Source organism: Bufo bufo, chromosome 2, assembly GCF_905171765.1.
Source record: "Bufo bufo chromosome 2, aBufBuf1.1, whole genome shotgun sequence".
Lineage (NCBI taxonomy): Eukaryota > Metazoa > Chordata > Amphibia > Anura > Bufonidae > Bufo > Bufo bufo.
In genome coordinates this window covers 629,306,098-629,378,186 of record NC_053390.1, presented here as the reverse complement: position 1 = coordinate 629,378,186, position 72,089 = coordinate 629,306,098, and positions in this window count along the sequence as shown.

Genomic DNA, 72,089 nt, shown 5'->3' with positions numbered 1-72,089 from the left:
TGTGTCTTATGGGCCGGTGAGTCTTAGAGGGCAAAAAATACGGTCCTCAAACCAGCGATTGAAGCAGAGAGAAGATACCAGGACCACACAGAGGAGAAGCCAGCTGATGCAGATGGGACCAGAGACAGGTGAGCTGCGAGTAGGGGGGGGTGGCGCCAAAACGTAGCTTCGCTTGTGTTGGCAAAAATCCTTGCACCGGCCATGATGACAGGTCCTCTTTAAATAGATAACATAAATTAGCATGACAGAATATATGGTCCTAGTAATTGTGATGTATTGACTGTAATATATCACAGTAGTAGAATTGTGGTGAAATACAATTGAATAGAGATGCATATCTAGCAATAAAGTGAAATTATTAATCTAGCATTATACAACCACAGAAATGTGCATAGTGTCAATATCCATAAAAAGGAACACCTGTATGCAGATCATTCTGGATTTTCTTTATTAGTCACTATTTAATTACGGTATATATAATATAATACACTCCAGAAGAAGATTATCATCTACACCACAAAGACAAAGGACCCCACAGTCGAAACCATATATTTAGATGTGCGCAAACACACAATTTTACATAGGATTTCCAGTTTAATTTTGGTCTGCAATCATGTTGTATATATACAGATTTTTTTCTATTTTTATTTATGTTTTGTTTTTTATTCTTATTATAAATTTTCTGTCCTTTTTATTGAATATTTCAGATTAGACATTGGATTTGCAGGAAGTTATACTTTATTAATGATTAGGGTATTTTTTTTTTTTTTTCACAAATAAGCTGCCTACTTCCAACTTATTGGGCCAGAAAGTAAAAGTGCCATCCAGTATTAATATATTTCCAGAGCATTAGCTCGTTATTATGTCAACATAAGGTACAGTACAGAGATATCATTGTTATCACCACGACCTTATTCATTGTTATTCATATGAATTTTCTGTATGTATTTTAATTTATAATATTATATATTGGTTCCAACTCCTCTTGTGGAAGGGACCAACATCATGTGATTTCTCATTTAAAATTGCACATTACTTGTACTAGACCAGGGGTCAGCAACCTCCAGCACTCCAAGTGTTGTGACACTACATCTCCCATCATGCATACTTGCTTGGCTGTTCTCTGAACTTCCACAGAAGAGAAAGGAGCATGCTGGGAGTTGTAGTTTCACAACAGCTGGAGTGCTGAAGGCTGATGTTCCCTGTACTAGACTATAACTATGATTTTAAAAAAAACACAACATTGCACACAAGTGTACTAAATATACTTGTATAGTCTAAAATCTTCATAGAAATATGTATATGTTGCACTTATAGCATTTTGCAAAAGGTTTATGCAGTTGTGGGAAAATACTGCAAAGTTAGAATACTTTCACAAATAGATGTGCTAATAGTTTATTTTTATCAATTTGCAAAATGTAAAGTGAATGGAAAAAAGAGAAATCTAAATCATATTAATATTTGGTGTCACCACCAATTGCCTTCAACACAACATCATTTTTTCTAGGTGCACTTGCACGCAGTTTTTGAAGGAGCTCGGCAGGGAGGTTGTCCCAATCATCTTGGAGAACTATGCACAGATCTTTTGTGGATGTAGGTTTGCTCAATTCCTTTTGTCTCTTCATGTAATCCCAAAGACACTTGATGATGTTGAGATTAGGGCTCTGTGGGGGCAATATCATTACTTTCAGGACTCCTTGTTCTTCTGCACAATGAAGATAGTTCTTAATAACATTGGCTGTATGTTTGGGGTTTTTGTCCTGCGGCAGAATAAATGCAAATTTTAACTAGTAACTAGAGATGAGCAACGTTTTCAAAAATTCAATTCAGATGCTTTGCCGAATTTTCCCAAAAATTTGATCCAAATTAATTTTTGATGAAGCGCTTTATAAATCAGCTATTTCCGGGCTGCAGAGAGCATGTATATCGGTGCACAACACTTAACACTGTGCAATCCAGATACATGCATAGCTAGTTCGCTGTGGTAGTGAAACAGTTACTGTGCGTCAGTATGACACACAGATGAATGGCGTCACGCTTAGAATTAGTTCACACGCCAAAACTGACCAAAAAACGGAAGTGTCAACTTACAGGTCAATGTTAGAGTCAGGTATTAAGGACTTAACCGTGCAGTGGCCCACAATTGTACTATCACCGTCAGCTGATTCCACATAGATTGCTACATAACTTGTTTACCCAAAAATCAGTAGTATCAGGCCACAGTTTCACCCCAATTACAGAATCAAGAATTAAAGGATTTATTTATGTATGAAAGAATGTGAACATCCCAAAATCAGTAGTATCAGACCGCTTTTTCACCCAAATTACGGAATCAAGGATTAATGGAATTACATATGTATAAAAGAACATGAACAACCTAAAATCTCTAGTATCAGAATGCTTTTTAACCCCAATTAGTGCAGCAAGGTGTAATAGGATGGCTTCTCTATTAGCCAAGCTTTACACTGTTGTATCCCATGCATGGCAATCATACGGCATATATGTCCCATACACAACAAATATCCCAAAACGTATACATTAAAATAAATAAAAAACATAACACACAAGAGTGGAGGTAAACCAATGGTATGACCTGTTTATTAACCCATAAATAACCAAATAACCATAACATATTTTAGAGCCTAGTCATAAACTCAGACTCAAACCATAATAACAATAACTTCAGAGTCCATCCTATACACAGGATGCCCTATGTAAAACCACCCAACCAGGCCAAATACCATTACCCTTTTAATAGGGGGGTGGGCAGGGCACACAGATCCAGACTCCACAGGCTGGTTCAAACAAAAGGCAAACCAGCCCACGGAGCCAGGACACGTATAGCCCCACTCCTGAACCCCCCACCAATCAGACACCTGTTACCAGGGTCTATATCTGTACCCGAAACCCTGGAACATAACAGGCCCAGAGCTCAGCCAATCACGGCCATCACTGGGCAGAATGACCACTCTTGCCAGCAACCCACTGCAAAACGGCGGGAAACTTTCCCTCCAAAACCTGTCCTAATAATAGAATCTTAATCTTAATAAACAGGCCATGCCATTGGTTTACCTCCACTCTAGTGTGTTATACATTAATATAAATAAAAAACATAAGTTTTGGGATGTTTGTTGTGTATGGGACATATATGCTGTATGATTACCATGGCCGGATCCCGGACATTAAGGAGGGATCCACATGGTCAATCATACAGCATATATGTCCCATACACAACAAACATCCCAAATTTTATACATTAATAAAAATTAAAAACATAACATAACAGTGGAGTTAAACCAATGGCATGGCCTGTTTATTAACTCATAAATAACCAAATAACCATAACAAATTTTAGAGTCTAGTCATAAACTCAGCTCCAAACAAAAAGCCAATGCCATCGATTTATTAGCTACCAAAAGAGAAAATGACAAATCAAAAGCAAAGTGATACCAGCACAACCAAGCTGATAAATAGCTTTTCCATGTTGCTGTAGCCACCAAGTGACTCAACAAATCCAACGTTAAAAGACCAAATTAGACCCCAAAGGTGCTCCGGGCAAGGAGTCCCTAAAACATCGTCCGACAGCACCAAATTCTGAAAACGATTCATCTGAAAACGTGACAAAGAATCAGCAATTTTGTTATCAATACCTGGGATGTGCACAGCTTAAAGCCAGATATTTAACTTCAAACAGAACTAAAGGACGTGAAAGCTTCATCACCAAAGGACATTTAAATGACAAGCAATTAACCACAAACATTACGCCCTTATTATCCGTGTGCAAACGGATACACTTATCTCTAAAATTCTGACCCCAAAGCACTAACGCTACCACAACTGGAAATAAATCTAACAAAACCAAATTAGACAATACAGCAATCTCAACCCACGATTCATGCCATGAAGCAGCACACCAATGACCTTCCCAAAAAGCATCAAAACCCAAACTACCTGCTGCATTCGTGAATAGGTTAAATTTGTCACACACACACAGGGGGTGAGGAAGTGACCACTGAGCTCCACCCGCACCCTGTCTCTGCCTACTTGCCTTGCAAGTCCTAGTGACAAGGGACAACTGGTTGACAAGCCCTTAGCTAGGAAAGTGCAGGGAAGACAGACAACACATGCAACAGAGTAGTAAAACAAGCCAAGTCAAAAACCAAGAGAGCAGTAGGGTACCGGAGGAGCAAGTAGAGGATCGTCAGGAGAAGCAGAAGTCAGAACCAGGAGGAAACGCCAAGACCAAAGGATGAGACGGACGGGTAATCAGAAGCCAAGCAGGAACAACAAACCAGGTAAGTATATTGCAGGAAGGACCTCAATAACAGGCAATCTGTGGCCAGCAGATTGCCTGTATAAATAGGGCGCTAGTGGAGTCATGTGTGGAGTCGTGTGGCCATCGTCACATGACTCCTGAGTTCTGATACAGCCGAGCGCCGAGTGATCAACTTGGCACTCAGCCCCAGTGCGGTTACCACGGGAACGGGCGATGCCGGAAGCGCTGATGACGCGAGCGCTTCTCGGCCGTACCCGCCTCCTGGAACCAAGAACAGAGCGCATCGTGACAGTACCCCCCCTCAGCTCCAGAAGGTCCTCAGCGTGCAGATATTGACGAATCTTCGCTAGTTCCAGATTGTTGAAACGCAGCGCTGGGATGTCTGATGTCATTACTGCACCGCGCATGCCCAGAAGGCGACAGCAAAACTCTCCTCTTCTGCAGCCTCTTCCTCCAGCTCCTCTCGTGGGAACCTGAAGGGCGCACTTCTTCTGAATATTCTCCCCGCTGAACATGGACATCAGGGACTAGGGATGCCGCCGCGCCGCCATCTTCATGTATCACATGACCAGGGAAAGACCGCTGACATCAAAGCAGGCTCCAGTGCAGACGAGGTGGATGACAACTTGACCCACAGAAGGGCATTCCCGGATCCGGGATGGGGCACCATCTTCTGAAGCATGGCTGGTGAGCTCCTCCATAAGGGCGTCCATCTTCTAGGTTGGTACACAGATCCAGGCTCCACAGTCTGGTGTAAACAAAAGACAAGCCAGCCCGCAGAGCCAGGACACTTATAGCCCCATTCCTGAACCCCCTCACCGATCAGGCACCTGTTACCAGGGACCAGGTATCTCTACCTAAAACTTTTGAACATAACAGGCCCAGAAAATCACGGCCATCTCTGGGCAGAATGACCACTCTGCCCAGTGACCCACTGCAAAAAGGCAGGCAATTTTCCCTCCAAAACCTGTCCTAATAATAGAATCTTAATCACTGGGCAGAAAACAACCTCTGCCCAGTGAAGAAGACAAACCTTTACATGGGACAAATGCTGATATGGCCATGAGGATTCCTCCTTAATGTCCGGGATCCGACCAATAGTCTCCCTATTATATGCCTACACTCAGTGCGGTCCCTGAACTGTTAAAAAACTAATATTTTTCAAATAAAGTCTTCCCTAATCACTTTCCCTACCACTTGTCACAGCCTATGCTCAGTTCACTGGAAAATGGCAGAGACCGGCCGGATGAGGCTTTTTATAAGGGGGCAGGCTAGATACTGATTTGCTGGCTGCACAGCATTATGGGTGATCCCTCATTCCTGGGCTTCTTACATTCACTTTGTAACAAGGCAGACATAGCAGAGCTGGAGAGGGTTCAGAGAAGGGCGACTAAAGTAATAACTGGAATGGGGCAACTACAGTACCCTGAAAGATTATCAAAATTAGGGTTATTCACTTTAGAAAAAAGACGACTGAGGGGAGATCTAATTACTATGTATAAATATATCAGGGGTCAGTACAGAGATCTATCCCATCATCTATTTATCCCCAGGACTGTGACTGTGACGAGGGGACATCCTCTGCGTCTGGAGGAAAGAAGGTTTGTACACAAACATAGAAAAGGATTCTTTACGGTAAGAGCAGTGAGACTATGGAACTCTCTGCCTGAGGAGGTGGTGATGGTGAGTACAATAAAGGAATTCAAGAGGGGGCCTGGATGTATTTCTGGAGTGTAATAATATTACAGGCTATAGCTACTAGAGAGGGGTCGTTGATCCAGGGAGTTATTCTGATTGCCTGATTGGAATTGGGAAGGAATTTTTTTCTCCTAAAGTGGGGAAAATTGACTTCTACCTCACAGGTTTTTTGCCTTGCTGTGAATCAACTTGTAGGATAACAGGCCGAACTGGATGGACAAATGTCTTCTTTCAACCTTATAAACTATGTTACTATGTTACGTGTGCAGCAGCCATTTTAGAAAAAATATGATTTGTGACCACAAACCGCTAGGAAATTCGGATTAATGACAAATCAAAATTTTCCTGAAATTCGGATCAAATTCCACTTCATCAACTTCGATTCGCTCAAAACTACTAGTAACACTTCTATTTTTGAAAGCATAGTTACTTTGCAGATTTTTTTCCACACATACTTCCCTTATTCAGAGATGCGGTAGTAGAAAGCTGATTTGCCCTTCTTCTTCTAACTCTAAAACCCCCAAAACTGATGGTAGGTCGAGTTATAAGAGATGGCTCTTGTTTATACAGGGCTCAAAGGGCTTGGCATTCTAGAGAAATGTGGGGGAGGAGTAATTTTTAATTTTTTTTCATGCCACCAGCTGCCATTGCTCCTGCAATTCACTGCCACATCTAGGGCAAACTATTAGTCTGCCACCCACTGACCCACCAGGACCAGAAATCTGAATTCGTTTGTGCTGTTGTGATTTTTTACTCCAACTTTCTGTACAAATATGTCAAGCTTCCACAGTATCATTTTATGTATTGCACATTGTCAAAAGCTTTGCTAACAACATACTGTATAGTGCTAAACAGAAACATTAGCAGATGGCAACTTCAAACCTACGTAGTCTGGAAAATAAGTTTATCCATCAAGAAGGGATTCATTAAATTAATTTATCAACGCTAGTATAGTTTATTGATTGTAAGTTGCAGAACAGGATATATATACAGTGTGTCTGTCTGTGTGTGTGTGTATGTCTGTTTGCATGTGCGTTTGTGTGTGTATGTGAGTGTGTGTATGTGTGTGTTTACCCCGTCAAGGTATCTCAGTGTGGCGTGGGTCCTACCGCTAAACTACCTATCGTGTGTGAACACAGTCTGATAGGTGCTAAAGAAAAATCACTGAATGTTTTTGTGGTGCATGTGGTCCGCTGCCGGCATCCTCCATTGTATGCATTTTTGCTGGGGATTGCCGTTAGAAACTGATCACTTGCGGAGGAATTGCTCCCCAGATTATAAACACGCTACAGTGTTTGGGATTGAGCATTTCCTCCCATTTAGGCCACTTTATTCAGTGATTTTTCTTTACATGTATTTAATTTGCTAATGTTTGTCATTGGTAACATTCTGGTGCACCTGTTAGCCTGTGTCACATGGCCTGTTATAGGTGGGGCTCCCAGCCTCCTCCTCCCTCCCATTGTATTAGGGACCTTGCTATGGAGGTATGTAGGAGCTTGGCTGTGAGTTGGTCCTTAGCACCTATCAGACTGTGTTCACACACGATAGGTAGTTTAGTGGTAGGGACCACTCCACACTGAGATACCTTGATGGGGTGCGCAGGGCTCCGAAAATGTTCCTGACTGGAAGATATTGGCTAAAGTCTCAGCTTTTAACATCAGCGTGAGGGTCTAGCCAGTATGGTCAGTCGCATATTATTGTGGTGCACCTTTTTTCAGTGACAATTTTTTTTTTAGCTGAAAAACAAGGCAGATTCTGCTCATTTGCATGTCTTTACCTTATGCCCATGTTTATGCAAATTAGTTTACATGACAAAACTATATAGAAAGAATATTGAATATTATGTTAGGACAATCAGAAAACTTTTTGTCAACCTAATGATAATGATGTACATTTTGGCCAAAGCGTAATTAGCCACTTACCGCGTCAAGGTCGCCTCTATGGAGTGGTCCCTAACACTAGTTCCTACCTGTTTGTGGCTTTTTACGCTTTGGCCAAAATGTACACCAATGCCTCATCCAGCATAGAGGCAGGGCGGAGTGCTGGTTGCAGAGTGCCATTGCATTTGTGTCTTTTTCTTTGTATATGTATTTCGCCATAGCAATGTGCACGTACATATAGGGTTGTGCTGATTGAATCCTCCACATTTTTTCTAATTATAATGATCTAGTTGCGCAGGACAACCAACATTTTGGTGGTGTTTCTATCAATTTCTAACTTTTTTCTGTGAACCAGACACTCTCTCCTCTTCAGAGCAGGGTGTGCCTGGTTTAATGCTCGGGTTCTCCCAATGACTTCCATTGTGCTTGAATGCATCCTGATGTGTTCGGCCAGAGCACCCGAGCACTTTGGTGCTCGATCAACACTAGTGTGTATGTATGTATGTATGTATGTGTGTGTGTGTGTATATTGCAGGAATACAGTATTTGTGATTATGTCCATCTTCTAAAATGTTATCTTTTTGATCACCAGGTAGTTCATGTGGTGACGTCTAATATATTAATAATTTACGGGAGGTATATGTTCCCTCATTATGCCTCCCAGCAGCAGTATGATTATTTTTTGTGGGAAAAGCAGCACTATAAGGCTATGTTCACATCATCGCTATCATTTTTCTGTTCTTCTGTTATCGGAGCAGAAGAACAGAAATAACGGAAGTGCCGGATTCGGCATACAACTATCTGCTATTTTTGATGACCTCTGTGATGTAAGCTACTAACAAAGCATCCAACGCAGATGTGATTATAGCTTTAGACATGAAGCTCTGTCTATTTTCAAAGAGGTTCTGCAACAGCTGACAAAGTGCTTTTGCTGCCTCTATGTCTGAATATTGTTTATATATACTGACATGAATCTTTTCTCTTCAAAAGATGGTATGCTACAGTTGAAAAAAGTTGGACTTATTGTATACACCAGGCCACAGCTAAATCTCTTAGGTCTCAGTCACTTGATATTAACATGCAGTCCTTCTAAGTTGGGGAAACAGGGGCTCTGATTCTAGGCAACAACAGCTATTGTAAATATTAATGTCACAGCAAAGATAAATGGAGATATTTAGTATTGATCATTAATTCTTGCCCGTGGGCAATTATTGTTAAGGGGAACCTGTCAGCTTTTTTTTTAACAAACATTTTTATTGAAGATTTTAAACAAGTAAGAGCCAACAAAGAATATGACACAGTAAACTGGTAATGTGTGGTGGTAAGAACAATGCTGTCCATCAGAATATAACTATGAGAAGAGAGAATTTGTGGGCACTGACAGTGCATAATGTCCCTTCACTCTATGTGGCCAATCAAAAGTGTTCATTATGGCCAACCTACAAAATGTGATGAACAGGGGAAGTAGACAAAAGAAAAACTAAGGGATGGGGGGGGGGGGATTTTGCCAGATGGCAGGCACCATAAGTAGTATTTGGTTGGTGCAAGTTACAGTTTGCAGTGTTCCATCACAAGGCTCAGCCAATGAACTAATGGGAAAATAGTATTTAGATAGTAGAAATAAAAGTGGGTATAGGCCAGTATTCTGTCGTTACCACTATTTAATCATACCAGGTTGATGCCGGACAAGCCATGGGGGGAGGGAAGGGGAGAGGGATCCCGCTGGTTGGAGTCACGGAAGGTGGTCACCAGCATGTATAAGTAGATTCTTAAATAGGCAGCAGAGGTCTGTTAGTAAGACCAGGAACGGATTATTGAGCCCAAGCTTATATTTTTAGGAATTTTTCATGACAGTCTCCTAAAATAGAGATATATTTTTCATTGATCACATAAAAATGTAGTCTACTCTTCACTAGAGATGGCCTTGTGGTTCGCCCGGCGGTCGGTTCGCGGCGAACTTTGCGTGTTCGCGATTCGCCGAACATGCGAACATATGGAGATATTCGCGTCCGCCATATTCTTTTACATTGTGAAGAACTTTGCTCCGTGACACATCCATCAGGTGGTACAGAACAGCCAATTGAGACGTTTCAGCACATGGACATACACCTACATTATAAATAAACCCGATCTGGCCGCCATTTTACATTCAGTCTTTTGTCAGTGTAGGGAAAGGTTGCTGTGTGGAGCAGGGACAGGCTGTTAGGGACAAAAACGCTAGCTAATAGGGCCACAAAAGTCCTTTTAAGGACTAGTATAGGTGTGCTATTGATAGGTGTCCAGTACAGAGGGGTGTAATACACTTATAATACTTTCTAACATAAAAAAGCATATTATAGTGGGTTTGTATTGTTGCAGCAGTGGTGAGCGGTTCTGCAGCGATACTGCAGCTACACAGAGTGAAAATATATATAACTGGTGTGATATACCAGTCGCCCCCCAAAAAACCTGATAGAAGCGGAGTGTTATATACCAATAATATACTTTCTATATAGTGTATTTAGGTACAGCAGCATTTGTTTGCGGTTTTGCTGTGTTCCCTCTGCTACACACAGTGACAAACGGTATTCCAAAAAATTATTATAACTGGTGTGATATACCAGTCGCCCCCCCAAAAAACTGATTGAAGCTGGGTGTTATTTACCAATATACTTTCTTTATAGTGCATTTGGGTACTGTATAGTGCATTTGCGCATGCGCGTACACGAAAATGATATTGCCGATATTTTGCATTGAAAAAAATAATGAATGGAGATCGCAAATTAGAATAATACATCTGGTATGTCAGTGTCCATGTTGTGGGACTATTTGTGCACTTCTAGTAATTATTTCTTGGCTGCAAATATAAGCTGAAGGTTTTTCAGGTTCGCCTGCTATTAAAATGGATTGGACCCGCCGCGAACGTGCGGTTCGCGAACATTTGATCGCGTTCGTGCGATCGCGAACCATCCCGGCAGATGTTTGTCCATCACTACTCTTCACTTCAGAGAAGTCGCTGCAATCATTTGTTGGGTGGACAAGAATAAGAAACCTGTTAATTGTTGGAAGAGTGGGGGGATTCTTGGGATTCTCTTGTTGAGTAATGCCTTCCACAGGTCCTTTTGGATATTATAACTAGGGATGAGTGAATTGACTTCAGATGCTTGATCCAAAGTCGATTAGCATAAAACTTCATTTTAATACTGTAAGGAGCGGACACAAATAGATTAGGTTACAACTGAGGAAGGAACATAACATTCCAAAATGTGTCTGGTGTGTACGGATTGTTGATCAATAAAGGTATACATTTATATTTGAACTCTGCATATATATATATATATACATATATATACAGCAGCATCCACGCTGGCTTTGCGTCCCTGGGCTCCAGCGACGTATGTGTGGCTAAACCACCTAAGCCGGCATTGATCAGAGCAGACAGCTGATACAAGCATAGAGGGAGGACCGCATCACTACAGGATTTGTGAGTCATAATCCCCCGAATTATTGCTAGCATTAATATCTAAAACGGAGTTATTTCACTGGGCATCTGATATTGAGACAATTTACAGGTACCTGCATGGAAGAGGGATCCTAGTGGTACTACAAGATCCATCATAAGCTCAGGATCGCTAGTAAACTGAACACCATTAAGACTCTATAGAAATAAGATAAGGGTCATTTTTGGTGCATATCAAATATCGTAACAATCCAACAATATGCCGCATTTGCACTATAAATCCCAGTATAAGACTGCGAGCGCTAACAAATTGAATACCATCCAAACTTTACAAACAGCATCTACACTCAATTAATTAACTACGAGTGCAACAAAGCCGTACCTTTTTATTATCATATATATGAATGCTTATGCATGAGCTTTGCATGTAGAAATATAAAGGGAAGAAGAGAATATATTTAATCTGATTCAAATTTTTATTGTTGTATTATTGCTGTTTTAATTAAAATATTGTTTTTTAATGCAGTTTAATTGATTTAGTAAAAATACCAGTGCTTTTTTTCTCAGAGAAAAGGTGGTGGAACTCGCCGCTACCCACCCCTAGGACCGCCCCCTAAAACCGCCCCTTTAGAGAACAGGGATGCAAGTAAAATTGCCAGTGACGGTCATGACAGCCAGGCTGCCAGTGCCCGCAGTGGTGACTCTAGGAACAATATATAGGGGGGGGGGGGCACAAAGATACCACAGTCAAAAATGGGGGGGCAAAAACAAAATAAGTATATATAAATAAGATTACAAAATACGAGAGAATTGCGGTATGCAGGGATACATTTATAATAAAACAATTTACTTACAAAAGAAGCTATTCAGTCGTCTGCTGTGCCGTCCTCTGCTTGCTTCCGCGGATTCTTTCCCCTTCTTTCTGTCTCTCATCAGTGCGCAGGCGTACTGTTATGGTGGATCTGTGGAAGACACACTGTTATGGGGGCATCTGTGGATGACACATTATGCCTCTCATTAGCCCTCATTATGCCTCTCATCACCCCCATATCAGCCCTTATGCCTCATTAGCCCCCATTATAAGCCATTATGCCTCATTAGCCCCCATTTTTCCTCTTATTAGCCCCCATTATGCCTCTTATCACCCCCATATCAGCCCCCATGCCTCTCATTAGCCCCCATATCAGCCCTTATGCCTAATTAGCCCCCATTATAAGCAATTATGCCTCATTAGCCCACATTATGCCTCTTATTAGCGCCCATTATAAGCCATTATGCCTCATTAGCCCACATTATGCCTCTTATTAGCCCCCATATGCCTAATTAGCACCCATTATGTCTCTAATTAGCCCCCATTATGCCTCATTAGCCCCCATATGCCTCATTAGCCCCCATATGCCTCATTAGCCCCATATGCTTTATTAGCCCCCATATGCCTCTAATAGTCTAATTAGCCCCCATTGTGTCTCTAATTATCCCCCATGATGCCTCTCATTAGCCCCCATTATGCATCATTAGCCCCCATATGCCTCATTAGCCCCTATATGCCTCCAATTAGCCCCTATATGCCTCCAATTAGCCCCATAGCCCCATATGCTTTTAATTAGCCCCCATATGCCTCCAATTAGCCCCCATATGACTCCAATTAGCCCCCATATGCCTCCAATTAGCCCCCATAGCCCCCATATGCCTCCAATTAGCCCCCATATGCCTCTAATTAGCCCCCATATGCCTCCAATTAGCCCCATTATGCCCCCAGCAGCCACATTTTTTATAAAATAAAAAAACACTTACCTCTCCTGCTCCTGGACGGACACCGCCTGCAATTTTCTTTCTCCTCAGTCGACTGTGCTCTGAACTGGCGTGCACAGCGTGAGGTCACAGAGCGCCCTCACGCTGTGCGCAGCCCTGCACAGCCGACAGCCGAGGACCAGGAAGTGGTAAGTACAGAGCGTTCACCACTTCCTGGTCCTTCGGTACACTAATGAGCACTTCCATAATGGAAGCGCTCATTAGTATTCACCTGGGAGAATCAGCGGGGAGGCACCGGGGGGGGAAAGAACAACATAGGGGGGGCGATTGCCCCCCCTCGCCCCCCTCTAGCGACGCCACTAGCAGCGGGCTGGCTAGGCCCAGTAACTAAAGGAGGGGGGCAGGGCGAGTCGGCGAAAATAGGTGGCGGAACACCGTTCCGCCAGAAAAAAAGGCCTTAAAAATACTATATCAAATCAACTGTGAGCTAGTCAAATTTTTATCTACAGTATTAGACTGTATTGGTTACTGAAAGAACCTTGGTACCAAACTCGGATTGGGTTCCCAGGTACCACAAGGAACCAAACTAAGTTCGTTACCAAGGTTTTTTACAGTAAAAATGTAATCCTGAAGTTATTACACGAAGTCCCGTGCGACTTTGCAAAGTAATAACTTTAGCTCATCGAAGCCAATACGTTCTAATACTGTACAGACCGCCCGCTCCATACAGTATTAAAACAAATTTTGGCAAGAAAGACATTCTTAGAGAATTAACTCTCCTAATCCAAGATATGTGGTAGCAGCTCCAGCTTTCTAGAAGTAGTCTCAACTTTCTGAGGAGAGGTGGGTAATTGTGTAAGTAAAGTGTATCCTAGGAGGATGTTAAAGTTGTGAAACTTCAGATGATGGGAGCGAGAAATTAAATGCTTTTGATTTTGCATTAATAATAGTGAGGTCTGAGACTGCCCCAAACCTGGACAGCTCCGAGAGATAATTATGGAGGGAAATATGAAGAGACAATGTTATCATTAGAATGTCATCCGCAAACATACATTTTATGGTGAATGGATCCAAATTCCACACCTTTAATATCAACATTGCTACGAATATGGGGTTCTAGTGCCAATATAAACAGTAAAGACAAGGGACAAGAAGCATCCCTGTCATGTGGCCAGTCGGATTGAGAATAGTTCAGAGCAAAATCCTTTACAGAAGACAAATGGTTGAATGTTAGCATAAAGTGTCTCAGTACAGAGAACAAGTAGGGCCCTGATAAGGTATCAAAAGCCTTATAAATATCTAGAGAGAGCAACATGGCAGGGATACCCCTAACATTATAAGCATGAATAAGATGAGTCATGTGTCTAATGTTGTCTGGTGCTTTTCGTTTGAGGACAAAGCCAACTCGATCCTTGCCAATCAAGGAAGATAAAGCTGTATTAAGACAGGTTGCTAGTATCTTGGTAAGGAGTGTTATGTCTATATTAACAAGTGAGATGGGGCAATAATTGATTAGATCAAGGGCATCTTTATCACCCAAAAGCCTTTACCATACCTTATTACATGAAGTGATAATGTTTCTGACTATGCCACTGTATGATCTGATAAAAATCTCATAAAACTAAATCTCATAAATCACTTTTTTTAAATGTTGCACTCTGTATGTAAATTATTAGAGATGAGTGAAGTTTTGAAAAATTTGATTCACAATTTTGCCAAAGCTAGCCCAAAAAATTGATTTGTTACTAATTAATTCATCATGAACCATTAAGAATCAGTTATACCCAGCCCACTCTTCCTTAGGGTATGGCCACACGGAGCAACTGTGCTGTAGGCAGGTTGCGGATATGCTGCAGTGAAGAACAGCACAGCGAATTAGTCCACAGCTGCCTTTCATTTAATAATGAAGACTGCATTGTATAGTCCTTCCCAATTGTTAATGACCATGTGACACCTTTAAACAAGGGCAGTTGCTGGAATGCGGTTTCGCTGGGTAGGTGGGGGACAATATAGATATTATTGCTGTTCTGGCCTGCAATCTCCTGCAGGTTATTTGACAGTAAACACTGAATATTAATCAGCTCTCGCATACCCACTTCTCCAACCACAATGCTCTCCTGCCCTACATGTGGGAGCCCTTCTTCTGCTATCTGATTTTCCTCCTTTTCCACATCATCTAATCTCAACGAGAATACACGGTATGTCATCAGAAACACCCAGCTCCTCCTCTCTCTGCATCTTGCTGACCTTTCTAGGACATAATGATTTGGTAGACGAAAAGCCAGCAAAAGATGAGGATGGTCATCATTAAGACCTGGTCCCCCGGGGGCGTAGCTATTGGCGGTGCAGAGGTACCAGTCGCTATCATGCCCAAAAGACCCTTGTGCACATAAGAAGACACCGGTATTATAGAAAGTCCACGCTGGGAGGGCTCTGTTATAGATTTTGCACTATGGCCAAAAATGTTCAAGTTAGTCCTCTGGCTGGAGAGAAGGTGTTAGGTCAAGAATTTGGCATGGGGGGGGTGCTGTTTCAATTTATGCCTCAGGCAGAAGAAAGGCTAGTTGCTCCCCTGCCCTTTGCCACAATGCACTAAGGGAAGGGAGCCCAAGATGAACTTTAGCAACAGGGCCTATGACCCTTTATCTACGCCCCTGCTGGTTCAACTAAGGGGTGCCTACTGGATTGTATTGGTTGGCACACTGGCACCATCATAATAAAGGCTTCCATCTTATTGGTATTGAATTACATATCTTAGTTTATGGCTGATGTAGGAATAAGTAAATGTAGGAATAACTGAATAAAACTAACACAAAATAATTATCCCTGCACTCATTCATTACCACGAAGCACAGGGAAATGCGGATATTTTGTAAATCAAAGTTTTCCTGAACTTTGGACCGAATTCCCCTTTTGAATGCTTCACTTTCACTCAACACTATAAATTATCATTAAATAGTAATCTGTGAGGTGTCAAGAGCCAGAACAGTTCCCATGTCCACCCATCTTGGCTTCACTAGCTTAATCCTGGCCTCTGTAATTCATAGCTAGCTTCCACCAAATCTTGCACATGTGCTGTTGACATGCGCTTTCCGAGCACACACAATGCAGCAGGATGCACTTCTTTCTCTAGAAAGTGCAGAGCAAGGATGATGCTCCAGCAATCCTCTTCTGACAGTCCCTAGTAAACCAGCATATGTACAGTACAGCAGTGAATCTTGTCAAAATACACCTTGCAGTACTGTGCATGCTAGGTATTACATGTCAACAGCACATTTTTGAGATATGATGGAGGCTGCTTGGGATGCACAGCAACCAAGGGATGCCAATCAAGCCAGGACTAGTGTGGTTAGAGATGGGACTACATGATTCTTCATATTAACACCTAGATGTTTCTTTAATAGTAATTTATATATTGTACATGTACATGTAAAGGTGTTACACCTTACAGATAGGATCTTTGAAGTCCTGAATGGTATATGAGGCTTCCCACTCCAGGGTGATATAAGGAACATGATAGACATAGCTACAACTTAAACAATGTGGTTTTCCTGATCTCACATAGATCAAAAAGCTTAGTGACTACAACAGTCTGATGACAGGCAACAGGGTTAGCAGCTACAGCCTTACAAGAGACAATGAGCTTAGTGGTTTTGCTCTCTCAATGAGGGCTCAGTCTTAGTGACAACAGGCCAGTGAAACATGGCTTCTCTAAGAAGCAACAACTCAATTTCCAACTGGCTTGTGTTGCACTCATCTTTTGGGTGGTGTGTCTCATTTTGTATAAAAGCAATGAAAATAGTTTTTACTTTACCGGACACAGTAATTACCCTCAAAGCTGGCTTTTCACAATCTAAACTTTTGTCTCTTCAAGTCACAATATATCTCCTCTTATGACACGCTAATTGTGCACAGACATTTCCAGGTTTCCTCTTTGACAATGCATGATACACACTTTGCACTTTAGCTCAGCAGTTTTCATATCTCTCTTTACACCACACACATTGGCTTTGTGGTTTTGATACAGCTTCTTAATAGGTTTGTAGCTGCTCCAGGCTTTGCTTCTCTAGTATGATGCTCAGCTGCTCTGTTAAGCTACCTATGGCCTGAGGTGGTGTATTCTTATGACTAGTACCTCACACCTCCACTTGCTAGCTCACTACAACACAGGAGTATGGCTACAACTTCCCCAGTTTAGCTCATCTTCAATGTCCTTTACATACTGCAAAAGGCAATATGACTGCCCCAAGTGGTAGCACACCATTGCAGGCTGCCTGCAATATCTTCCAGCAGCATACAGCTATGTTTTGGGTCCTACTCATGTCATACCTTTTAAAAGTACCCTAAGAAAAAAGGTAATATATTTTCATCATGTATGTATAAACTAGAAAAATATACTATCATAATTTGTTTTCTTTAAGTTACATTTTAATGTAACTTCTACTTTCCAGGCTGATGAAAACATTTCTTCATATTGCAGGAATCTTTTTTTAAAGCTAGGTCAAAATAAAACTTTTTTTTTGGAAATATGCCAGTCTTCAATTTGAAGACATCATTGAAGCAAAGGACAGATGTCTGTAGGGATTTTCAGCTTTAAGATAAAAAAGATGTATGAGAAGCAATTCAAGAGTAAAATTACATGCATCTGTGAATGTTCCAAGTGTGTTTCTATATAAATATAAATGAATGTAATATTTAAAGACCATGGTGCCCTGATACAAAATTCTTATAGCTTTGTGAGTTTTATGTCATATTTAGTAAATAGCTACCAATAAATACAATGTTGCCATGATATTTAACTATATTCTATATATATATACTTCTCTTTTACAGTACAGTTTCTTCATGGATAATTAACTAAGAAACTCTAGTGTGGAAGGCCTTTAGCCAATAAGGACATATAACTGTCCAAAATGTTTGTTCCCAGATCTGTATTAAATAGCCTGAAATAATAGAGCCCTCAGGAATAGAGCAAACAAGTACTCTTAATGCCAACCACTGAGACTAGAAATATAGATTTTTCTAATATGTTTATTTTTCAGCAAATTTATAGATTTTTATTTAATTTAATTACTTGTTACTGTATTTTATCATTTCCCTTTGATTCTATACAATGCTGCACAATATCTCATTACTAAACATAACATTATAGTGACTTATTTGTTAGAAAAAAATTGCAAAAAAACATTATTTGTTTCTGCTTTTATTTTTCATGACAAAACATGTGCATATAGACAAGTGTCCTGTATTCATTTGTCTGTTCCAGCCACAACTGCTTTCATTGTCACTGAATAATACCCAGATCACTCTCCAGACCTTCTTGGCCATATGGTGTACAACAGAATTGAAAAGCTCTGAAAACAACAAAACTAGCAGGTGAAGTTGATTATCAGGAAATGTCACCTTACAATCTGTCAGAGTAAAGACAATACCCACAGGGTGAGGATTTCACCCACATTTAGAATTTTTTTTGTTTTTGTAAATCATATCTATTGAATCAGAACACATGTTATGTATTATTCTTGTTATTGTACAAGTATTAATAAAATGAAGTACAGAAAGAACATGGATTTGCAGTGAATATTCTAATGAAATTGTGAAGGGTTACATCTTCTATATATTATGCTTTCAATAGCTTAGTTATGCCATCGCGTATTTATTCAGAACATATAACCTTGCTAGTTTTATGTTCTTATTTCAACATGTTTTTTTGTGGAATACAATAACCTTCTTATGCTTCTGCTAGACATTTCTCCACATGTTCATGTTTTATCCCATACTATTGCCTTGAAATAAAGTATTGCAATTTTTCTGCTGAATCAAGGATTAGAGGTGAGCGAATCGAGCTCCGGATCCAAGATCCGAAGTCAATTTGTTCCAAAACTTTATTTAATGCTGTATGGTAAAGAAACCTGTCTCCATACAGCATTAAAGTGTAGGTGCTTTGGCAAGGCAAAATTCATTAGGTCCAAAGTCACGCGAGACTTCGTTGAATAACTTCAGGCTTCGATTCTACCACTTTAAAAACAAAGTCTTGCGCAACTTTGGACTTAACAAATTTTGCCTCGCTGAAGCACATACATTCTAATGCTGTACGAGACAGGTCTCTGTACAGTATTAAAATTATGTTTTGGAACAAATAGACTTCGGATCTTGGATCCGAAGCTCAATTCGCTCAACCCTAATTGAGCGAGATATTTCCTATCTCTCTCTTAGTCTTCTGAATCGAATCACACAAAATTTGATTTCTTTTGAATCAGTTATGTTTTCAATATTTTATTTTATAAATCATTTGGAGACTAAATGTCAATACAATGAAGGAAGCAAGGAGAATAATTATAATATCTCAGTTAAAGGAGTATACCATATTCCCATCTCAGACATTTATGACATATGGCATAAATGGGGGTAGCACGGTGGCTCAGTGGTGGGTCCTAGGTTCGAATCCGACCAAGGGCAACATCTGCATGGTGTTTGTATGTTCTCCCTGTGTTTGCGTGGGTTTCCTCCGGGTTCTCTGGTTTCCTCCCACACTCCAAAGACATACTTACAGTGCATCAAGGCCCAAAGGGTAAGACTGCGTGCACACAAGACTATACATCATCATCATCATCAAGCCTGCACCTATGGGTTTCCTCAACTACCACATCCAAAGCAAATAAGCATGCTTTGCTGTTTTTATAATTCACATAGAAGAAATTTGTGCAAATGTGCCACCTTGTTACAGGGTTACAGTTGTTTTAGCAAATTTTCCCCACCCCAACTGCAGCATAAGCCACAGCCAACTTTTTAAATTCTGGGTGGAAAAACCGATGTACTTCATAAGTTAATCTATGTATAAAGTCACTTAACATTTCTTGTAGAGTTACACTTCAATGTTCTAACCTTTAACTTGACAACCTTTGAAAAAGGTCCATGAAATGTAATATACCAATGGATACGAGACCAAAATATAACAGAAACCATTTGTCTATGGATTCCTAGTACTTAATAGATTACCTATTCTTAATTTTTTATATTTTTTTATAAAAACACAGTATCACAGAATTGACAGTAAATGATGGGGGAGATCAGCTCTTTTTCTCTACACGTTGACCTCGGCACCAGTCACAGAGCACAGGCCAAAAAACTCTCATATAGAAGTCAATGAGACATACCCAGAATACAGTTTTCCATGGTCATTGTGCCTGCTGTAAAGTTGATGTCTGAAACTCTGAATGCTGCTAATAGCAGCTCAGCTAAGACGGCTGCCCTCATAATCATGTACAGAAAATATAATAAAAAATCTTCAATCAGAAAATGTAAAAAAAGTTTTGAAAAAAATCAATCTGTTTCAATACCTGGCTTTTATTAGTAAACATTTAAGTAATACATTCCTTTTAAGAATCCTTATTTGTGTACACGTGCTGAGCAGCCATCACACAAGAACAGTGAATAAATAGCTGTTTTTGATGTGGAGTAATAGAAGTCGAATATTAGAAACATGAAAACACCCTCTAATTAGAAACAGAAATCTTTTACATTTGAAGAGGTTCCATGGATCTAATAATAAATTAAGCAAGAAACATTAAATAACAATACAGTATGCTGAAGTATAATATGGCCAAACAGTGGTAAAAGACAGCATAAAATGGAATCTTTTGCTAGTCTAAAAAGAGCCTCACGTCAGTGAGTGGACAGGTTTATGTGAATCAGACAACCATTAATATCTGCTGCAGTGTGAAACTCCCACATGTTGGGAACTAATGCAAAGACATTAATTAATTTTGAAAGATCGTCCCTGACCATTAGAAAATACATTTACTGCTTCACCCAGTTACAGTAATAAGGGGTGGGTGTGAATTACATAATCACAAGTGCTTAATAATAGATTTGCTAAATGCTATTCCTAAATGCTTTACATTATTTCCTATTGCGTTGGAAATGGTGAGAAGTTCACAGGGTAGCATACAAACAATGTCTAAAATACTTTACCTTAAATGGACACTAACTTTTCAAACAGCTTATTCTCAATTGTCACTTTTGGTGAACCTTAACAAATGTGCAAAAGTTGTTAAAAGCTCATTTGCATCCCTTTCTTCACAGAATTCCAGAAGAGCATGTATGGTCTATAAGTCTCCTCACGCCGATTAAGGTGCTGTCCTCAAGGAGAGATAGTACCTCTTAAATACCGACTTAGGCCTCATGCACACGACCGTTGTGTGCACCCGTGGCCGTTGTGCCGTTTTCCGTTTTTTTTTCGCGGACCCATTGACTTTCAATGGGTCCGTGGAGAAATCGGAAAATGCACCGTTTTGCAGCCGCATCCGTGATCCGTGTTTCCTGGCCGTGAAAAAAATATGACCTGTCCTATTTTTTTCACGCCCAACGGTTCACGGACCCATTCAAGTCTATGGGTCCGTGAAAGAACACGGATGCACACAAGATTGGCATCCGTGTCCGTGATCCGTAGGTTAGTTTTTATACAGACGGATCCGAAGATCCGTCTGCATAAAAGCTTTTTCATAGCTGAGTTTTCACTTCGTGAAAACTCAGAACCGACAGTATATTCTAACACAGAGGCGTTCCCATGGTGATGGGGACGCTTCAGGTTAGAATATACTAACAGAACTGTGTACATGACTGCCCCCTGCTGCCTGGAAGTTGCTGCCAGGCAGAAGGGGGCAGCCCCCCCCTGTAGTTAACACATTGGTGGCCAGTGTGGCCGCCCCCCCCCCCTCCCTCCCCTGTAGTTAACTTGTTGGTGGCCAGTGGGCCCCCCCCTCCCTCCCCTGTAGTTAACTCATTGGTGGCCAGTGGGCCTTCTCCCCTCCCTCCCCCTCCTAATTAAAATCTCCCCCCTATCATTGGTGGCAGCGGAGTGTACCGATCGGAGTCCCAGTTTAATCGCTGGGGCTCCGATCGGTAACCATGGCAACCAGGACGCTACTGCAGTCCCGGTTGCCATAGTTACTTAGCAATTTGTAGAACCATTATACTTATCTGCGAGCTGCGTTCTCTGCGTCCGGCCGGGAGCTCCTCCTACTGGTAAGTGACAGGTCCGGCCGGGAGCTCCTCCTACTGGTAAGTGACAGGTCCGGCCGGGAGCTCCTCCTACTGGTAAGTGACAGGTCATGTCACTTACCAGTAGGAGGAGCTCCCGGCCGGACCTGTCACTTACCAGTAGGAGGAGCTCCCGGCCGGACGCAGAGATCGCAGCTCGCAGGTAAGTATAATGGTTCTACAAATTGCTAAGTAACCATGGCAACCGGGACTGCAGTAGCGTCCTGGTTGCCATGGTTACCGATCGGAGCCCCAGCGATTAAACTGGGACTCCGATCGGTACACTCCGCTGCCACCAATGATAGGGGGGAGATTTTAATTAGGAGGGGGAGGGAGGGGAGAAGGCCCACTGGCCACCAACGAGTTAACTACAGGGGGGGGAGGGGGCGCCCACTGGCCACCAACGAGTTAACTACAGGGGAGGGAGGGGGGCCGGCCGCACTGGCCACCAATGAGTTAACTACAGGGGAGGGGGGGCCCACTGGCCACCAATGAGTTAACTACAGGGGAGGGGGGAGCCCACTGGCCACCAAAGAGTTAACTACAGGGGAGGGGGGGGCAGCCGCACTGGCCACCAATGAGTTAACTACAGGGGAGGGAGGGGGGGGCGGCCACACTGGCCACCAATGTGTTAACTACAGGGGGGGGCTGCTCCCTGCTGCCTGGCAGCACCTGCCAGGCAGCAGGGGGCAGTCATGTACACAGTTCTTTTAGTATATTCTAACCTGAAGCGTCCCCATCACCATGGGAACGCCTCTATGTTAGAATATACTGTCGGATTTGAGTTAGATCGTGAAACTCAAATCCGACAGTATATTCTAACATAGAGGCGTTCCCATGGTGATGGGGACGCTTCAAGTTAAAATATACCATCGGATTGGAGAAAACTCCGATCCGATGGTATATTAACTCCTGACTTTACATTGAAAGTCAATGGGGGACGGATCCGTTTGAAATTGCACCATATTGTGTCAACGTCAATTGGATCCGTCCCCATTGACTTGCATTGTAATTCAGGACGGATCTGTTTGGCTCCGCACGGCCAGGCGGACACCAAAACGACTTTTTTTTCATGTCCGTGGATCCTCCAAAAATCAAGGAAGACCCACGGACGAAAAAACGGTCACGGACCACGGAAAAACGGAACCCCGTTTTGCGGACCGCAAAAAAATACGGTCGTGTGCATGAGGCCTTAGGCCTCTTAACCAGTTAAGCCAGTACTCTCTGCTCTGCACTGATGAGTAGAGATAAGCGGCAGGGGCAATATTCCAATTTTGCAAATATTTGGTAGAATATTCGTCATATATTCGCGAATTTGAGATTATTTTCTTGATCGCAAAAAATCGGCAATGTAATATTTGCATAATGCATGCAAAATACAGGTGTGGGTCACTAAAGCTACATTTTTCAAGCTGCTAGAAGTTTCCTGAGACTGGAGAAAATGGTTGACACGGCAGAACATTTTAATAGCTTTATATGCAGATAGAAGGCTCCAATATATTTGTGATTGCGAAATCGGCACTAATGATGCGTATATTTTGGCGACATACGTGCAACTTCACATTTTAACAGGTCTAACTACTTATTAGTGATTGGTGCACTAAGTATTGTTGTGAACTTGTGACATATCAGCACTATGTATATACAGACAGGTCCAGAAATATTGGGACATTGACACAATTCTAACATTTTTGGCTCTATACACCACCACAATGGATTTGAAATTAAACAAACAAGATGTGCTTTAACTGCAGACTGTCAGCTTTAATTTGAGGGTATTTACATCCAAATCAGGTGAACGGTGTAGGAATTACCACAGTTTGCATATGTGCCTCCCACTTGTTGAGGAACCAAAAGTAATGGGACAGAATAATAATCATAAATCAAACTTTCACTTTTTAATACTTGGTTGCAAATCCTTTGCAGTCAATTACAGCCTGAAGTTTGGAACGCATAGACATCACCAGACGCTGGGTTTCCTCCCTAGTGATGCTCTGCCAGGCCTCTACTGCAACTGTCTTCAGTTCCTGCTTGTTCTTGGGGCATTTTCTCTTCAGTTTTGTCTTCAGCAAGTGAAATGCATGCTCAATCGGATTCAGGTCAGGTGATTGACTTGGACATTGCATAACATTCCATTTCTTTCCCTTAAAAAACTCTTTGGTTGGTTTTGCAGTATGCTTTGGGTCCTTGTCCATCTGCACTGTGAAGCGCCGTCCAATGAGTTCTGAAGCATTTGGCTGAAAATGAGCAGATAATATTGCCCGAAACACTTCAGAATTTGTCCTGCTGCTTTTGTCAGCAGTCACATCATCAATAAATACAAGAGAACCAGTTCCATTGGCAACCATACATCCGCACGCCATGACACTACCACCACCATGCTTCACTGATGAGGTGGTATGCTTAGGATAATAAGCAGTTCCTTTCCTTCTTCATACTCTTCTCTTCCCATCACTCTGGTACAAGTTGATCTTGTTCTCATCTGTCCATAGGATGTTGTACAAGAACTGTGAAGGCTTTTTCAGATGTCGTTTGGCAAACTCTAATCTGGCCTTCTTGTTTTTGAGGCTCACCCATGGTTTACATCTTGTGGTGAACCCTCTGTATTCACTCTGGTGAAGTCTTCTCTTGATTGTTGACTTTGACACACATACACCTACCTCCTGGAGAGTGTTCTTGATCTGGCCAACTGTTGAGAAGGGTGTTTTCTTCACCAGGGAAAGAATTCTTCAGTCATCCATCACAGTTGTTTTCAGTGGTCTTCCGGGTCTTTTGATGTTGCTGAGCTCTCCGGTGCGTTTCTTCTTTTTAAGAATGTTCCAAACAGTTGTTTTGGCCATGCCTAATATTTTTGCTATCTCTCTTATGGGTTTGTGTTGTTTTTTCAGCCTAATGATGGCTTGCTTCACTGATAGTGACAGCTCTTTGGATCTTATCTTGAGAGTTGACAGCAACAGATTCCAAATGCAAATAGCACACTTGAAATGAACTCTGGACCTTTTATCTGCTCATTGTAATTGGGATAGTGAGGGAATAACACACACCTGGCCATGGAACAGCTGAGAAGCCAATTGTCCCATTACTTTTGGTTCCTTAACAAGTGGGAGGCACATATGCAAACTGTTGTAATTCCTACACCGTTCACCTGGTTTGGATGTAAATACCCTCAAATTAAAGCTGACAGTCTGCAGTTAAAGCACATTTTGTTTGTTTAATTTCAAATCCATTGTGGTGGTGCATAGAGCCAAAAATTTTAGAATTGTGTCGATGTCCTAATATTTATGGACCTGACTGTATGTATGTATGTAGCATACATACATATATACATATAGAGATGGCCTTGCGGTTTGCCCGGTGGTCGTTTCGCAGCGAACTTTGCTCGTTCACGATTCGCCGAACATGTGAACATATGGCGATATTTGCACGCGCCATATTTTTTTCATAGCGCCAAACTTTGACCCATGACACATCCATCAGGTGGGACAGGACAGCCAATTGACACCCCCCCCAACCCTATAACAGAACCCGATCTGGATGTGTTTTGCCAGTGTAGGGAGAGGTTGCATTTTGGAGCAGGGACAGTTAGGGACACCAAACGCTAGCTAATAGAGCCAAAAAAGTCCTTTTAAGGACTGGTATAGGTGTGTTATCGATAGGTGTGATATAGAGGGGTGTAATATACTTATAATATACTTTATAACATAGCAATTATATTATAGTGTATTTGTATTGTGCAGCAGTTGTGTGCGGTTATGCTGTGATGCCGCAGCTAGATAGAGGTACAAACGCTATTGGAGTAACTAATTGCAACAAGTGTGATATACCTGTTGCACAAAAAAAAAACTGCTTGAGGGCTGCGATATACCTTCTTCCACAAAATCTGGATTTAGGGGTGTTATATACCTGTTTCCGCCAAATACTCATGAGGGGTGCTATATACCTGTTTCCGCTAAATACTGATTGAGGGGTGCCATATACCTGTTTCCGCCAAATACTGATTGAGGGGTGCTATATACCTGTTTCGGTCAAATACTGATTGAAGGGTGCCATATACCTTCTTCCACAAAATACTGATTGAGGAGTGCTATTGCTATATTCCTTCTTCCACCAAATACTGATTGAGGGCTGCGATACACCTGTTTCTCCAAAATTCTGATTGAGGGGTGCCATATACCTGTTTACGCCAAATACTGATTGAGGGGTGCTATATACCTTCTTCCACAAAATACTGATTGAGGGGTGTTATTGCTATATGCCTTCTTCCAACAAATACTGATTGAGGGCTGTGATACACCAGCTTCCACAAAATACTGATTGAGGGGTGCCATATACCTGTTTCCGCCAAATACTGATTGAGGGGTGCTATATACCTGTTTCCGCCAAATACTGATTGAGGGGTGCCATATACTTTCTTCCACTAAATACTGAATGAGGGGTGATATTGCTATATACCTTCTTCCACCAAAAACTGATTGAGGTCTGCGATACACCTGCTTCCACAAAATTCTCATTGAGGGGTGCCATATACCTTCTTCTGCAAAATACTCATTGAGGGGTGCTATTGCTATATACCTTCTTCCACCAAATACTGATTGAGGGCTGTGATACACCTGCTTCCACAAAATACTGATTGAGGGGTGCCATATACCTGTTTCCGCCAAATACTGATTGAGGGGTGCTATATACCTGTTTCCGCCAAATACTGATTAAGGGGTTCTATATACCTGTTTCCATCAAATACTGATTGAAGGGTGCCATATACCTATACAAAATACTGATTGAGGAGTGCTATTGCTATATACCTTCTTCCACCAAATACTGATTGAGGGCTGCATTACACCTGTTTCCGCAAAATTCTGATTGAGGGGTGCCATATACCTGTATACGCCAAATACTGATTGAGGGGTGCTATATACCTTTTTCCACAAAATACTGATTGAGGGGTGTTATTGCTATATGACTTCTTCCAACAAATACTGATTGAGGGCTGCGATACACCAGCTTCCACAAAATACTGATTGAGGGGTGCCTTATACCTGTTTCCGCCAAATACTGATTGAGGGGTGCTATATACCTGTTTCCACCAAATACTGATTGAGGGTAGAGATGTCCCGAATAGTTCGCCGGCGAATAGTTTCCGGCGAACATAGCTTGTTCGCGTTCGCCGCGGCGGGCGAACATATGCGATGTTCGGTCCGCCCCCTATTCGTCATCATTGAGTAAACTTTGACCCTGTACCACACAGTCAGCAGACACATTCCAGCCAATCAGCAGCAGACCCTCCCTCCCAGACTCTCCCACCTCCTGGACAGCATCCATTTTAGATTCATTCGGAAGCTGCATTCTTAGTGAGAGGAGGAACAGTGTAGCTGCTGCTGATTTAATAGGGAAATCGATAGCTAGGCTAGTGTATTCAGTGTCCACTACAGTCCTGAAAGACTCATCTGATCTCTGCTGTAAGGACAGCACCCCAAAAAGCCCTTTTTAGGTCTAGAACATTTTTTTTTTTCTGTGTAATCTAATTGCAGTTGCCTGCCTGCGGCTGCCAACGTGTGTGTCAGGCTCACAGCGTATACTGTGCCCACTTGCCCAGTGCCACCACTCATATCTGGTGTCACAATAGCTTGCATTTGAAAAAAAATATATAATTTTTGACTGTGTAATAATATCAGTCATTTTCCTTCACAAGTGTGCGTTTCAGGGCTTGCAAGGGCACAGTGTCACACCAGTGCAACTCATATCTGGTGTAACAGTGGTGCACATTTAGAAAAAACAACACTTTTTGGACTGAAATAATAGCAGTCATTTTCCTTCACAAGTGTGCGTTTCAGGGCCTGCAAGGGCACAGTGTCACACCAGATATGAGTTGCACTGGTGTAACAGTGGTGCACATTTAAAAAAAAAAAAACTTTTTGGACTGAAATAATAGCAGTCATTTTCCTTCACAAGTGTGCATTTCAGGGCCTGCAAGGGCACAGTGTCACACCAGTGCAAGTCATATCTGGTGTAACAGTAGTGCACATTTAAAAAAAAATATACAATTTTGACTGTAATAGATTGAATAGCAGTTAGTTATCTGCAAGCGTTTGTGTAAGGCCTACAGCGTCTACTCTGCCAACTTCTGCCAGTGCACAGTGCCACTCATAACTGGTGTCACAGTAGCTTGCACGCATAGTACAACTTAACTAATCTAAAAAAAAAAAGACAGGCAGAGGCAGGCCACCCCGCAGGGGCCGTCATGGTCTTGGTGCTGTGATTCCCTTTGGCCCTAGAATAATGCCCAGTGTTCAGAGGCCACGTACCCTGAACTCGAAAAGTTCTGAAGAAATAGTTGACTGGCTAACACAGGACACCCAATCTTCTACAGCTTCCGCTCGGAACCTTGACACACCATCCTCCTCCAGCTTAGCTTCGGGCACCTCTCAAGTTACCACTCGCCCGCCTGCCGCCACCACCAACACTAGCACCACAGCCGCTTCACTTGATCTGTCAGAGGAGTTATTTACACATCAGTTGGAAGAAATGAGTGATGCGCAACCATTATTGCCAGAGGATGTAGATGACAGGGATATGTCTCAGTCAGGCAGCATTACACACATGGACGTACGGTGTGATGATGATGATGTTGTACCCGCTGCTGCTTCCTTTGCTGAGTTGTCAGATACAAGTAAAGCGGTTGATGATGACGATGTGTCCGTGGATGTCACGTGGGTGCCCACTAGAAGAGAAGAAGAACAGGGGGAAAGTTCAGATGGGGAGACAGAGAGGAGGAGGAGACGAGTTGGAAGCAGAGGGAGGTCGTTGCAAGGAGCTAGTGGCACAGTCAGACAGCATGCATCGGCACCCGGGGTCAGCCAGACAGCACGCCAAACAATGCATGCTGTTGCCACCACCAGAATGCCATCATTGCAGAGCTCAGCAGTCTGGCATTTTATTTGTGTGTCTGCCTCTGACAACAGCGATGCTATTTGCAACCTGTGCCAAAAGAAACTGAGTCGTGGGAAGTCCAACACCCACCTAGGTACAACTGCTTTGCGAAGGCACATGATCGCACATCACAAACGCCTATGGGATCAACATATGACGACAAGTACAAGCAGCACACAAACTCAAAGCCGCCATCCTCCTCCTGGTCCAGCATCTTCAGCCACGTCAACCACTGCTGTCCTCCTTGCCCCCTCTCAACCATCCGCCACTCCGTCTCTCGTCTTGAGCAGTTCCTGCTCATCTGCCCACAGTCAGGTGTCTGTCACGGACATGTTTGAGGGTAAGAAGCCAATGTCACAAAGTCACCCCTTGCCCGGCGTCCGACAGCTGGCTTGTCTGAACTCTTAGCCCGCCAGCTTTTACCATACAAGCTGGTAGAGTCTGAGGCGTTCCAAAAATTTGTAGCTATTGGGACACCACAGTGGAAGGTACCCGGCCAAAATTTCTTTGCACAAAATGCAATCCCCGACCTGTACTCGATTGTGCAAAAGGAAGTAATGGCATGTCTGGTACACAGTGTTGGCGCAAGGGTCCATCTGATCACTGATATCTGGTCTGCAAAGCACGGGCAGGGCAGGTATATCACGTACACTGTGCATAGGGTAAACCTGCTGACGGCTGCCAAGCATGGAATGCGTGGCTCTGCAGAGGAGTTGGTGACACGGCCACGACTTGCAGGCAGGCCTGCTGCCACCTCCTCTACTCCTCCTACTCCATCCTCTTCGCTAACCTCCTCGGCTGAGTCCTCTTCTGCTGCTGCGTCTTGCTCCACATCAACTGCACCCCCCTAGCTCCCCAGGGGCTATTCCACATCCCGGATACGACAGTGTCACGCCGTCTTGGGGTTGACTTGCCTGAAAGCAGAGAGTCACACCGGACCAGCACTCCTGTCCGCCCTGAACGCACAGGTGGATCAGTGGCTGACCCCGCACCAACTGGAGATCGTCAAAGTGGTGTGTGACAACGGAAGCAATTTGTGTTGAATCTGATCGTACAACGCTTTGTGCATAAGTACCCAGGCTTACAGGATGTCCTCAAGCAGGCCAGGAAGGTGTGTGGCCATTTCAGGCATTCCTACACGGCCATGGCGCACTTTTCCGATATTCAGCGGTGAATCAACATGCCAGTGAGGGGCTTGATTTATGACAGCCTGACACGTTGGAATTCAACACTCCTAATGTTCGACCGCCTGCTCCAACAAGAAAAAGCCGTCAATGAGTATTTGTATGACCGGGGTGCTAGGAGAGCCTCTGCGGAGCTGGGAATTTTTTTTGCCACGTTACTGGACGCTCATGCGCAATGCCTGTAGGCTCATGCGTCCTTTTGAGGAGGTGACAAACCTAGTCAGTCGCACCGAAGGCACCATCAGCGACATCATCCCATTTGTTTTCTTCCTGGAGCGTGCCCTGCGAAGAGTTCTGGATCAGGCCATAGATAAGCGTGAAGAGGAAGAGTTGTGGTCACCATCACCACCAGAAAAAACCTTATCAGCGTCACTTGCTCGACCTGCGGCAACGCTGGAAGAGGAGTCTGAGGAAGAGTAGTCAGAGGAGGAATGTGGCTTTGAGGAGGAGGAAGACCAACCATAGCAGGCATCCCAGGGTGTTCGTTGTCATCTATCTGGTACCCGTGGTGTTGTACGTGGCTGGGGGGAAGAACAGACCTCCAATGAGATCAGTGAGGACGACGAACGGGACATGAGTAGCTCGGCATCCAACCTTGTGCAAATGAGGTCTTTTATGCTGTCATGCCTGTTGAGGGACCCTCGTATAAAAAGGCTGAAGGAGAACGACCTGTACTGGGTGGCCACGCTACTACACCCCCGGTATAAGCAGAAAGTGGCTGAAATGTTACCGAATTACTGGAAGTCGGAAAGGATGCAGCAGTTCCAAAACAAGTTAAAAAGTATGCTTTACACAGCGTATAAGGGTGATGTCACAGCACAACGGGAATCTAAGTCCTACGCATCGCCACAGCCCTTCGGGGTCCACCCTCAGAGAACGACTCGACCAACAGGTAACAGACTACCTCGCCTTAACTGCAGATATCGACACTCTGAGGAGCGATAAACCCCTTGACTACTGGGTGTGCAGGCTTGACCTGTGGCCTGAGCTATCCCAATTTGCGATAGAACGTCTGGCCTGCCCCTCTTCAAGTGTCCTGTCAGAAAGGACCTTCAGCGCAGCAGGAGGTATTGTCACTGAGAAGAGAAGTCGCCTAGGTCAAAAAAGTCTAGATTACCTCACCTTTATTAAGATGAATGAGGCATGGATCCCGAAGGGACTGACAGTGGGGGATGCATTTGACTAAAAAAGGCCTGATGAGATGCCTTTGGCTAAAAATGGTCCACACACTGCTGTATTTAATCTCTGCATGCCAGATGACTTGCGTGACTTCTCCGCCACCAACTAGGGTTCAAGCCACAATGTTTTAGTGCACTTTCTGCCTGGAAAACATCAATTTTTCCGGCCGCTGCTACAGCAGTGGCTGCAACAATACCAATTTTTTCAGGCATGTGTACATGCCTAATTTTTTTGGCCTCTGGTGCTGCACTGTGGCTGCAAAAACAAAACAACAAAAAAAGGCACATACATGTGTCAATTCACCCTCATGATCTTTACCTTGTTGTGGTAAAGGGGCTTGCGTATCACAATGAAGCGATCACCTCTATGAGTGTGTTGGCAATGGCAATGTTGGCACACCCCTGATGATAAGGTCGTTGCTTCATTGTGAACAGACTAAAAGCGATCGGCTGGATAATTTTGCATAGAAAAAACATGAATTTTCTTTGTGATCATCTAAGGTTATCATTAAAGCCTACTAGGCCAACAATGGGCCCACACTGAAGAATCATTGTTTTCTGGGTCACTTAACTGTCACAGAACTACCTCAGCACGAACATAGGCTTTGAAAAACCGCCATCACCTGCAATCTCCCAAACGTGCGCACGAGCACAGTCATCACTACACCAAGATTTACGCATAGAGGAATAAAATTTATGTCATGAGTGTGTCAACTATTGACAACTCTTTGCGGTTGTCTAAACTCTATTCCACCAAATTGGAAGTAAGAGGACCAACCAAGCATCTTTTTCCATCTCCCGGTTCCTAAAATCTATTCCATACACCGGCCCCTGATAGGGGACGTAACAGGGATTAAACTGATAAGAATAGTACTACTTAACATACCACTCATATAAGGTGGCACAGTACATTGCACGGCGCACGCGCAGTGCCCCAAAATGGAAGTAAGAGGACCAACCAAGCATATTTTTCCATCTCCCGGTTCCTAAAATCTATTCCATACACCGGCCCCTGATAGGGGACGTAACAGGGATTAAACTGATAGGAATAGTACTACTTAACATACCACTAATATAGGGCGGCACAGTACACTGCACGGCGCACGCGCAGTGCCCCAAATTTGAAGTAAGAGGACCAACCAAGCATCTTTTTTCATATCCCGGTTCCTAAAATCTATTCCATACACAGGCCCCTGATAGGGGACGTAATAGGGATTAAACTGATAGGAATAGTACTACTTAACATACCACTCATATAGGGTGGCACAGTACATTGCATGGCGCACGCGCAGTGCTCCAAATTGGAAGTAAGAGGACCAACCAAGCATCTTTTTCCATCTCCCGGTTCCTAAAATCTATTCCATACACCGGCCCCAGAGACTGAGAATAAATTGGTAAGAACACAATTTTTTAATAAAAAAAAAAAAGAGGACAGCCTCTGCGGAGCTGGGTTTTTTTCGGCCACGTTACTGAACGCTCATGCATAATGGCTGTAGGCTCATGCGTACTTTTACGGAGGTGACAAACCTGGTCAGTCATACCCAAGGCAACATCATCGACCTCATCCCATATGCGTTTTTTCTGGAGCGTGCCCTGCAAAGAGTGCTGGATCAGGCTTTAAATGAGCATGAAGAGGAAGAGTTGTGGTCACCATCACCACCAGAAGCAGCCTTGTCGTCGTCGATTGCTGGACCTCCTGCAACGCAGAGAGAGGAGTCTGAAGAAGAGGAGTCAGAGGAGGAAGGTGGCTTTGAGGAGGTGAAAGACCAACCACAGCAGGCGTCCCAGGGGGCTTGTTGTCACCTTTCGGGGAGCCTTGGTGTTGTACGTGGCTGGGTGGAGGAAGAGACCTTCAATGACGTCAGTGAGGACAAGGAACGGGAAATGGCTAGCTTGGTATCCAACCTTGTGCAAATGGACAGTTTGCTGTTGTGCAAATGGACTGTTTGCGGTCGTTTGCGGTGTGTTAAACGGGGAGTTTGGTCTGTCAGAGTTTGGTCTGTCACTGTGAAGCGGGCGTAACCCTTACACTACCTGATCGATACAACATCATATCTGATCGTATACACACACTGGATGTTTTAAAGCACGTTATTCCAAACAATTTAGGAATGTTAGGTGATTTATGCCCTTTATGGATTAAAACCCGACTCTGCGTCAACTACGTAATTTTCCATGGGAGTTTTGCCATGGATCCCCATCTGGCATGCCACAGTCCAGGTGTTAGTCCCCTTGAAACAACTTTTCCATTACTATTGTGGCCAGAAAGAGTCCCTGTGGGTTTTAAAATTCGCCTGCCTATTGAAGTCTATGGTGGTTCACCCGGTTCACCCGATATTCGCGTTTGCCGTTCGCGAACGGTAAATTTTATGTTAGCGACATCTCTAATGATCTCCCATCTTCCTCCATTTGTTTAAAGGGATAGAAAGTTCTCATGCCCACTGGGTCTTTTGTATATACGGACCAGTGATACAATAAGGATATCTTCCTACTATACACTATGGGACTATAAATCATTAAAACCTAGGAGCAACATAACACTGAAAGCACATATAGATCTATACAATCACAGAACACAAACAACCAAAACTACATGTGTTCAATCATATTCTCCATATTTATTATCATTTTTATCCATCTTTCAGAGCAAGGTGTTTGATCAATCAACCAGTCTTCAATTACAATTGCAATCATTCTCCTATATTACATATACATCCAGCAATTCAGAACGCCGAGTCCTACTCAATTTGTAAAATTGACTTAATTAAAAAGGCTAATTATACTATTAACTATACAACAAGCTTTTACCCTACAATTTTTATTCTCCCATGCTACATCTGATTGTCTTCTCCTTCCCCTTTTATGCCACATATGGATTTAATAATTAGAATTATTTTGACTTTTCCATGCAACATATGGATTTAACAATTAGAATCATTTTTTATTTTTTCCATGCCACATACGGTTTCAATGAGTGGATCATTGTGTCCCACCTCACTTTAATGGGATCTCAAATGAGATAATGACCATCACCCTATAAATAATACATGGATGATCACAATCCTCTACTCCCTGATGAAGGGAGAGTCTCCCGAAACGCGTCTAAGCAAAAGCCTATAGAGTATTGTCTAACACTAACTACGGTGCACCATCTCAACTACACCTAAGGAGCGCTCTGAGAAATATTGTGAGGACCGCGATCACGTGACCACCCGCGTCATACTACAGACGCGCGAACCACACCCTGGGCACCACGAGGAACGCTGAAGCCCTCATCACCAGATCGCGTTGGACTTCACGATTTTTTCCAGGAACAGCTGATCGACATTGGAGGACTTGTCCTAGCATCACCGGTTGGTGGGTAAGTGATCTCTGAAGCCGGAGACAGAGCGGGATGCCGCGCTCAGGCACAGAGCAACTTCTTTTCCCACAGCACCGTGCAGCATTACAGCTACTTGACTTTATATACATTGTTTTTACTCATACATCCTGAAGCCTCAGATCAAGCAAGATCGTTCCTGATATAATACAAGATCTGTGATCATCACCACATATCCTCATAATACGGTGGAATTCCATTTATTGACTACATTGATTGAATTACACTTTGGACTTTTGATTTTATTTATCTCTTAATTAGCACTATCTATATTACTCCTATAAATAAATTAGATCAGATTCTACCCATATATGAGTGTGCCTGCTTATCTCTTTACTTCTTATAGTATAACTGCCTTACATCTGGTGGCATTAGAGGCAGGGCTTGTTAAGAGCTCTTTGCATTCCTTTCTTCTTAAGATAATCCTGTTCTTAGCAGTGGAGAGAGAGAGCTGGACTGAAGTAGGAGTAGCTTGCTCCTGAGCTCAGTGAGAGTCTGTTCATGTGCAGAGGCCACTCCTCCATAGATAGCTCAGGCCAGAAAGGCTGCCAACTCTTAATCATCTCAGAAACTAGAGGGAAGAAATCCCTCTTTAAGATATGTTACTGTATACACTCACATTCAAGTGAATGGGGCAAGCGTGATACCAAGCACAGCCGCTATACAATGTACAGCACTGTGCTTAGTAAGCATTGAGAAGGCAGGGTCGATCACAGGAGCTTAGGTGCCTTCTCAAACAGCTGATCAGTGATGGTCCTGGGTGTTGGACCCCCACAGATCAGATACTGATGACTTATTCTGTGGATAGGTCATCAAAAAATAAAATCCTGGAATAACCTTTTAATTATCAGTTAATATATTAAGGCATGTTTTGCCTCAGTTTTTATTCATATAGTTAAAGAGTACCTTGAAATAACTTTTGACATGTCATTGCCATGTTAGAAGTTCTGATCAGTGCAGGTTTGGATGCTGATTCCCTCACCAGTCGCTAAATGAAGGAGCACCATTTTTTCATCTTGGCCTTTCATGGTCAAGATCAGAATATTCACAGTAAGCACCAGTGGACGGAATTACAGAAACAGTGTACTGCTGGTTTCATAACTCCATAAGCAGTGAATCGTAGAAACAGCAGAGAGCCAGCCACTAGTGAAATTCCATAAATCTGTTGTCAAGCCCATGTGTGGGTGAAAGACACCACACAGGACGAAGAAGGAGAGTGAACAAGGAACAAAGCCTGAAGCAAGGGAAGAAAGAAGGACACTTCCTAGTCAAATCCCTAGTCACAGTCCTGACTGGCTATCAGTATGAACAGAGCCCAAAGGTAGGTGAGTTAATACACAGGAGTACCTAGAGTCCTAACTCACCATATAAGACCCTGGCAATAGTGACAGGACTGAGACTACCTGTTCCTCCAGAAAGGAATAACAACCATTAGTCTCCCTCAGGCCTACCACAAAGGGCAGGGGAAAAGCAACACACAGATAAACCAAAACAAAATGAAAAAGGGAAAGGAAACACTTAACTTTCCAGTAGCTATGGCAGCAACAGGAACTCAGCCGAGAACCAAACACCAGCAGACCACAGATACCACTGAAGCTATAAACCGCACAGCGTTGTCGGAGAAGCAACTATAAATAAGGAAAGTTAAATGACCACAATAGCAACACCTGGAGGTTAGAGGTAAGGCCAGTAACAGAAACAACACAGATGTCTATTGATCAACAAGGAAACCTGTCAGATCAAAGCACGTTTTGCCAGTCTCACAGATCTTCTGTCACCCACTGTTGTGGGGATGTCCATATGGCTTGATACGTCTGTGACAACTGTCTTCCTTGGCTGGCACTTATTGTAGTTATTCTCCTATCAATCATTAGGCTGAGATGAGAAACCTTTTAATTTCTGATAAGCTCTCCTTGGAGAGCCAAGCAAGTGGTGTACAGACTCTTTCTATGAGTCAGTACATTGCTTGATCAGAAAGTGCTGATCAAAACCTAAGCTAAGGACCTCTGCCGTTTAGTTTTAATGTTCTATGGATTCCGCACCAGAACTTTGCCAATTAAAACTTGCCAACATTTATTTAAAACAATGGGTACCCTTTAAAGTGTAACCGTCATTTTATTTTATTTTTTTTGTAATGTGTAAGGTCATTGATACAGACAGTTATTCTGATTGCCTGATTTGGGGGGGGGGGGGAATTGGCTTCTACCTCACTTTTTTTTTGTTGCCTTTCTCTGGATCAACTTGCAGGATAATAGGCTGAACTGGATGGACAGATGTCTTTTTTCAGCCTTGTAAGCTATGTTACTATGTGTAGGGGCAGCGATGCTGGCAATTTTTGTAATATGATTTAATTGTACATTTTTATTAGAAATATAGCTCTAAAATGGCCCATTTTGAGCCTTAGTAACGCTCCTCTGTCTTCTGTTTACATAAGTCTGGAGACTATCTCAACAGTGACTGTGTTATGTAAACAGAAGACAGGGTAGCGTTGCTAAGGCTCAAAATGGGCCACTTTAAAGCTATTTTTCTAATAGAAATGTATGACTTCAGTAATTAAAGCATATTACAAAAATGGTCAGCATCATTGCCCTTATAATTTACAAAAATAAAAAAAGGATGACAGTTACACTTTAAGCAGATATCAGCTGTACTATAGCAAAACATATAGGCATTTACCTCTTACTCAAGGCTGGAAACAGGGAATTGATGTCCAATGATACAGGACAAAAATGATCATTTATTCTAGATTATGGCAGAAGTAGATCAGATTTCTGTTGCCATGGTATCTAGAGGCCAGAAAATCAGGACATTGATTTAAAACATTAGACTTTAAAGCAATTTGTTGCTCAACATGTGATGAGTAAGTATAGGTTTATGATGTAATAGTGCATTTTATCTCTGGAATAGCAGAAAATGACTAGGCCTCAAAAACAAACTACTTTGTTATAGCATTTCCTCTAAGCCTCAGCAGATGTTGGTTCACAGTTGTTCATGAATAGAGTATTTCTCCGACTCATGGCTGGCAGGAAGATAAGAATACCCAATGCAAGAACAATTAAAGGAGCACAACTGCTAAGTTAGATTTTTTTCTCATAAACATTTCAGGTTTTTAGCCTTTTTTCTTAGTAAGTTATTCAAATCATGAAGTACATCTTCCAGATTGATGAAACAAAGTATGTATTCTGACTGATAAATGTATTTTCATTATGGGAAGGAAGAATAGACTTCCAGTTGCATAAAAATGAGATATTTATACATTTGCCACTAGCATTTTGATTATTTAATCACATAATTCATAACATTAAGATCTGTGAAATACAAAGTGCCTTCATCATAACCTACAGCGTTTGTAGATAGCACCAAAAGCATTCTGAATATTATAGTTTGTTTTCATAAATCAGCAGTACATATGAATGCATGAAGCTTTGTAATACACTTTATCTATATATATATATGCTGCACGCCAGACCTGCCGGGTAGTGCGATAGTGAGGTTATGGGCAATCGAGGGTTACTCACTTTTTGGAGGACCCTGGGCAGGCATGCGGCAGTGAAGGAGAGGTAGACACAAGTTCCTCTGGGGCACACCCGGTATGGAGAGACCTGTCCTGATGTTGGGTGAGGTGCCCTGGATGTTGCAGGTGTTTTGAGTGCCTGAGGCAAGGTCCCTTTAAGGATCGTGACGCCAGTGCCTGTAACGGTGGCACACCGGTTTGTAGGAGTAGTAAACGAGGTACACAGATGATGTAGTGAACCAAATGTTGCTTTACTTTGACCAAGGCCCGGATGCCTAAATGCCTAAATGCTGGCTTTAATCCTTGGTAATAAATCCTTCCTCCAGTATTAACTCTTGACTTTAACTTATAGTACTTCTGCTCATCAGGTTACTTATCTGAACTTGTTGTATTGTCCTTGCTTGGTTAGGGAAGCTGCAGTTTTCTCCCAGGAGGTAGATTCTTCTTCTGGGGTGACTCTACTGAGTTAACTTAGCCTCAGGAGCTTCAGGCTGATTACATTACTCTTCTAGCCACCTGGAATGAACTAACTCTCCCCTGTCTGGGCCTACCTATATATACTTAGGGCTCTCTAGCTCCCTCTAACGTCTAGGAGGCTAAACTACACCCTAACAGGCCTGACACCCAGATAACACAGGGAAATGCATATTAATCACATTAATGCAAAAGACATGTTAACCATTGTGTAGCGCCCACCTTTACCTAGTGGGACACTACATATATATATATATAGATATATATATATATATATAGTCCAGAAAATGAACGGCACTTCAGTAGTCTAAGACTACTACTTAATCTACTGGAGTGCCGTTCATTTTCTGGACTATTCATTGGGGTAAGAAGCCTATTCCCTTAGGAGCGTGCACCCACATTTTCTAACATTAGCCGGTGCCACCATTTTTCTTTGTTTTATATATATATATCTGTCTATACAGTATTTATTAATGATCTTGTAGAAGGCTTGCATAGTAAAATATAAATTTTTGAAGATGACACTAAACTGTGTAAAGTAATTAACATGGAGAAGGACAGTATACTGCTACAGAGGGATCTGGATAGAGTGGAGGCTTGGGCAGATAAGTGGCAGATCAGGTTTAACACTGATAAATGTAAGGTTGTGCACATGGGAAGGAATAATGCAAGTCACCAGTACATACTAAATGGTAAAGCACTGGGTAGCACTGACATGAAAAAGGACTTAGGAGTTTTAGAGGACAGAAAACTAAACTGTAGAAACCAGTGTCAGCCTGTTGCTGCCAAGGCCAACAAGATAATGGGGTACATCAAAAGGGGTATAGATGCCCGTGATGAGAACATAGTCCTGCCAATTTACAAATCACTATTCAGACCACACATGGAGTACTATGTACAGTTCTGGGCTCCTGTGAACAAGGCAGACATAGCTGAGCTGGAGAGGGTTCAGAGGAGGGCAACTAAAATAATAACTGGAATGGGTGGACTACAGTAACCTGAAAGATTATCAAAATTAGGAATATTCACTTTAAAAAAAGATGACTAAGGGGCAATCTAATAACCATGTATAAATACTTTATATCAGGGGTCAGTACAGAGATCTCTCCCATTATCTATTTATTTGCAGGACTGTGACTGTGATGAGGGGACATCCTCTGTGTCTAGAGGAAAGAAGGTCTGTACACAAACATAGAAGAGGATTCTTTAAAGTAAGAGCAGTGAGACTATGGGACTCTCTGCCTGAGGAGGTGGTGATTGTAAATTCACTAAAAGAATTCAAGAGCAGCCTGGATGTATTTCTGAAGTGTAATAATATTATATTTTATAGTTACTAGATTTGTGGAGATGTCATTTATCCAGGGAGTTATTCTGATTGCCTGATTAAAGTCGGGAAGGAATTACTTTCCCTAAAAATTAAGAAAATTGGCTTCTACCAGGGGTTGTTCCCCTGAATTAACTTGCAGGACAACAGGCTGAACTGGAAGGACAGATGTCTTTTTTCAGCCTTACAAACTATGTTACTATGTAGCTGGTATTTAAACACCAGGTACATAGTAAAAAAAAAAAACAATGGTTTGTTGGGACCAAGCATAAAAACAATATGCCTTAACTGGGGCAGATCCCTTTCTCTGTTTATGTACACACACACACATTAATGTTAGAATTAACAGTGATTTGTTCTGCACAAGCGTCCAAAAATTATGCATTAATAAGAGCAGCAATACAATACGGAAGTTGATGGTATGCAAGCAGACAGTGGCATGAAGGAGGCGACAGCAGCCATACAGTACAGAGCATGATAGTAGGCAGGCAGACAGTGGCAGTTGCATAATGTTGATGGCAGCAGCAGCCATACAGTACTGAACATGATGGTAGGCAGACAGATAGCAGCAATGAGTGTTGAGGTGGGACATCTCAGTTTGCTGATTTTCCTCTGCCTGGCATGGCACAGGAAACAATTGCTCAATCATATTATTGATACCGAACTGGCTGCTGCTGCGACTTCTGCTGCTTGTGGTACCATAGATGGTAGGAGGTAGCTGATTCAGTGGGGGCAAATAAGGGTCTCCCAATCAGACACAATCTCAATCTCTTTGTCTTCAATAATAATGTGTTGTCCATCGGAAACCAGGTAGAACTGTATATTACTACTACTGGCCAGGTGACTGATGCTGCTAATACCCACATCCTGACTCTAATTTTTCTACTCTTCCATTTCTCTGACATTTTATTATGAAGCCTATAAATAATCAGTCACAGGTTGCCTATAAATGACAAGTCACAGGTTTGTTAAGCCAATGATTAAATGATACTAGCAAAATTGTGTTTTTTCTGTAATTTAAAGAAAGAGGCACAACTAAATGTCCCTCCTACAAACACACTACACAATAGTATTAACAATTTACTTTGGTAATAATGCAGTTTTTGCAGTAAAATGTATTAGAACTACACGGTATGATGCAATAATGCGTTCAGTAGCACAGGTATAAGCATGCAATTTTTGCAGTAAAATGTCTTTGAACTAAATTGTCTGATGCAGTAAGGCAAACACAAGTATAACATTTTAATTTTTGTTTTGAAATATCTTTGAACTACTTACTTGCAATAATGCAACACGTTTTTTGCAGTAAAAATAAAATGCATTTAATAACACGATTCCAAAAATGGCATTATTGTAGTATTGCTTTTGCTGTAACTACCCACTATTTTGCAATTATATGTACCTTTAAAATAAAATATGGGTAGAAAAATTATTGTTGTATTGCTTTTGCAAAACCACCAATTATCTTGCAGTAATATGCAATTCAGTAGCACAGATACTGATATGCCTAATTACAAATGGCAAATTTCAAATGGTTTTTAGAAGTAAAAAATGCACAGTTGCTCAGCATTTGGTGCAGAATATATGTTATTGGGGTTCTGGCAATAAGCCTATAAACTGTAGAAACAAGGGTTTAAAAAAAAAAGCTGTCTGTTCATACACACAAAAAAATTAAACACAGCTGAGAGACCTATCCCATATTCCCTCACTCTGTCTATATGACCTGATCAAATTCACAAAAATGTACCTGTCACGGGGTTCCGAAGGTGCACTCGGTCCCCCATTGCCCGCAGACCTGTTGCTTAGCTTTGGGAATGAGGATCTGTGTTTGACCTCATTCCCAGGGCGGCTTTACCAGCTGGGTGGCTCCCTGCTCCTAGTCTGCCTTGAGCGCCGAGCTGATCACTCGGTGCTCGACTGGTTGGTCTGTCGGTCATGTGACGCTGGCCACGTCACATGACCCTCACTCCCCACTATAAATACAGGCAGCCTGCTGGCTACAGGTTGCCTGTTAATTTCTAGGTTCCTGGCTATTTGTTGGACTACTGAATACTTATCTGATCCTGTTCCCTGACGATCCTTTGTCTACTCCTCCTGTACTGCGCATCCGTCCTGGTATTGTGACCTCGGCTCCCACCTGACTACTCTCTTAGGACTCCTCTTGTACTTCACTGCTCTCCTGGTATTTGACCCTGGCTTCTCCTGACCATTCTTTGCTTAATCCTTTGTACTGAGTAGCTCTCTTGGTTCTGACCCGGTCCGTTCATGTTCCGTATTTTGTCTTGTCTGTCTTCCCTGCACATATCCTAAGTTAGGGACTGTCGTCCAGTTGTCCCCTGTCATCAGGACTCGTGAGGCAAGTAGGCAGGGCCAGGGGTGAGGGTGGAGCGCAGTGGTCACTATCCTTCCCCCTGTGTGTGTGTGGACGTGACCGTTACAGTACCCTAAATTTTTGTGAAACATGTTAGGAACCTGATACATTTAGAATAAATTTGCTAATCTCTAATTCCTATCCTATAAAGAAAAGCCATGAGCACATTTCACATTTACAGTGAATGTCGCTTCATGCGAACATTACACTCCGTTTAAACTCTTGCTATGATGAAATTATATTGAAACATTCAAAATGTTCGGGAAGCAGTTTGGCCTTGACTAGCTATTGTCTTGATGACAACATTATATAAAACATACATAGATTTCAAAATTATATTCACAAACTTGGTAGTGAAATCTCCTGAACTATGCCCCTTGAATGCACTATGAGTTCTTTGTTGAGCTCTATTCATTTCTATTGTCTGTTATGGTCTGGCTTTTAAAGTACATGCCGATCCAGCTGCCTGTGTTCTTCAGACCATTGATCTGTGACTGCAATAAAACACAAGGTACAAAGGAATATAACTTAAGTGTGTGTTTCTATTTTTTTCACTTTTTAACACATGTAATAACCTCAGTGAATTCAAGAAATCTGAAAAATATTGAAGACTTCCCCACTATAATTTGTAGCTAAATGTCTAAGTTATTGCAAGGCTGGCGGTTTATCTGATTAGATGTTAAACTAAATTCTATTTTGCATAGACATTATGGTGACTATTAGAGATGAGAAAAAAATTAAAAAATCTGATTCGCCGGTCCCCCATATCTTCTGTGTTTTGTACCCACTCCTGCTTTTGGCTAATCACAAGCCAATTCTTTATTTTTTTTCTTTAACGGGGAAAAAGAAAAAGGTTATTTAACAAACGGGACATTAACACACATAAAATACAACACAGAAGGGACAAAACCACAAGATTTAAAAGAGAAACTGAAAAAAAAAAGTGCTTAATCAACAAGAATGGATTGACGACCAGTGTCGGGGTGACCACGATGGTAATGCATATTGATCATGAAATGTATGGGGTTATGGCTGATAACTGGAGGACAGTCCAGCAAACATGCCAACTCCAGCTCATTCCTACAGTGCAGGTTACACAATCACAGCTGGAAGGTAACTGGTCAGTACAGGCAACACCTGAAAATCTTCACATAAATAAGCCTTAGTATGTGCAGGTCTTACAGCCGCTGTAACAGAATGGTAAGAAGAGGTATGACATGTAGTAAGCACTGCAGGGATCATGTCTAAGACATGTAAGACGTCCGGGGGGTTCCAAACATTGTGGACAAGGTCCGAGATAAGAGTTGTTCATTAGGGATGAGCGAACCCGAACTGTATAGTTCGGGTTCGTACCGAATTTTGGGGTGTCCGTGACACGGACCCGAACCCGAACATTTTCGTAAAAGTCTGTGTTCGGGTTCGGTGTTCGGCGCTTTCTTGGCGCTTTTTGAAAGGCTGCAAAGCAGCCAATCAACAAGCGTCATACTACTTGGCCCAAGAGGCCATCACAGCCATGCCTACTATTGGCATGGCTGTGATTGGCCAGTGCACCATGTGACCCAGCCTCTATTTAAGCTGGAGTCACGTAGCGCCGCACGTCACTCTGCTATGATCAATATAAAGAGAGGTTGCAGCTGCGACGTTAGGGCGAGATTAGGCAGATTAACTCCTCCAAAAGACTTGATTCTGTGATCGATCTGCAGCTGTGGATCATTGAAGTGCTATTATTGACTTGCTCACTTTTTTGAGGCTGCCCAGAGCGTTTTTAGATCACTTTTTTTCTGGGGTGATTGGCGGCCATTTTGTGACTTGTGGTGCGCCAGCACGAGCTATCACCAAGTGTATTTAACCATCGATAGTGTGGTTATTCTGTGCTATATCCTACATCAGCTGCAGGCTGAGCCTGTGTCACCCAAGTGCATTTAACCATCAACAGTCTGATTATTTTTTGGCCATATACTACATCAGCTGCAGGCTGAGCCTGTGTCACCCAAGTGCATTTAACCATCAACAGTGTGGTTATTTTTTGGCCATATATTACATCAGGGGCAAGTTGAGCCTGTCACCCAGCGCCTAAAAAATAGACTGACATTTCTATTCAACCAAATCTGCACAGTTTTAGCTGGTCAAGTTATTTGTAGTGACCGTAAAAGCAGACTTTTTGTTCTGGGTTGAAAAAGCATTCCCAAATTTGCCATTCTGAAAATAACTAGTTTGTGGTATTTGAGGCCTACTTGAAATCTATCCCAAAAAGAAAATCTTACATTGAAGGTATTGATAGTGTGATTCAGAAAAACCTAAGACACACGCTAGCGTGCTGATAGAAGTGTCATTCTGTGATTAAACCTATAACTGTCACACAGCGCAAAAAAAAAACAGGTCTCACATCTCTATTCAACCAAATCTGCACAGTTTTAGCTGGTCAAGTTATTTGTAGTGACCGTAAAAGCAGACTTTTTGTTCTGGGTTGAAAAAGCATTCCCAAATTTGCCATTCTGAAAATAACTAGTTTGTGGTATTTGAGGCCTACTTGAAATCTATCCCAAAAAGAAAATCTTACATTGAAGGTATTGATAGTGTGATTCAGAAAAACCTAAGACACACGCTAGTGTGCTGATAGAAGTGTCATTCTGTGATTAAACCTATAACTGTCACACAGCGCAAAAAAAAACCAGGTCTCACATCTCTATTCAACCAAATCTGCACAGTTTTAGCTGGTCAAGTTATTTGTAGTGACCGTAAAAGCAGACTTTTTGTTCTGGGTTGAAAAAGCATTCCCAAATTTGCCATTCTGAAAATAACTAGTTTGTGGTATTTGAGGCCTACTTGAAATCTATCCCAAAAAGAAAATCTTACATTGAAGGTATTGATAGTGTGATTCAGAAAAACCTAAGACACACGCTAGCGTGCTGATAGAAGTGTCATTCTGTGATTAAACCTATAACTGTCACACAGCGCAAAAAAAAAACAGGTCTCACATCTCTATTCAACCAAATCTGCACAGTTTTAGCTGGTCAAGTTATTTGTAGTGACCGTAAAAGCAGACTTTTTGTTCTGGGTTGAAAAAGCATTCCCAAATTTGCCATTCTGAAAATAACTAGTTTGTGGTATTTGAGGCCTACTTGAAATCTATCCCAAAAAGAAAATCTTACATTGAAGGTATTGATAGTGTGATTCAGAAAAACCTAAGACACACGCTAGTGTGCTGATAGAAGTGTCATTCTGTGATTAAACCTATAACTGTCACACAGCGCAAAAAAAAAACAGGTCTCACATCTCTATTCAACCAAATCTGCACAGTTTTAGCTGGTCAAGTTATTTGTAGTGACCGTAAAAGCAGACTTTTTGTTCTGGGTTGAAAAAGCATTCCCAAATTTGCCATTCTGAAAATAACTAGTTTGTGGTATTTGAGGCCTACTTGAAATCTATCCCAAAAAGAAAATCTTACATTGAAGGTATTGATTTTGTGATTCAGAAAAACCTAAGACACACGCTAGCGTGCTGATAGAAGTGTCATTCTGTGATTAAACCTATAACTGTCACACAGCGCAAAAAAAAAAACAGGTCTCACATCTCTATTCAACCAAATCTGCACAGTTTTAGCTGGTCAAGTTATTTGTAGTGACCGTAAAAGCAGACTTTTTGTTCTGGGTTGAAAAAGCATTCCCAAATTTGCCATTCTGAAAATAACTAGTTTGTGGTATTTGAGGCCTACTTGAAATCTATCCCAAAAAGAAAATCTTACATTGAAGGTATTGATAGTGTGATTCAGAAAAACCTAAGACACACGCTAGCGTGCTGATAGAAGTGTCATTCTGTGATTAAACCTATAACTGTCACACAGCGCAAAAAAAAACCAGGTCTCACATCTCTATTCAACCAAATCTGCACAGTTTTAGCTGGTCAAGTTATTTGTAGTGACCGTAAAAGCAGACTTTTTGTTCTGGGTTGAAAAAGCATTCCCAAATTTGCCATTCTCAAAATTGTTGTGAACGGGAACAATGAGGAAAACATCTAATAAGGGACGCGGACGTGGACATGGTCGTGGTGGTGTTAGTGTACCCTCTGGTGCTGGGAGAGGACGTGGCCGTTCTGCCACAGCCACACGTCCTAGTGAACCAACTACCTCAGGTCCCAGTAGCCAGCAGAATTTACAGCGATATTTATTGGGGCCCAATGCCGTTCTAAGGATGGTAAGGCCTGAGCAGGTGCAGGCATTAGTCAATTGGGTGGCCGACAGTGGATCCAGCACGTTCACATTATCTCCCACCCAGTCTTCTGCAGAAAGCGCACAGATGGCACATGAAAACCAAGCCCATCGGTCTGTCACATCACCCCCATGCATATCAGGGAAACTGTCTGAGCCTCAAGTTATGCAGCAGTCTCTTATGCTGTTTGAAGACTCTGCTGCCAGGGTTTCCCAAGGGCATCCACCTAGCCCTTCCCCAGGGGTGGAAGAGATAGAATGCACTAACGCACAACCACTTATTTTTCCTGATGATGAGGACATGGGAATACCACCTCAGCACGTCTCTGATGATGACGAAACACAGGTGCCAACTGCTGCGTCTTTCTGCAGTGTGCAGACTGAACAGGAGGTCAGGGGTCAAGACTGGGTGGAAGACGATGCAGGGGACGATGAGGTCCTAGACCCCACATGGAATGAAGGTCGTGCCACTGACTTTCACAGTTCGGAGGAAGAGGCAGTGGTGAGACCGAGCCAACAGCGTAGCAAAAGAGGGAGCAGTGGGCAAAATCAGAACACCCGCCGCCAAGAGACTTCGCCTGCTACTGACCGCCGCCATCTGGGACCGAGCACCCCAAAGGCAGCTTCAAGGAGTTCCCTGGCATGGCACTTCTTCAAACAATGTGCTGACGACAAGACCCGAGTGGTTTGCACGCTGTGCCATCAGAGCCTGAAGCGAGGCATTAACATTCTGAACCTTAGCACAACCTGCATGACCGGGCACCTGCATGCAAAGCATGAACTGCAGTGGAGTAAACACCTTAAAAACAAGGAAGTCACTCAGGCTCCCCCTGCTGCCTCTTCTGCTGCTGCCGCCTCGGCCTCTTCTGCTGCTGCCTCGGCCTCTTCTGCTGCTGCTGCCGCCGCCTCGGCCTCTTCCTCTGCCTCTGGAGGAACGTTGGCACCTGCCGCCCAGCAAACATGGGATGTACCACCAACACCACCACCTGCGTCACCAAGCATCTCAACCATGACACACGGCAGCGTTCAGCTCTCCATCTCACAAACATTTGAGAGAAAGCGTAAATTCCCACCTAGCCACCCTCGATCCCTGGCCCTGAATGCCAGCATTTCTAAACTACTGGCCTATGAAATGCTGTCATTTAGGCTGGTGGACACACACAGCTTCAAACAGCTCATGTCACTTGCTGTCCCACAGTATTTTGTTCCCAGCTGCCACTACTTCTCCAAGAGAGAATACAGATTCTGCGCTGACATAAGGCCAGATTCTCTGTTACGGGTCCTCTCTCCTCTGCCTGGGTGCCTGGGCCTAAATGTGTGACAGTGGCCTGTTCCAGTGGTGGGTGACGTGAAGCTTGATTTTCTGCTATGACATGAAGACAGATTCTGCGCTGACATAAGGCCAGATTCTCTGTTACGGGACCGCTCTCCTCTGTCTGGGTGCCGGGGCCTAAATGTGTGACAGTGGCCTGTTCCAGTGGTGGGTGACGTGAAGCCTGATTCTCTGCTATGACATGAAGACAGATTCTGTGCTGACATGAAGCCAGATTCTCTGCTATGGCATGAAGAGACTGATTCTGTGCTGACATGAAGCCAGATTCTTTGCTATGGCATGAAGAGACTGATTCTCTGCTGACGTGAAACCAGATTCTCTGCTATGGGACCTCTGTCCAATTGATATTGGGTCATTTTTTTTTTTTTTTTTTTTTAATTCATTTCCCTATCTACATTTGTTTGCAGGGGATTTACCTACATGTTGCTGCCTTTTGCAGCCCTCTAGCTCTTTCCTGGGCTGTTTTACAGACTTTTTAGTGCCGAAAAGTTCGGGTCCCCATTGACTTCAATGGGGTTCGGGTTCGGGACGAAGTTCGGATCGGGTTCGGATCCCGAACCCGAACATTTCCGGGAAGTTCGGCCGAACTTCTCGAACCCGAACATCCAGGTGTTCGCTCAACTCTATTGTTCATCTCTTCAATACTGGATGTTATTGATGGGCAGTTCCTTGATGAATCCCAGCACTTGGATTAGGTAGTCCTTACTGAGGAAACTTCACTTTTCCATCACAATGCGCTGATGCCACAGATGCCGTCACCTTGATGAGCTGGGTTGCTGATAAGTGGATTCTAAAGTGTCTGAAGAACTGTGAGTAAAGACATTGGAATAAATTGTCCACTTCCTCCAGCGTCCTTTGATTTATGAATATCATTCCATAAAGTCTTGAAGTCCTCTGCGTGGATGGCATGAGAAATGTCCATGCGAGGTTCGACAGCCACAGAGAAAACAAGCTATGTGGCCAACACTGATCCAGACACGTCATACCCGGTCCACATCACTGCTAGCCATGTAAGGTCCTGATAACTGATCACCAGATTACCGAAACAACAGTCAAAGTTTATTTGGAACCACATCCCTATGATAGCCGTCAGCTCATCGGAGCTATTATACAGGAAGAGCGGGAGGCAAGTAAATGTCTTTGGTAACACCTCCAATAGATCTTCTTTTGTGTAAGTCCTGCAGAACCAATCTGTCCACACAATCCAGTCATCTGTGCTTGCCTTGGTAAGTGGAGGCTTGGCTAAAATCTGTATGATTATTACAAGTAGGTTACACAAAACATAGACATACACATAAACGGTAATTAGATGTACTATGTTAAACAGACCCGGAAAAAATAAGTAAAAACCCACTCAGTGTACATAGATACACCAAACAACGAGAATGAACTGAGATTAGACGGGTATATCATCAAAAATAAATCCTTTATTGAATAAATAACATATATAGACGAGAACGTGAGACAACAGATAAAAAATGGCTACATCTGAGGAGGCATATCAGCGCAAGTGAAACATAAAGGGGAGGGATGGAGTACAAGAACGGAGGCAGAGAAAGAGAGTACAATGCCTCACTAAATTCTGCATGCACTTCTGTAACCACATTTACTCAGTATATGGGGGCAAAAAAAAAAAATACTAAGGTGCAAGTGCAAATTATAAAACACCACATCAATAAATGGTTACAGACTACACCGCAACGTATGGATGTGTAATAGTTCCAATAGATGTATGGGAACATACAACAGCCAAGAGAAAATTAAAGTGCAAGTGCATAGAGAGTCACCACATCAACGGTCCAATATCACAATGGAAACTGTGGTGACAACTTAGAACTCCATATACATAAAGATATGGCTCAGGTGCACGGCAACATCCACCTATGGATAACCCAAGTGGGTATAGCTAAGCACCAGAGCCAGTAAACACATCCCCAAAAATCCACAAGAGCATTAGATATCTACATACCCATAGTATGGGGATATACACCTCAGGAGAGCCACGTAACCCCGACACGCGTTTCGGCGGATGCCTTCCTCTCGGGGTGAGGCTCTCCTTGTAAATGCGCTTCTTACAAAGGACCTTACACACCTGTGTCACATACTTTAGTTAATCTAAGAACGCCCCATTGAAAGCAGGAATATGGGAGGAGGGAAGTTAGGGGCGGGCGAAGTGATGCAGCCGGCCAATGGCCAGTTAGCCGGCCGCACACCTCGCCCCACCCACATGACACGTCAGAGCCGTGACGGCCAATCACGCATTCGGCACTTGCGCTGATATGCCTCCTCAGATGTAGCCATTTTTTATCTGTTGTCTCACGTTCTCGTCTATATATTGTCACGGCGGACAGGAACTCAGATACACAGACAACCAAATTCACAAGTGTCTAGGCTAGATGCTGGGGACAGGTCACCTCCTAACACATCCCTGACTTCTCTCCCTATGCTGTTAAGCCCACATTCAGACCTTAATGGTAGGAATGAAGTGTCCTCGTGCCTGGACTGCAAACACCCTAGAATCCCTGAGATGGTGAAAGGGGAGAAGGGGCAGAAGACACACAAATAGCCTAGACCGCAAACAACACAAACAGAAATCAAACTTATCTGAGCTGGAACAGACAATCCTTCCTTCCTTGAATCCAAGGCCAGACTGAAAGCTATAACCCGCACGGCCCTCTGGGATTGAAGGCAATTTAAGCCAATGACCCCACCCAGAGCACCTGAAGGAAGGCGGATCTAGCATGATTCCAAAACAAACAAAAGGTTAGACACGTGCTGCCAATCTGACAGACCTCCGCACACCGTCTGAACAGGGCATGACATATATGTTATTTATTCAATAAAGGATTTATTTTTGATGATATACCCGTCTAATCTAAGTTCATTCTCGTTGTTTGGTGTAAAATCTGTATGAGCACAGCCAGTGTATCTCTTCATTTCCTTTGAGTCCAGGTAAACAGGAAAATTTGGCTTTTGAGGTTCAGCTCTGAGCCCACTTCAGTGGCAAGACCCTTCTGCTTCTTGGCAGCTATGTTTTCAGACAGGTGCTTGGAATACTCTTTCAGTCTGGTGTATGAGAAAATATACATCGGTGTCACGCTGTACAGAGTCCATTGTTTTTGAAGGAGCAAAGCAGCCTATGCCGGATCAAGAGTTTCCTCCAAGGGGGTGTACTGGATTTTTATTTTAGACAAGCTTCGCAATGCAGACAGTCAAAGTTCATAGGTCAAGCTTCCGGGAGGATACCTCGGGCTTTGAAAATGACGGCTCCTTCGTGAAGATGACCTACTTCTAAGGGTTAACACCCCATTGGTTAGTGTTTGCATATCCTCGCGATAAATGATGTTCCCGTTCACTGACTGTAAACAAAGATCTTGAGAGACAAGTGTATCAAACTCTGCCGCCATCTTTCCAGGATCAAAATCTTCAGTCCCCTGACCAGCCATATTTACCAGCATCTGTTTCAGGACATGAAGCAGTGGAATGACATCATTCATCCTGTAGTCCTGGCGACTGACAAATAACGTGGCCTCCTCAAAGGGCCTGAGCAAATGGCAGGTGTCACGCATGAGCTGCCACTGGCTGACATCGAAGTTACACAGGGGACTGCTACTGTCCGCTTGGATCATCAAGAAATCGTTTATGGCCTTTCTCTGTTTGTACAGTCTATCCAACGTATGGAGGGTGTAATTCCAACGGAAGAAAACGTTGCATATCAGCTTATGTGGGGGGATGCCGTTCTGCCACCGCAGCTCAAGGAGGGTGTGCTTTGCGGTGTACGAGTAGCTGAAGTGCATGAAAAGTTTCCTGGCCATTTTTAGGATGTCTTCCAGATAGGTGGAAGACTTCAGGAACCACTTGACAACCAGATTAAACAGGTGTGCCATGCAGGGTGCATGGCTCAGCCCTCTTTGACGCAGTGCAGACACCATGTTCTTCACGTTGTCAGTCCCCATGGTTCCGATTTTGAGTTGTCGCAGAGAAAGTCAGGATTTGATTTCTTGATGAAGGACACGGAGCAGATTCTCCCCTGTGTGACTCTGTTCGCCCAGGCAAACCAGGTGCAGAACAGTGTGAAAGTGATGAGAGGGGTCGCACATGGCTTGTATACACTACATGCCTCCAACATAATTCTTGGATCTGTACATGATAATAATGTATTTGGTGCAAATTGCGCGAGAGGCATAGTTGGAGACATTGACTTCACAAGAGATACAGTGCAGCGGAGATAGCTTTGAAATAAAAAATTGAAATAAAAAAAATGACTCTGCATTACAGAGTCATTTTATGCCTTCACGTAACATCATTTATGAGAGGTACATATTCAATACCACAAACCAAGGCCCATTGACAACTATAGATCAGTATGTGACTAGACTGAGGCAGCTAGCCACTACATGTGAGTTTGGAGTATTACATGATTAACTTATCAGAGACAGAATAGTTCTGGGATCAAAAGACATTAATGCTAGAAAGAGAATGCTCAGAGTACCAGACCTGAACCCACAGAGAGCCATGGACATGTGTAGAAGCCATGAACTTACAGAAATGCAAATACAAGCAATGCAAGAAAAAAGTGAAACCGAAGCTGTACATTATACTGCTAAAACATATAAAAAGCCCATGAAAGAAAGCAAAGTAAAAACAATCAGTTGTAGATACTGTGGAAGCAACCACCCCTGGGGGAGAGACCACTGTCCTGCATATGGAGAAACCTGTAGTAAATGCAAAAAGCAAAACCATTTTTCTAGAGTATGCAGGCAGAAAGCACATGCCAGAATACATATGGCTGCACAGATCAAGAGCAGCAGCTCAGAAGAATCAGTATTCACTATTATTCATCAAATAGGAGCAGTAAGCAGTCCAGGATCACAGTGGTTTGTACCACTAGAACTCAGCATTGACAGAGAAGCAGGGGAAAGGTTACTCTGTCAGTTAGACTGTGGGGCTACCTGCAACCTTATGACATACAAAGACTATTGCAAAATTGTTAAAGAAGGAAAGCAAATATTACAGAAGAGTAATGTCAAATTAAAATGGTACAATGATACCTATATGATACCTATGGGCCAATGTAATCTAAATTGTACATATAAAGATAAAACATATACACTGCAATTCCAAGTTGTCCAATGTAAACACAAACCACTTCTCTCAGCAGAAACATGTCAGAAAATGGGCCTCCTTACACTGAATGTAGAACATAATGTATTATTACATGATGACCAGCAAACAACTACAACTTCACCCTTTTCTTATGAAATGATCACAACTGCATATAGAGACATTTTCAAAGGACTAGGGTGTCTACCTGGAGAGTATCACCTAGAAATAGATGAAGCAATAACTCCTTTCAACACCAACCATGTAGAGTGCCGACTCCACTTAAAGCAGACTTAAAGGCGAAAATAGAGAGATTAGAGACACTGGGAGTGATAAAAAAGGTCATAGAACCTACGACATGGATAAGTAGTATGGTTGCTGTTAAGAAACCAGGCAAGCTGCGAATATGCATTGATCCCAAAGACTTAAATAAAGCACTAAAGCGCTCACATTATCCAATGCCCACTATAGAGGAAATCCTGCCAAGTTTAACAAATGCAAAAGTATTTTCTGTCTTGGATGCTAAGGATGGCTTCTGGCAAGTAAAACTGGACACTAAAAGCAGTTATCTCACTACATTCTGGACTCCCTTTGGGCGTTACCGATGGCTACGCATGCCTTTTGGGATTGCTACTGCACCAGAAGAATATCAACGTAGACAACATGAAGCAGTAGAAGACCTGCCCGGAGTGGAAGTTATTGCAGATGATATATTGGTGTATTGCTGTGGTGACACTACAGAGGAGGCCACAAAGGATCATGACAAGAATTTGATTAGACTCTTACAGAGAGCACGAAAGCTGAACCTAAAATTCAATTAAAAGAAGCTGAGATTGAGGCTATCTTCGGTACCATACATGGGACATTTACTCACAGCAGAAGGTTTGCGTCCTGATCCAGAAAAAGTCAGAGCAATTTTAGAGGTACCAAAGCCTGACAATGTACAAGCAGTTCAGAGACTGCTAGGGTTTGTAAACTACCTTTCAAAATTCTTACCACATCTTTCGGATGTATGTGAACCACTACACAGACTCACAGACAAAGACAGCAATCCAGCCATGATGAAGCCCTCAAGCAAATAGAAGATATTGTTACTAAACATCCAGTTTTGAGATACTACAATGTCAATGAAGAAGTAACAGTCCAATGTGATGCCAGTGAAAAAGGTCTTGGAGCAACACTTTTGCAAGGAGGTCAGCCAGTGACGTTTGCATCACGTACACTGTCTTCAACAGAACAAAGATATGCCCAGATTGAAAAGGAATGTCTTGCCATTGTATATGCATGCCAGAAGTTTACTCAGTACTTACATGGAAAAAATATTATTAACATTGAGACGGATCATAAGCCACTAGAGAGCATTTTTTAAAAACCTCTCCTAGTAGCACCAAAACGTCTACAGCGCATGATGCTACAGTTGCAAAAATACAACCTTAATGTGGTTTACAAAAAAGGATCAGAAATGTATATTGCAGACTTCTTATCAAGAGCAGCATTACCTCACAAAACAATGGACAAGGACACCCCAGATTATGAGATTTTCTTGATGCAATCAGAGGATGCCTTTTCTAAGGAACTGGAAGAGATAAACTTTGCAGAATATCTAAGAGTGTCTGATTTGCGCCTACAACAAATTCAGAAGTTCACAGAACAAGATGAAGTCTTGCAAGCATTAAAAACTACTGTTCTTACAGGATGGCCAGACCAGAAAGAAAAAATACCGATTTGTATCAGGAACTACTGGGGCTTTAGAGATGAGATAAGCATACAAAATGGAATTCTGTATAAAGGACAGAGTCATCATACCATAAAACATGCGCCCAGAAATGATTGCGAGGACTCATTCTAGCCACTTAGGAATAGAAGCATGACTTTGCAAGGCCAAGGATGTCATCTTTTGGCCACACATGGGCCCAGAGATTATAGAGGCAATAAAGAACTGTAATACTTGCAATGAGTATATGCGTAAACAAACAAAAGAACCTCTGATGACTCACAAATTGCCCACTCTACCCTGGAGCAAACTAGGCATGGACTTATTTTGCTTAACAGGACAAGATTACTTAATAATTGTTGATTAGTATTCAGATTTCTGGGAAATTGATTTAGTTTCTGATACCACCTCTAAAACAATTATAGATTGTTGCAAAGCACATTTTAGCAGACATGGAATCCCTGATTCTGTAATTACAGATAACGGACCACAGTTTGTCAGCTCAGAGTTTGTACGATTTTGTAGAGAGTGGGAATTTGAACATCTTACATCATCCCCATATCACAGTCAGTCCAACGGTAAAGCTGAAGCTACTGTAAAAATAGCAAAAACACTCATAAAGAAAGCTAAACGAGATGACAAGGATATCTGGAAAGCGGTTCTTGACTGGAGAAATATCCCATCAGAAGGCACCAGCAGTAGTCCTGTACAACGGCTAATGTCAAGAAGGACCAGGACTTTACTTCCGACTGCTCAGAAACTGCTGTTTCCAAAGGTTATAAAAGGAGTGGTCGAGAACCTAACTGAAAGACAGAAAAAAGCAAAGCCATATTATGATAAAGGAGCCAAGGAACTTCCCGAACTAAGCATTGGTCAGCCAGTGCGAATACAACCATCGCCGTCATCAACAGATGAAATTTGGCGACAAGGTATTTGTTTGGAGAAAGTTGCTCTACGATCTTATAAAGTGGAAGCAAATGGACAGTTGTACAGAAGGAGTAGGAAGTTTCTGAGGACTGCAGATGACAAATCTGACATTGAAATAAGTGAAGTGATTACACCAGGTACATCTCCAGATGAGACAACTCCCAAAGAAACAGGGATGGATGATCATATGCAACAATGTGAAGCTCCTGCCACACCAAGACGTACTAGAACTAGGGTTATTAGAACACCAACAAGATATAAGCATTTTGTATGCTAGATACATCATAAAAAACATTGTCACCTTTGGAATGTATTGTGGTATCCAATCATCTTATGTTATATATTACTTGATTTCACAAGAAAGAGAGGATGTTAGGAGTTATACATGTTAACCTTTGTTATATTGTTTGTGTCTGAATAAAGATGTTGTTGAATTACCTCACATCGCCTCAGGAAACAGGAATTACAACAGTTTGCATATGTGACTCCCACTTGTTAAGGAACCAAAAGTAATGGGATAATTGGCTTCTTAGCTGTTCCATGGCCAGGTGTGTGTTATTCCCTCATTATCCCAATTACAATGAGCAGATAAAAGGTCCAGAGTTTATTTCAAGTGTGCTATTTGCATTTGGAATCTGTTGCTGTCAACGCTTAAGATGAGATCCAAAGAGCTGTCACTATCAGTGAAGCAAGCCATCATTAGGCTGAAAAAAACAAAACAAACCCATCAGAGATATAGCAAAAATATTAGATGTGGCCAAAACAACTGTTTGGAACATTCTTAAAAAGAAGGAACGCACCGGTGAGCTCAGCAACACCAAAAGACCCGGAAGACCACGGAAAACAACTGTGGTGGAGGACCGAAGAATTATTTCCCTTGTGAAGAAAACACCCATCACAACAGTTGGCCAGATCAAGAACACTCTCCAGGAGGTAGGTGTAAATGTGTCAAAGTCAACAATCAAGAGAAGACTTCACCAGAGTGAATACAGAGGGTTCACCACAAGATGTAAACCTTTTGGTGAGCCTCAAAAACAGGAAGGCCAGATTAGAGTTTGCCAAATGACATCTAAAAAGCCTTCACAGTTCTGGAACATAATCCTATGGACAGATGAGACCAAGATCAACTTGTAGCAGAGTGATGGGAAGAGAAGAGTATGGAGAAGAAAAGGAACTGCTCATGATCCTAAGCATACCACCTCATCAGTGAAGCATGGTGGTGGTAGTGTCATGGCATGGGCATGTATGGCTGCCAATGGAACTGGTTCTCTTGTATTTATTGATGTGACTGCTGACAAAAGCAGCAGGATGAATTCTGAAGTGTTTCGGGCAATATTATCTGCTCATATTCAGCCAAATGCTTCAGAACTTATTGGACGGCACTTTACACTGCAGATGGACCATGACCCAAAGCATACTGCAAAATGAACCAAAGAGTTTTTTAAGGGAAATAAGTGGAATGTTATGCAATGGCCAAGTCAATCACCTGACCTGAATCCGATTGAGCATGCATTTTACTTCCTGAAGACAAAACTGAAGGGAAAATGCCCCAAGAACAAGCAGGAACTGAAGACAGTTGCAGCAGAGTCCTGGCAGAGCATCACCAGGGATGAAACCCAGCTTCTGGTGATGTCTATGCGTTCCAGACTTCAGGCTGTAATTGACTGCAAAGGATTTGCAACCAAGTATTAATAAGTGAAAGTTTGATTTATGATTATTATTCCGTCCCATTACTTTTGGTTCCTCAACAAGTGGGAGGCACATATGCAAACTGTTGTAATTCCTACACCGTTCACCTGATTTGGATGTAAATACCATTAAAGCTGACAGTCTGCAGTTAAAGCACATCTTGTTCGTTTCATTTCAAATCCATTGTGGTAGTGTATAGAGTCAAAAATGTTAGAATTGTGTCAATGTCCCAATATTTATGGACCTGACTGTTTGCTCACCAAACCAAGCATGCATGTTTAAGGGTGGATCATGTGAGCATTTGGCTGACAGTTACAGTATCTCAAGAGTCTGGTTGACTTTAATCTAGGGTTTTCACTCATCTTGCTCCTGTTCGGGTGTCCAGGTTTATAAATGACACACCCACAATGTCTGTGATACACTTTATCCCATTCTGTTTACTTGTTTACTTTTTTTTCCCAATAAATTAGAAATTAGCTTCCTGATAGCATATGATATTCTGAGTTAAATGGGTTTTGCTATCCCAAAACAAATTTTAATGATGACCACAGTGTTTAATTGATATAAAAAAAAGGCACTCACCTACTGAATGACACTCTGTCCCTGTGAGGGGGCTCCAGTCTCTGCTCCTTCTTCCTTGGTGGACTCGAAGTGTGTTGTCCTGTCTTTTGTCACGTGCACTGCATCCCCTATTCACTGAGCTCAATAATGATGTGACCCTAAGCAGCATCTTCTTAATAAAATCATTTATGCCCACTTAGTTTTTGTCATGGAGAATGAGAGTTGTTCTCTCCATCACTGGCCCATGTAAAGGGAGCCTTTAGATGTTTTAGTCTTGGGTGATTTTCTTTGGGCCACCATTTTACCAAATTCTGAATTAATTCGACCATTGCTATGGTAAATTTTATTTTGATTTGTGCCATTTTTCATGCATTGTGGTATTTTGAGGCATTTTTCCTCATAGAAAAATGCTGTTTTTTGCATTACATTTTCTATGTTTTCCATTAGGGTTTATATGTGCTAGCATGTACCTTATATTTCAATGACCACCCTAGACTGACTATCCAATTGTATCTCATCAGATAATAGACATCTTATTGGGTCCACAATCTGTGCATATCTACACAGCCTAGAAAGTTACCAATTGATCTGTAGGATACATGGCTATGCTCAGTCATGTACCCTTTAAATTATTAGGTTCTCTTACTAGATCAAACCCACCAGCAACAATGCCCTGTTTGTTCTGCACATCCAGCTAAAATCCGCAGACTGCACACACTCTTTTTCATGTTTTCCTTAGAATAAAATTTTGCATTGCAGGCTTCTAGCAAGTAAGACACCCTGACCTTGAACACTAAATTTTTAATTCAGTCTTTTCCTGGATCCCAAGTGAAAAAGAAACTACTTCAGTGAAGCTATGCAAATTGCTCCAGCTTCCTGCCAATTTGAACATCTTAGAGAATTTTACAAAATCAGACATTAAATGTCATTCAGCTGCTGATTGTATCTGTAGACTGAGACAGGGCCCATTTCAGTCTCATCAGCAGATGATGCACATGTACATCCTGGGTCACGTAATTCTCCAGTTAGTTAGCCTTAGAACTGGACTTGACCAAGCATGAAAAACCAGCAATATCTATCTGACAGTACAAGGAGAATAAAGCAGCGAGTTTCAGTAATGAGCTTACAATTCAGGAACAATTTGACACGTCTGCATTACAGTGGAATGCAGCTCACATCCTGTGGTATATCTTAGATGTGAAATTCAACTCATACTTGCAATTTTCACATATGCTGCTTCCTGAAATACAACAGTAGGCACATTCACAAAGCTTTCATTCACAGAGGAATATTCTCCAAATTGTATTTTATTCCTTCTGGAGGTGAAATATGTGCCATAACCATGAGTATTTATGAACAGTAATTATGAAGTATATGAATATGTTTGATGCACTCTGCTTTGAAAATATTTCAGATGCTTAACAACATAAAGGCATATTTTCATCCACACCACTTAAAATATTTTCACGTCTCAAAAAATCTAAAATGCTTCACATATTATTTATTGTAATCAATAATAAAATGTCCTCTTCTCTGCATACCTCAAAAGTGCATCCATTTGATAAACAGGTTCATGTGTTCATTATGTGGAATGGCGTGTATTTCAATGAGACTTTTCTACATATGGTTTTTCAACAAAGCTATTCATTACCACCAAGACTAACATGATGACAGCACAGACAGTACTGTATTTAGGAACTCAGGCAAAAAAGGGATGCAGGCTCACAGTCACCATCTTGTTAACCACAAGTCGATGCATGGAAATTACAGTTTCTCTTGTAATATGTAAGGACCCTATTTAACCACCTCAGCCCCCAGTGCTTAAACACCCTGAAAGACCAGACCACTTTTTACACTTCTGACCTACACTACTTTCACCGTTTATTGCTCGGTCATGCAACTTACCACCCAAATGAATTTTACCTCCTTTTCTTCTCACTAATAGAGCTTTCATTTGGTGGTATTTCTTTGCTGCTGACATTTTTACTTTTTTTGTTATTAATCGAAATTTAACGATTTTTTTGCAAAAAAATGACATTTTTCACTTTCAGTTGTAAAAAACGACATCCATATAGAAATTTTGCTCTAAATTTATAGTTCTACATGTCTTTGATAAAAAAAAAATGTTTGGGTAAAAAAAAAATGGTTTGGGTAAAAGTTATAGCGTTTACAAACTATGGTACAAAAATGTGAATTTCCGCTTTTTGAAGCAGCTCTGACTTTCTGAGCACCTGTCATGTTTCCTGAGGTTCTACAATGCCCAGACAGTACAAACACCCCACAAATGACCCCATTTCTGAAAGTACACACCCTAAGGTATTCGCTGATGGGCATAGTGAGTTCATAGAACTTTTTATTTTTTGTCACAAGTTAGCGGAAAATTATGATTTATTTATTTTTATTTTTTTTTCTTACAAAGTCTCATATTCCACTAACTTGTGACAAAAAATAAAAAGTTCTATGAACTCACTATGCCCATCAGCGAATACCTTGGGGTCTCTTCTTTCCAAAATGGGGTCACTTGTGGGGTAGTTATACTGCCCTGGCATTCTAGGGGCCCAAATGTGTGGTAAGGAGTTTGAAATCAAATTCTGTAAAAAATTACCTGTGAAATCCGAAAGGTGCTCTTTGGAATATGGGCCCCTTTGCCCACCTAGGCTGCAAAAAAGTGTCACACATCTGGTATCCCCGTACTCAGGAGAAGTTGAGGAATGTGTTTTGGGGTGTCTTTTTACATATACCCATGCTGGGTGAGATAAATATCTTGGTCAAATGACAACTTTGTATAAAAAAATGGGAAAAGTTGTCTTTTGCCAAGATATTTCTCTCACCCAGCATGGGTATATATAAAATGACACCCCAAAACACATTCCCCACCTTCTCCTGAGTACGGAGATACCAGATGTGTGACACTTTTTTGCAGCCTAGGTGGGCAAAGGGGCCCATATTCCAAAGAGCACCTTTCGGATTTCACTCCTCATTTTTTCCTGAATTTGATTTCAAACTCCTTACCACACATTTGGGCCCCTAGAATACCAGGGCAGTATAACTACCCCACAAGTGACCCCATTTTGGAAAGAAGACACCCCAAGGTATTCCGTGAGGGGCATGGCGAGTTCCTAGAATTTTTTATTTTTTGTCACAAGTTAGTGGAAAATGCTTATTTTTTTTTTTTTTTTTTTCATACAAAGTCTCATATTCCACAAACTTGTGACAAAAAATAAAAACTTCCATGAACTCACTATGCCCATCAGCGAATACCTTGGGGTCTCTTCTTTCCAAAATGGGGTCACTTGTGGGGTAGTTATACTGCCCTGGCATTCTAGGGGCCCAAATGTGTGGTAAGTAGGTAAATGACCTGTGAAATCCGAAAGGTGCTCTTTGGAATGTGGGCCCCTTTGCCCACCTAGGCTGCAAAAAAGTGTCACACATCTGGTATCTCTGTATTCAGGAGACGTTGAGGAATGTGTTTTGGGGTGTCTTTTTACATATACCCATGCTGGGTGAGATAAATATCTTGGTCAAATGCCAACTTTGTATAAAAAAATGGGAAAAGTTGTATTTTGCCAAGATATTTCTCTCACCCAGCATGGGTATATGTAAAATGACACCCCAAAACACATTCCCCAACTTCTCCCGATTACGGAGATACCAGATGTGTGACACTTTTTTGCAGCCTAGGTGGGCAAAGGGGCCCATATTCAAAAGAGCACCTTTCGGATTTCACAGGTCATTTTTTACAGAATTTGATTTCAAACTCCTTACCACACATTTGGGCCCCTAGAATGCCAGGGCAGTATAACTACCCCACAAGTGACCCCATTTTGGAAAGAAGAGACCCCAAGGTATTCGCTGATGGGCATAGTGAGTTCATGGAACTTTTTATTTTTTGTCACAAGTTAGTGGAATATGAGACTTTGTATGAAAAAAAAAATAAAAAAAAAAATAAGCATTTTCCACTAACTTGTGACAAAAAATAAAAAATTCTAGGAACTCGCCATGCCCCTCACGGAATACCTTGGGGTGTCTTCTTTCCAAAATGGGGTCACTTGTGGGGAAGTTATACTGCCCTGGCATTTTCTAGGGGCCCTAATGTGTGGTAAGTAGGTAAATGACCTGTGAAATCCTAAAGGTGCTCTTTGGAATATGGGCCCCTTTGCCCACCTAGGCTGCAAAAAAGTGTCACACATGTGGTATCGCCGTATTCAGGAGAAGTTGGGGAATGTGTTTTGGGGTGTCATTTTACATATACCCATGCTGGGTGAGAGAAATATCTTGGCAAAAGACAACTTTTCCCATTTTTTTATACAAAGTTGGCATTTGACCAAGATATTTCTCTCACCCAGCATGGGTATATGTAAAATGACACCCCAAAACACATTCCCCAACTTCTCCTGAGTACGGCGATACCAGATGTGTGACACTTTTTTGCAGCCTAGATGCGCAAAGGTGCCCAAATTCCTTTTAGGAGGGCATTTTTAGACATTTGGATACCAGACTTCTTCTCACGCTTTGGGGCCCCTAGAATGCCAGGGCAGTATAAATACCCCACATGTGACCCCATTTTGGAAAGAAGACACCCCAAGGTATTCAATGAGGGGCATGGCGAGTTCATAGAAATTTTTTTTTTTTGGCACAAGTTAGCGGAAATTGATATTTTTAATTTTTTTCTCACAAAGTCTCCCGTTCCGCTAACTTGGGACAAAAATTTCAATCTTTCATGGACTCAATATGCCCCTCACGGAATACCTGGGGGTGTCTTCTTTCCGAAATGGGGTCACATGTGGGGTATTTATACTGCCCTGGCATTCTAGGGGCCCTAAAGCGTGAGAAGAAGTCTGGAATATAAATGTCTAAAAAATTTTACGCATTTGGATTCCGTGAGGGGTATGGTGAGTTCATGTGAGATTTTATTTTTTGACACAAGTTAGTGGAATATGAGACTTTGTAAGAAAAAAATAAATAAATTCCGCTAACTTGGGCCAAAAAAATATCTGAATGGAGCCTTACAGAGGGGTGATCAATGACAGGGGGGTGATCAATGACAGGGGGGTTGATCAATGACAGGGGGGTTGATCAATGACAGGGGGGTTGATCAATGACAGGGGGGTGATCAGGGAGTCTATATGGGGTGATAACCACAGTCATTGATTATGCCCCTGTAAGGCTTCATTCAGACGTCCGGATGCGTTTTGCGGATCCGATCCATCTATCAGTGCATCCGTAAAAATCATGCGGACATCTGAATGGAGCTTTACAGGGGGGTAATCAATGACAGGGGGGTGATCAGGGAGTCTATATGGGGTGATCACCACAGTCATTGATCACGCCCCTGTAAGGCTTCATTCAGACGTCCGGATGCGTTTTGCGGATCGGATCCATCTATCAGTGCATCCGTAAAAATCATGCGGACATCTGAATGGAGCTTTACAGGGGGGTGATCAGGGAGTCTATATGGGGTGATCACCACAGTCATTGATCATGCCCCTGTAAGGCTTCATTCAGACGTCCGGATGCGTTTTGCGGATCGGATCCATCTATCAGTGCATCCGTAAAAATCATGCGGACATCTGAATGGAGCTTTACAGGGGGGTAATCAGGGAGTCTATATGGGGTGATCACCACAGTCATTGATCATGCCCCTGTAAGGCTTCATTCAGACGTCCGGATGCGTTTTGCGGATCGGATCCATCTATCAGTGCATCCGTAAAAATCATGCGGACATCTGAATGGAGCTTTACAGGGGGGTGATCAGGGAGTCTATATGGGGTGATCACCACAGTCATTGATCATGCCCCTGTAAGGCTTCATTCAGACGTCCGGATGCGTTTTGCGGATCGGATCCATCTATCAGTGCATCCGTAAAAATCATGCGGACATCTGAATGGAGCTTTACAGGGGGGTGATCAGGGAGTCTATATGGGGTGATCACCACAGTCATTGATCACGCCCCTGTAAGGCTTCATTCAGACGTCCGGATGCGTTTTGCGGATCCGATCCATCTATCAGTGGATCCGTAAAAATCATGCGGACGTCTGAATGGAGCTTTACAGGGGGTTGATCAATGACAGGGGTGTAATCAATGACAGGGGGGTGATCAGGGAGTCTATATGGGGTGATCACCACAGTCATTGATCATGCCCCTGTAAGGCTTCATTCAGACGTCCGGATGCGTTTTGCGGATCCGATCCATCTATCAGTGGATCCGTAAAAATCATGCGGACATCTGAATGGAGCTTTAAAGGGGGGTAATCAATGACAGGGGGGTAATCAATGACAGGGGGGTGATCAGGGAGTCTATATGGGGTGATCAGGGGTGATCAGGGGCTAATAAGGGGTTAATAAGTGACGGGGGGGGGGTGTAGTGTAGTGTAGTGGTGCTTGGTGGGACTTTACTGAGCTACCTGTGTCCTCTGGTGGTCGATCCAAACAAATGGGACCACCAGAGGACCAGGTAGCAGGTATATTAGACGCTGTTATCAAAACAGTGTCTAATATACCTGTTAGGGGTTAAAAAAAACACATCTCCAGCCTGCCAGCGAACGATCGCCGCTGGCAGGCTGGAGATCAACTCTCTTACCTTCCGTTCCTGTGAGCGCGCGCGCCTGTGTGCGCGCGTTCACAGGAAATCTCGGCCATCGCGAGATGACGCATATATGCGTGACTCTGCGCAGGGCTGCCACCTCCGGAACGCGATCCTGCGTTAGGCGGTCCGGAGGTGGTTAATAGGCAATGAGGTGCAAGTCTGGTTTCTAGCATGGTTCCCTTGGTGTTAAATAAGTGTAAATGCTCAGAACCCAATCCATATTCTGTTCCCATGGACCCACTCAATATATGGTATAAAAAGGTGACATAAAGATCAAATTATTCACCTCTATTTCAAAATCAGAAGGTCACCCTGTCTTAGAAGAAGTTTAACAATCTTGCTCAGATGCCTGACAAATGTATGTAATAGGATACAATATAAAGGTTGATTGATATAATTGGTAGTTGAAAGGCCCTGCCCATTTCCTTCTTTCCTTCCTGTTGTCAGTAACAGGCCCCTGTACTAGCGAGCACAGCCCCTGTGCCCGCTCGATCAGTGCACCGTACTTGTACCTGTACCTCATATTGCAGGATGTCACTTCCCGCTGTGCCCTACATGTACGGCACACGCCAGAAACAAGTCGAGGAAGGGGATAGGGTGGTACAATGGGGCATCATTATTTATTAAGGGGACAAAAGGGTCTATTGTACTGTTTATGTATCACTTTTTTGGGGATGTCATTATTATTATGACAATATTTCTCAAATATAGTATTTGAGGGGGAACCATTCCACAGAGCATGTACAGTAACAAGGGTTGATGGGAGAGCAACAAGCACAGAATCGATGGTATCAGCAGGATGGGGAGTTTGTGTAGGTTAGTATTAGGTAGGGAGGATATTAGAAATGTCAGGAGATAAGATGTATATTGTAAATCCTGTAGACACAAGTCATGGCTGGAAGAAGTCATCAGTGTGGTCTGGGCCAGATGCCAAAAAACAAAAATGTAATGATTGTTGTTTTTGTTTTGTTTTTTATTCCATTTTATTTTGTTTTCTTCATGGTACAAAACAACACATATTATAATAGAAAAAGCAACCAATACAGGGTAGCCACTATAAAGCAATAGTCAACTATCCTATAACATACCACAAAATCCTATAAAGATTATAAATAGGACTGTAGATTCACAATTAATACACACAATAAGACTATAACCACCCACCCCTTCCCCCCCCCAATTGGCTGTCGTCACTACAACTCTAATAAATACCGACATAATTACACTAGTAGCTATGTCTGAACAGTCACATGTGCCGCTCTCCGTTTCCTTTCAATATCCTCATAGCCTTTAATTTGTTGAAGGTACAGGATCCATTCATTTAACGAGGGTGGGGAGAAAGATCCCCAATATCTAACTAAAATGACTTTTGCCACCATCAGACCCAACATCCAGATCTGTCTGACCCGGGTCGGAACTTCAATATCTAGAGCATAATCTCCCAGCAGCACTGTCACCATCCCAGGGCTATATGTCGAAGAGGACTCCTTTTGAAGGGCTACAAAAACCTGTTCCCAATACCTTTTTACTCTACTGCATTCCCAAAGTAAATGCCTGAAATCCACGTTCACATATCCACATTTAGGACAGCAACAGTCTCGGCCTTTATTTTGGGGAAATTTCGCTTGGGTTTTTGGCGTATAGTACAACCGATGGAGGATCTTAAATTGAATTAATCTATGGGCATTAGAAATTGTAGCCTTTCTTACGTTTCTATATATACTAGACCATTGTAATGGTGGGCAATGCAACTCTTGCTCCCATTTACTTGAGCTATTAAATAGAGTTACAGTTGCCAGTGCTGTTCGAAGTTTACTATATAGACTGGCTATCTTAACCCTCTCATCTGTCTGGGCATAACAATAATCAAAAAATACATTCTCCCGTGGACAAATATAACCTTTATTCCTAGAAGCCTCATACACGTGTTTTAAACGTGAATACATAAACACATCTAATAATGTACTATCAGTGAAATTATAGTCCGAAAAGGATTTAAAATGTCCAAAAACAAAAAGATGACACACATCAACCACCCCCCTACGTAACCAATAAACAAAATCTGTGATTTTGAAGAATTCCATCAGATTCCTGTTCTCCCACAAAGGGGTGAAAGCAAAAGAGTAGGAGACTTTCAGAATCTTCTTAAGCTTATTCCAAACCATTTGTAGGGTCCAAGGAATCAATAGGGACTTCCTCACCCCCAAATAACCAGATTCCAAACATGTAAAAATATTCTCTATTGTTTTTTCCATAACCTGCAACAAATATTGTGCTAATGAACTCTCTTTAAAATTACAACAACGCTGAACCTGTGCACATAAATAATATCCTTGAAAAAAAGGGAATGATAGCCCACCATCTGATTCTGACAGCCATAAATATCTTTGTTTTATCCTCACCCTCTTCCTTCCCCATATTAGATCGTTAATAAGAGTCTCCAGTCTATAAAAAAAGATATCATCGATCCAAACAGGGGAGGCACACATCGGGTACATCACAATAGGCAGGATAATCATCTTGACCAGCGCTATTCGATCCATCTGTGCCAATATCAATTTCTGCCAAGCGCATATTTTAGACTTAACTTTATTCAAAACCAGGACCAAATTAAGCTCATAAAACCTATTTATGGGAACCCCAATCTTAACCCCCAAATAGTCCAGGGTTTCATTGGGAGCAAGGACCCAGACTCCACTCCCCTCATCTACGGCCCTGCGGTTCAGCGGGAGGAGCGATGACTTGGACCAATTAATCAGATAGCCCGAAAATCTACCAAAGTCCTCTATTGCTGCCATCACATAGGGAAGGATTTTCCAACCCTGGTCCAAGAACAAAATAACATCATCGGCATAGAGGCTTATTTTGTCGCTCACTCCTGCCACCCCAAAGCCGTCTATGCGGTTATCTGAACGGATCTTACAGGCCAATGGTTCAATGAATAGAGCAAAAAGCAGGGGAGAAAGTAATGATTGTTGTTGGAGAACACATGTCTCAACTGTAAGTCAATGGATTTTACTGTACTGCATTAACTTTTGTGGTCTGCAGAACACCAATGTGAAAATAACTACTACTATATAGTCACTGCATGTTGGTAGCACAGGTCTTGCTTTTATTGTTACAGTAAGGTGATATTTTTTCATTTCCTATTTATTGGTATTGGTAGTGGTCATGGTATGGCATTACCTGGGTTTGGTGCCCACTTAGGTGTTGAGTATATTTTGCAACCCCTCCGCCACCCTTCCATGCTGAACCCCTGGCTACACCTCTGCCATAGATGTGTATTTCTTTTAAATAGACAGATTTATAAGTTTAAAATGCTTTTTTGCACCTACTGTATTGTGCCTTTTTTTTCTTATAATATAATTCTCAATTGTATTCCTCCATATTTTTCACAGTTAAAGGCTAAGCAGCTACAGACACTTTGGAATAAATGGTTCTGTACTTAAAATTCTTATCTAGTCGGTGTGTATACCAAGCTCAAAAGTAAATACCTGCAGTCCCTTAGATTCTGTTAACCAGGCTGGCATGCACAAAACTTGCGGAAGAGCAATTGTTAAGCAGGCTGCTCCCTACAGAACCATTACAATCTTTTGGTTGTTTTGGTAGCACTGTTGGCATTTGTACATGCACATAGCTAAAATAAGTCTCTGTCTTTAATTTCTTCAGCGCTGAGCAATTGTCTATAGTATCAGCATTGCTAAAATGTTGTAAAATTGTTACACTGTGCTTGTGATGTAACGGCGGAATAGCATGTGACAGGAAGGAACATAAATCTGAATCTTTACATATTGTGATATACATGGGAGATGATAAATGTCGCCCAAAATGTAATTGTCCATTTTTAAACAACGACTTCCTTCCTGAATGATCTATGAATGGTGTACTTCTATTTATACACATACATTATCTGTAAATGGTAACAGCCTGCTGGATTACTTTGGGTAATCAATAAAGTCTATCCTGCAAATAATTGTTTTATATATTTTCTTCAATTCTATATAACAACAATACTGTGAAAGTTGCAAAAAGGAACTTTAGATATTACAGATGTTCGATGATTCAAGCTTGAATATTTAATTGCAGTCATTGAGTTTTCTGAGTCAGGTTTGAGTCATCCTTATTTAAGTCACGCTTCAAACATTATTATCTAACATGTGAATCTAAGATATCGAAGTATTTAAAAAATATATACTTATGTAATAGGAGTGAGAAAAAATGTCCCAGGATACAAGACTAGAAATTAATAAACCAAATAAATATATATTTGACCCAAAGCTTTCCAGAATTTCATGTGAATTGATTCAGGTACATTTTAGATGAAAGAGAGAAAAGAGGGGGAAGGGGGCAATGATTTGGCCATCATTAGTACTAAGGCAGAAGTTTCTTTAATTATTTGCCATTAATGGCTGCATTACAGTTTGCAGGAGGGCTGGAGAGTACTTATTGCCATCATGCACAGTGTGAGAACACACATGACCAACCGCAGGTGTCACTATGGCCGTCCCCACCTAGTATTCATGTACAGACCATTGACCAGACTTCTGTATGTCCAGAACATTGTACAATCAGTCCTACTGCCGTTTTAGGAGACGTAGTGTTCCAACAAGATAACTCCTGCCCACACACTGGCCATATTATATAATGTGCTCTTCAGGATATCCACCAGCTATCCTGGTCAGCTCCATTGGCAGATCTCTTCCCAATTGAGAATGTCTGGGACTGGAGTGAAATATCTTCCATGAACAGCACCGGCAGCCAACAACCACCTTGGCTGAACTACAGTGCTTAGAATGACATACTACAGGGGCACTGTTCCCTTTAAGTTGTGTGGTCATGTGGCCATACAGCTTTTATAGTGCACTAGCACAGACCCTCTGTGGGAACTCTCACTGCCTCAGCCTGTAGTCCTGGCACTAGACTTAAGGTTACAATGTGCCTGTTTCAAAATCTACAGCTGCCCACTCCAACAATACACACAGTTTTCACTGTGTGCATTGCTAGGGTGGGTGGTCCCTGAACTCGGATCAGACACAACATACTGTATGGGGCAAACAGTACTCAGTGTTAAAGTTCTGAAATTAGCTAATGTATGGACATTCTGGACAGGGCATAAGGCTGACACCGCTTCCACCCTCTTGCCACGCTGCTTCTACCAGATAACGTTGCCACGCTGTCCAGCTTAATGACATCATCGCACAAATGAAGGTAAAGGTGCTGGACTGGCCAAACACGTCTCCAGATCTAAATCCTATTGAGCATCTGTGGGGCATCCTCAAACGGAAGGTGGAGGAGCGCAAGGTCTCTAACATTCACCAGCTCTGTGATGTTGTCATGGATGAGTGGAAGAGGATTCCAGTGGCAACCTGTGAAGATCTAGTGAAGATCTAGTGAACTCCATGCCCAAAATTTAAGTCAGTGATGAAAATAATGGTGGCCACACAAAATATTGACACTTTATAGCACAATTTGGCCATTTTGGCCATTTTCACTTAGGGGTGTACTCACTTTTGTTGCCAGCAGTTTAGAAATTAATGCCTGTTTGTTGAGTTATTTTGAGGGCACACCAAATTTACACTGTTATACAAGCTGAACACTGACAATTGTATCAAAATGTCATATCTTCAGTGTTGTCCCATGAAAAGATATAATTAAAAATATTTACAAAAATGTGAGGGGGTGTACTCACTTTTATAAGATACTGCATTTTCTGTGTCCAGAGACGATACATAGGAAAGCAGGTGATATGTGTTATCTGTGATGATACAGGTGACATCTATTACATTATCTGAACTCAGAAAGTTATCACTATGTTATTTGTGATGTTACATAGGACTGCAGGTAAGACTTTTATAGCATATCCACAGGAGTCTGATATATGCAGGTCCCACCACGGGTCCTATAGAAATAAATGGAACGAGCAACTCAGGTGGATCCACCTCTTCATACACTGCAGTAGGCAAATAAAGCTCTGTTTCTCGTGATAGAGACTGACTCCATCAGACTTTTATGATACATCCACAGAAAAGTCAGAGATGGGAATATCCCTGAAAAGGATGGCCACACAGTATTGCAGTTTTAACCTGTGGTTGCTACATGGGAATGCATCCTTATTAACAGATTGCCCACATTTCATCATGTATCATCTAACTACCCAACTGCTCCACTCAGTGACTGCAAAGGTTTAGAGGGAATACTGAACACGTAGCCCAATATAACAGCAAGTAGTGTTGCGTGTGAATATTCGAATCGCGAATATTATTTGCGAATATCGGCACTTTGAGAGCTCACGAGTATTTAGAATATAGTGATATATATTTGTAATTATTTTTTTTATCAGTAACCTCCCTTCTTGCATGTGGGCCAATGAGAAGGCTGCAATGTCTTTGTCTGAGCTTAGCAACATCCCTAGCAACCAATAGAAAAGTTGCCTACCCCTTACTATATAAAAACCTCCCCAGCAGCCATTTTCTACAGTTTTTCACTACAAGTTCTGAGAGAGACAGCAGTGTCATTGCTGTGCTCTGTGCTTTCCACACTACATTAGATAGATAGTTAGATAGCTTATACAGTACAGACCAAAAGTTTGGACACACCTTCTCATTCAAATTAACACATGTGGAATTATATTCATAACAAACAAGTGTGAAACAACTGAAAATATGTCATATTCTAGGTTCTTCAAAGTAGCCACCTTTTGCTTTGTTTACTGCTTTGCACACTCTTGGCATTCTCTTGATGAGCTTCAAGAGGTAGTCCCCTAAAATGGTTTTCACTTCACAGGTGTGCCCTGTCAGGTTTAACCCCTTAAGGACCGGGCTCATTTTCACCTTAAGGACCAGGCCATTTTTTGGAAATCTGACCAGTGTCACTTTAAGTGCTAATAACTTTAAAACGCTTTGACTTATCCAGGCCATTCTGAGATTGTTTTTTCGTCACATATTGTACTTCATGACACTGGTAAAATGAAGTCAAAATTTTTTTTTTTTTTTGCAGAAAAAAATACCTAATTTACCAAAAATTTTGAAAAATTTGCAAATTTCAAAGTTTCAGTTTCTCTACTTCTGTAATACATAGTAATACCCCAAAAAATTGTGATGACTTTACATTCCCCATATGTCTACTTCATGTTTGAATTATTTTGGGAATGATATTTTATTTTTTGGGGATGTTATAAGGCTTAGAAGTTTAGAAGCAAATCTTGAAATTTTTCAGAAATTTACAAAAACTCAATTTTTAGGGACCAGTTCAGGTCTGAAGTCGATTTGCGAGGCTTACATAATAGAAACCACCCAAAAATGACCCCATCTAAGAAACTACACCCCTCAAGGTATTCAAAACTGATTTTGCATACATTATTAACCCTTTAGGTGTTGCACAAGAGTTATTGGCAAATGGGGAGGAAATTTGAGAATTTAATTTTTTTGTCAAATTTTTCATTTTAACCCATTTTTTCCACTAACAAAGCAAGGGTTAATAGCCAAACAAGATTGTATCTTTATTGCCCTGACTCTGCCGTTTACAGAAACAC